General features: G+C 38.0%; 2 protein-coding genes and 1 non-coding gene across 4 annotated transcripts; 1 reads left to right on the top strand and 2 right to left on the bottom strand.

Moving 5' to 3' along the window:
* Positions 1 to 40,154: 40,154 nt before the first annotated feature.
* On the bottom strand, positions 40,155 to 45,568 carry LOC110940157 (polyadenylate-binding protein-interacting protein 7). Its single transcript, XM_022181719.2, has 6 exons — positions 45,247 to 45,568; positions 43,807 to 44,662; positions 42,915 to 43,350; positions 42,764 to 42,834; positions 40,956 to 41,080; positions 40,155 to 40,816 (listed from the first exon to the last, which is right to left on the bottom strand). Exons 2-6 carry the CDS (start codon positions 44,563 to 44,565, stop codon positions 40,510 to 40,512), a joined length of 1,698 nt encoding a protein of 565 aa, XP_022037411.1. The 5' UTR covers positions 44,566 to 44,662; positions 45,247 to 45,568; the 3' UTR covers positions 40,155 to 40,509.
* Positions 45,569 to 61,106: 15,538 nt separating this feature from the next.
* LOC110938631 lies at positions 61,107 to 63,531 on the bottom strand. Of its 2 annotated transcripts, none has more exons than XM_022180828.2 (2): positions 63,288 to 63,531; positions 61,107 to 62,956 (listed from the first exon to the last, which is right to left on the bottom strand). In XM_022180828.2, exon 2 carries the CDS (start codon positions 62,177 to 62,179, stop codon positions 61,355 to 61,357), a length of 825 nt encoding a protein of 274 aa, XP_022036520.1. In that variant the 5' UTR covers positions 62,180 to 62,956; positions 63,288 to 63,531; the 3' UTR covers positions 61,107 to 61,354. Both variants share the same exon structure in this region, with proteins under 2 accessions (XP_022036520.1, XP_022036521.1).
* Positions 63,532 to 69,000: 5,469 nt separating this feature from the next.
* Positions 69,001 to 69,106, top strand: LOC118492893. The gene has a single exon (XR_004894894.1). It is a non-coding gene; the product is annotated as a small nucleolar RNA R71 (small nucleolar RNA).
* The last annotated feature ends 2,983 nt before the right edge of the window (positions 69,107 to 72,089 follow it).

Genomic DNA, 72,089 nt, shown 5'->3' with positions numbered 1-72,089 from the left:
CAAAATGGTCTAGGCAACAAACTGATGAAGCTTATGAAAGACTTGAGAAGAAGAGGATGAAAGCCTCTAACTCTACTAAAAGGTCTGACTACAAAAAGCTTCAAGAGCAAGTCAAACTTTTCGAAACACAGATCAGCACAGCAGAAGATTTTGTCACAAAGCTGAGTAAAGAAAAGAAGGAAATGCTATCTGCTGGAGTAGATAAGAACAAAGAAGCTGAACAGATTGAAGAAGCTATGAAGAAAATAGCTTCAGATAAAGAAAGATTGGCTAAACTACAAGTCCTTGCCAAAAAGGTTAAAGTAGTAAGCCAAAAGTCATCAGCAGGCATCACAAACAGTGAGCTGATTGACAAAGAAGTTGAAGCAGATATAGCTGAAGCCAACAAGATCATTGAACAAGCATTCATACGAGTGTCTGAAGCTCATGATGCTGCTCTTCACTTCTTCAGGCCAATCACTTCAAGTTCATCAGATAATAAAGCTCTCCCAAGAAACCCATTGAGTTCAAAAATACTAAAGTGGATGTCTGATCAAAAGACCCACGTATTGACTTTGCTCAGATTCAATGGTGAAGTGAAGCATATATCAAGGAATCAGGCACTAGGCCTAAGTGCTGAAGATCTACAGGATCTCCTTGAGCTTACAGTGTGCAGGGATGAGGATGATACAAGTTCCAAGGATTTTGAGAAAGAATTTAAAAGAAAAGCAATGGAACCTCTGATGAAAAATAAAGGTCCTGAAAAAGGAAGGGTTTTGGCATTATTTGTTCCAGGGGGAGATTGTTGGGATTGAACCCTAACAGAGGAACAGATAATGTAAAGCCAAAACCGGATCCCATCAGTGGACTCCTAATAAGCAGCAGTTTACTCTAATCTCTCCCCTTGACAGTGGTTATCTAACAGCTGATAATCTAAAGTGCTGCTCAACTACAACAACTGATAAACCAAACTCTGATGATTACCTAACAACTGCTGAAGACAAACTTTGTTGCTCTATCTACTGCTGTTTCCTAAGTGCTGCTGAAGACTCAAGCACTGCCCTCTCAAAGACTGATCACCTTTGAAGAAAGCATTGAAGACTCAACAACTGTGCTAAGGCTACAACAGTGGAACATGAAGCAGTAGTTTTTCCTTATGTTTTGTATGTTAGTAAATATCAGATGTTACATAACAGTAGTTTGTATAGGACAGTATTTGTAGTTTGTTAGGTCGTTAGATGTCACTATCATGGTGACGTCAGCTGAAGTATATCAGTAGTTTGGTTTGCCTATAAGTATGACAGTACTCTGTACTGTTACACTTGATCTTTTGAGTGAGTTCTTCTCCTCAATTCATCCTTTCATCTTGTGCAACCAACTCTGGTGTATCAGGCTGAGGGGGAGTTTAGATTGTAAGCTTTTACTGTAATCATTTGCTTTGTATTTCAATCATTTGACTCAATGAAAAGCAATTGTTTATCAATCTCTACTTTCCTTTGTTTGTGTTTACTTTGTTTGCAACTCATTTCCGCTGCACTTATTAGCTTTATGCAAACAAACACGAATCATGACAGCCTCAGATCCTGACAACGTTGTATCGTAATAGCGATCGAGTTATTACCCTGTTTTGCGGCAGCGTTTCGGGATTTGTGTGTGTTGTGGACTGTTTCTGCTATAACTCAGTGTCTAATTTGAGTTTTAGCGTCGTTCAAGTGCCAAATTTCGATTGCCAATGCCCTCTATTTATACACGAATTTTGACCCCCCTCGCGTGACGCGAGGGGTACCCCTATGGGCGTCGCGTGGCGCGAGGGGTCACCCTACTCCATAGGGTAGCGCTTTGCGTGTATAGCCTTGCTGAGTTGACAGTTTTGCAAAATTCGAATTTGACAACAAGTTATTAAGATAATCGTTAGCTAGGGTTTATCCCCCCTGAGTTTTAGGGGCCCTGATCCTGATTCTGATTGTTCTGAAATATTTAGGGTTTATGCAGAATTACTTGGGTTTCTCAATTAGGGTTTCCTTATGGGATAACTAACATAATAGGTATTGATTTTAGTGAGAGTTGTTACATCCTCCCCACCTTAAGAAAAATCTCGTCCTCCAGATTTACTGGAATAAATGAGGATATTTCCGCTTCATTTCTGATTCCAGCTCCCAAGTGTATTCTGGTCATCTTTTTGAATCCCACTTGACTTTGACTAATACTAGTCGTTTGTGTTTAAGAAACTTGACTTTCTTGTCTTCTATTTGCAATGGTTTCTCCAAAAATTTTAATTTTTCATTTATCTCTATATCTTGAAGAGGTACTACCAGGGATTCGTCTGATAGGCATTTCTTGAGATTGGATACATGAAACACATCATGTACTCCAGCTAGTTCTTCTGGTAGTTGTAATCGATAAGCAAGTGGTCCTATTCGTTGCATCACTGGAAATGGTCCTATGTATCTTGGACTCAGCTTTCCTTTCTTACCAAATCGTACTACTCCTTTCCAAGGAGAGACTTTCAAAAGTACTTTGTCTCCGATTTGAAAGTCTAATGGCTTGCGGCGATTGTCTGCATAGCTTTTCTGGCGATCTCTAGCAGTCTTCAATCTTTCTTTGATTTGAGTTATCTTGTCAGTGGTTTCTTGCACAATTTCAGGTCCTGATAATTGACTTTCTCCTATTTCTGCCCAACAAACTGGAGTTCTGCACTTACGTCCATATAGTGCTTCAAATGGAGCAGCTTCGATACTTGAGTGATAACTATTGTTATAGGAGAATTCAATTAAGGGTAAGTGGTTATCCCAATTACCACCGAAATCAATTACACATGCTCGGAGCATGTCTTCCAAGGTTTGTATTGTCCTTTCACTTTGTCCATCTATTTGAGGATGATATGCAGTACTTAAATTTAGTCGGGTTCCCATTGCTTCCTGGAAGCTAGTCTAGAAATAGGAAGTGAAACGACTATCCCTATCTGATACAATGGAGAGTGGAACTCCATGTAAGGATACTACTTCGTCTACGTACAACTTGGCTAACCTTTCCATGCTAAAGGTTTCCTTCGCTGATTTGGTTAATCGATCCACAATTACCCAAATTACATCATTACCTTTTCTGGTTTTGGGTAACTTAGTAACAAAATCCATTGTTATGAGTTCCCATTTCCATACAGGCATTTCTAACTGTTGTAGTAGTCCTGAGGGTTTCTGATGTTCTGCTTTTACTTGTGAACAAGTAAGACACTTAGATACGTATTCAGCTATGTCCTTTTTCATTCCTATCCACCAAAAATTGTTTCTTAAATCTTGGTACATCTTATTGTTTCCTGGGTGGATGGTATACCTAGATTTATGAGCTTCTTCTAAAATCTTATTTCTTAATTCCCCCTGCTTAGGTACCCAAATTCTTTTCTTGTGGAATCTCCAAATTCCATCGTTTCCTTGTTCTAGTTCCTTTTTATATCCTTTCATTCCTTCATCATCGTCTTTGATTGCTGTTTCTTGAACTTTCTTCAATTGCTCCATTAAATCAATTTGTAGATTTAATCTGAGAGCACGGACTCGCTTTTGCTTTTCATGATACTTACGACTTAAATCATTTGCAACTACATTTGCTTTTCCTTCGTGATATTGAATATCACAGTCGTAGTCACTTAGGATTTCCATCCATCTTCTTTGCCTCATGTTTAACTCTTTTTGCGCAAATATATACCTTAAACTTTTATGATCTGTATAAACAGTAAACTTACTTCCATACAGATAATGTCTCCAAATCTTAAGGGCAAAAATTATAGCTCCTAATTCTAAGTCATGAGTCGTATAATTCTCCTTGTGTTTCTTCAATTGCCTGGAGGCATACGCAATTACTTTCTTGCGTTGCATCAACACACATCCAAATCCTAATTTTGAAGCATCACAATATACTTCAAAATCTTCTGTTCCTTCGGGCAAGGCTAAAATTGGAGCATTTGTCAACCTTTGTTTTAAAATTTTAAAAGCTTCTTCTTGCCTAGGTCCCCATTCAAACTTAACTGCTTTACAAGTCAGCTTAGTCAAGGGTACAGCTATCTTAGAAAAATCCTTAATAAATCGTCTATAGTATCCAGCTAATCCTAGAAAACTTCTAATTTCCATAGCCGTTTGCGGGACCTTCCATTTGGTGATTGCTTCTATTTTAGTAGGATCTACGTGAATTCCTTCGTGATTTACCATGTGACCTAAAAATTGCACTTCTTGCAACCAGAATTCACACTTCGAGAATTTGGCGTAAAGCTTTTCTTTTCTTAACAAAGTTAAGAGTACATGCAGATGTTCACAATGTTCTTTCTGATTCTTTGAATAAATAAGTATATCGTCGATAAAGACAATTACAAATTTATCCAAGTACGGTTTATAGATTCTGTTCATCATGTCCATGAATGCTGCTGGAGCATTTGTTAGGTCGAAGGGCATGATTGTAAACTCGCAATGTCCATACCTAGTTCTGAAAGCAGTTTTAGGTATGTCTTCCTCCTGTACTTTCAATTGATGATATCCGGATCGTAAGTCTATCTTAGAAAAATACCTAGCGCCTTGGAGTTGATCAAAAAGATCGTCAATCCTAGGTAATGGGTATCGATTCTTAATTGTAACCTTATTTAGTTCCCTATAATCGATACACATCCTCATCGACCATCTTTCTTTTTCACAAACAACACTGGTGCTCCCCAAGGGGATGAACTAGGTTGTATAAATCCTTTGCTTAGTAATTCATCTAATTGCTTTTTCAGTTCTAGCATTTCGGTGGGTGCTAATCGATAAGGTTCCTTGGCTATTGGTGTAATTCTAGGAATTAGATGAATTCTAAACTCTACTTCTCTATCGGGTGGTAACCCCGGTAATTCTTCTGGAAAGACATCTGTGTATTCTGAGACTACGGGGATGTCCTGAAGTTCCTTACTTTTAGTATTAATGATTACGGAAATCATATACACTACTTCTTCTTTTCTTGAATAACTAGCCAACTTCATTACTGAAATGAATTTTAGTGGCTTTCGAGGTTTATCTCCTGTAATTAAAATTACCTCTCCTGTGGGGGTACGAATTTCTACGGAATTCTTATCGCACAGGATTCGAGCATGGTTGGCTACCAACCAATCCATTCCTAACACCACATCAAATCCGGCTAATTTCATAGGTAACAGGTCGGCAGAAAACTTATGGCCTAATAATTCTATATTTCCTTCTTGCAAAACCTTATTTATGTTAACAGAATTTCCATCTGCCGTTTCGACTGTAAAAGTCTGCCTAAGGGTGGTTAAAGGTAAATTAAGAGCTTGGCAGAATGAAGTATTGATAAAATTTTGGTTTGCACCAGAGTCAAATAATACTTTTGCAAACACGTCATGAACTAAGAACGTACCAGCTATCACATCTGGAATGAGTTCTGCTTCCTGGGTGGTCAGCTGGAATGCTCTGGCATTCTTCTTAGTAGCTCCGTCAGTCGTCTTAACTTTGGTGTCTGCTGGTTTTACTAATTTGGGACATTCGGGTTTGAAGTGCCCAGCTTCTCCGCAGTTATAGCAGATCTTGGTCTTTCTCCTACAATCTTCCTCACGATGCCCTATAGCTTTGCAAAAATTACAAATTTCATTGCATTTTCCAAAAATGTTTCTTTCTGCAATTCCTGCAGAAAGGCGGAGTGGAAGATTGCCCGATACCCCTTTTCTTGAACTTGTTGTTATTACCCATACGAAATCCTTGGGTAATTTTCTGAGCCAATTCCTTCTTCCTGTTTTCATCTCTTGTGCGTACTAGTTCATCGGTTAGAGTGTTAGCTAATTCTACAGCATCGTCAATAGTACGAGGTCTCGCAGCCTTAACGATGTTACGGATTTCACTAATTAACCCCCAAATATAGCGGGAAATGAGTACCGATTATGGCGAAGCCAGTGTTGGTACCACTCTAGCGTATTCAAAGAATGTCGAAGTATAACTGCGACAATCTACACCCGTCATACGATGATTTAGGAACTTATTTTTCATTTGATCTTTTTCATATTCGGGACAGAATTTTCTTTCTACAAGACTCTTAAATTCTTCCCAGTTCATAGCATAGGCCATCCTTCTTCCTTTTGCTTGTAGTACCGTGTTCCACCATCTAGCGCCCCTTCTTTGAACAAATTGGATGCATACATGACCTGATCGTCCATGTCACATTTGCTTATTGCAATTACTGCTTCGGTTTTCTCTAACCAACGTAGTGCTGCAGTTGCTCCTTCGTTGCCTGCAAATTCCGCTGGTTTACAGGCAAGGAATTCTTTGTAAGTGCAACCAGGCGTTGCAGCTTTCATTTTCTTAGGAAGTGGGGCCTGCCGTGGATTATTCTCGTCATGATTGCCACCTCCATTTATGCTATTACTATCGTTATCTTCTGGAGTACGTTTACTAGGAATGATTTGTTGAGGTTCAGCAGGTTTCTGAGCAGGGGCCATGATTGCCGGAATAGCATTGGCTATCCCTTGAGCAATGATATTTTCGATATCTTGCCTAGTCATATATTGATTTTCTTGATTTTGCTCAGATTGGTTTACTTCATTAACTGGTTCATTAGCGTTTTCCATCTGATAATCAGTATTGGTGGGAATTATTAGTATCCAATAATTGATAATTAGATATAACAAAATAATTACACATAAGCACATAAAATCTTACAACACATATATATAGCCAAAATTGTCGATTTCTCGACTTCTATTTTGTTTTATAGATTATATAGGCATCCATACACACTGTTTATCTTACAATGTTTTATTCTCTATTTTACAGTGTTATATGTTTGTTACTACTTGTTATTATACAACCACAGCTTCGTCACCCACTATTTCTTTCTCAACTGGCATGTCAGTAGCGACGCTCCCTGATGTGCGTGAAGTGTGTTATATTTTTAGGTATGTATTTTAAGCCCTTTTTACACTTTTTAGCCAAGTTTTAAATTTATAAAGCACGATATTTACTAAGACTAAACACACATATGGGCAAGTGCACCCATCGTGGACGTAGTATAGTGTTGGTAAGATACCGAGGTCGTCCAAGGACACAAGAGCTTTTAGTACCGGTTTATCCTCAACGTCTAATCAAATAAAAATGTTAGAAAAAGATTTTTAAACTAAGAAAATAAAACTAACTAAATGCTGAAAAGTAAAATAAAAATAAAAACAGATAGACAAGATGAATCACTTGGATCCGACTCGTGTGTTAGTATAACCTTTGATTATTTTCGCACTTTTGCACTTGTTTAAGATATTATCTTAGTTATTGTAGTAGGCCCCTCTTTTGAAGGCGACGTTACCCTCAACCTAGTAGTTTGAGTCAGCAAGGATACAATCCTAAAGGGTCGGATTATTGAAAGATAATTAATTAAGTTATTAATGCAAATTATGGTAGGCCCCTCTTTTGGAGGTGACGTTACCCTCGACTAAGTAGTCTGAGTCAGCAGGGATACAGTCCTAACTAGCCGGGTTATAGTATTAATAGTAGTTAACTTATGAGGGGATCAAAGAGTTTGGACCCCCGCCATCCAATACCTTTGGGTATTGAAGGAGGTCCTACTAAATTTGACCCAGGTCCCTTGCAGGACCTCTAAACGCTGAACAAGGGCAAGACCCTTACCAAACCGTTCCCTTAACCCCCGACCAGGTAGCCAACATACCTCCATATAGACCGTGGAGATATGAATGGTGAAAATCTTTTATTTTATATAGACAGTAAAATAATGCCAAGACACCACGGACAAACGATAAGGAAGAATCACCTTCAACATAAGCAACTAGTTATTAAAGTCATTAATACAAAACCAATTAAGAAGGGCAAAAGATTAAAAATAAAAAGTATTATACTAAACACTTGTCTTCACCAAGTGATGTAAGAGACTTAGGCAAACATGGCCTTGATTGTCAAGAACTCTTACGATCAATCTTGGATCCCGAGACGACTCACACACTCTATGATGGACAATGGATGATGGTGGTGGATGATGGTGTTGTGATGGTGGTGGGTGGTGGATGAAGTGTGAGAGAGGTGGTGTGCCAAGGGATGAGTTGCAATGAATCCAAGCACTCCTATTTATAGGCTGAACAGAGGCCTGGGCACGGCCCTGTGCCTGTCTGACACTATCTCTCTTCATTAATTGTAATTCGCAATTACAATTAATGCACCTGCAGTACTTTGGGCATGCCCCTGTGTTCACTGGGCACGGCCCCGTGGTGAGCAATAGAAGCTTCTACAGGTTTGCCTTTTCTGCTGCTTCTTTGGCACGGCCCCGTGCTCGCTGAGCACGGGGCGTGTTCAGCCTTCTGTCTTCCTTGTTTTGCTTGGGAGGATGCTGTCGAGGGGTCGGGCAATCCACTCTTGTCCCTTTTCTTGTATTTGTGTTAGATTTAGCTGTCTTTTTGCTTCTTTTGTTAATTTGAGCTCATTTAATCCTGAAAATACAAAAGGAAGACAAAAACACACTTTTCCCAACATTAGTACTTAAAAAAGGTTAGTTTTATGCCTTATTTGATGTAATTTATATGTTGCATTTTACACACATCAAATATCCCCACACTTGAATTTTTGCTTGTTCTCAAGCAAACTATTTAATATGTGGCTTACACTCCCAAATGGAATGGGTAGAAGAGAAGGTTTTGGGATTGTCATAGAGTGTCGGGATTTTCCAAGATTGTTAAGGTTTTATTTTTACTTATTTACAATCCTATTCGTCATGATTTATTAAAAACTTTTCATAAGGTAAATTATTTATTAAGGCATAACATACCTTTCTAAAATTCCATTTATATACAAGTTCACATACCTCACGGGAGAAATCACTCACACTCAGCCGAAGGTGTATTTTTAGTGAATCACTCGAGAGCGGCATGGAACTTATTCCTACCATAAGCTTGCCAAGCAATCAATCCTCCTCCTTTTTAACTTTATACCTTTGTAAATATCAAGAGTACTTTTTGGGTGAAGGGTTAGGCTTGGGCTAAAGGTGGGTGGTTGGGTTAGTGGTTAGTAGAAAAGGGCGAAAGTCGTAAAAAGCGTCGGTTTTCGTAAAACATTTTGTTTTTGTGACTTTTTATTTTCAATGAAGTATTTATTCAAACAAGCTTTTGTTTGAGGAGCTTTGTTTGTTTATTTCTAACTTCATTGTAAAATATATATATTATATTTTTTTTGTCAAACGAAGACCGAGCTTGTTACTAAAATAAAAGGTAAAAAAGGGTTTTTGGTGGATAAAAAGGGTTTTGGGTTAAGAAATGAAAAGGTTTAGGCTCAAAGGGGCTAACTAGGGGGAATTTTTGGGTAGGTGAAAAGAAAAACAAAAATAATGGTGTTGAAAGAAAAAGGGTTAGTCCTAATGCCTCCATCATTTACTTACTTGGGTTTAAGTTGGTAAGGACCGGAAACGAATTGTCGTGGCAAGTTCTAGAGTCGTAAGAACCAAGCGGCTATTCACACAAGAAACGAAAAATGAGCATTTAGCATAAAGATGTATATTTGTATGCTCAATAAAGGCTCAAAACTCACTTTTGTGGGAATGGGTTATGTGATCAAGTATATGTAATCGAATTTTAACTAAGTTTGTCATGCCGTTTCATAATTTTCTTATGTTGGTTCTTTTTATCACGACGCTATCGGTTGTAAACTTATAAAAATATAACCTTGTTAGTCTTAGAATTCCCAACTTAAACTTAAACAAGTAAAAAAATGAAAATTTTTGAAAAAAATTTTGGGGTGATTAGCGGTTCCAATAGAGTTTTGTGTAAGGCTTGTTATTAGGACTTGCAAAATTCAAGGTTTTAGCATCCCCCCCCCCCCTCCACACTTAAATTACACATTGTCCTCAATGTGTCTCAAAAATAAATTTTTAGGTTGATTGAATGTGCAAAATGGTGTTAAAAACAAATTTTTTATGTTACTGGCAGTCTGGACACGGCTCCGTGTTGAGTAGACACGGCCCCGTGTTTAGGTGCCAGTAACAAGAACTTACAGAAGTTGAACACAGGGGCGTGTTCGCTGGGCACGACCCCGTGTTTGACCAAAAATCTGCAGAAATTTGCCAAACAGTAGGTCTGGGCGATGGGCACGGGGGCGTGTCGGCTAGACACGACCCCGTATGGACAGTCTGCAAGGCTGAAAAACAGGTTTCTTCTTCCGGTTTTCCTATCCTGGCTTTATTAGTGCTAATGATTAGCACTCTAAGCCTCAATTGTACCTATTTTACCACTAAATACCATACCAAGCAATACCAAACATCCTAAATTACCATAGTTAATCATCCAAACCATAAAGTAAAAGAAAAATAAAGCAGAAAGTAAAAAAGGAGTTACGGAAAGTAAATTGTCTAACTCGGCACGCAGGCCGGAAATTGTTTTGATAGATAAAAAGGGACCTTAACCTGTGGGCTCGCCATCAACCCGCTCCTGCTCCTCCTCAACCTCCTAGTCCATATCCTCATCGCTGTCATCACCTCCGTCCCCATGACCCGCCATATACTCCCGAATGTTCCCGATGTCGTCTTGTATATCGGTGACGCTTCGCTCAATAGCCCCGACCCGGTGATATGTATTGTTGGCAAGGTTGTAGGTGTTCCTGGTGCACATGAGGTTTTCCTGCAAAAGATCATGTAAACTTTGAAGGTTAGGAAAACCGCCTCCTTGGGAGGAGGATTGCCCCGGATCACCATGGGGTTGGTACTGGTAGTGGGGAGGTGGAGCGTGAAGGACTAGGGCCTCCTGTGGGTTCCATGCATAGCCTTGCATCCTTTGAAAGCTTACTGACCCGTCTTCCGCCTCATAAATTAGGTTCATGGCGCGGCAAATGTGTATATCAACTCGTCCCGACCATGGGCTCCTTTCAAAGGACCTAGGAATGTGCGTGAAGTGCTTGAAGAGGCGGTACACCCATCCCCCAAAGAAGATAGGGGTTGGTGCACGAGCAAGACGGTTCAGATGCATGTTTCGAAGCAGGAGATATGGAACATCGAGGGCCCTCCGGTTGTGGATGCAGTGAAGGACTACCAAATCTTTTAACCCAACAACACCGCTACTGTCGTGTCGCTGACTAAGAGAGTAAGTGAGGAGCCTATGGATGTAGCGATAAAGCGGATCCCTCAGCTTAGTACTCTTTGTGTTGCTCGGGTTGTAGTGCCCTTCACCGATTTGGGCCCATGCGGCTTGACGCTCATTTTCATCCAGATCTGGCAATCCCCGGTGTTTTCCTCATTTCCCGAATCTTCTTCCGTATACAGTCCCACTATTGCCCCAAACTGCGCCATAGAGATCGAGTACCTTGTCCCACCACATCGAAATGCAACCCCCTCATTGTCAAACGGGTCACACCTTGAAGTGAAGGTGAAAGTACTGTAGAATTCCATAGTGCATTGATGTACCGAACGAAGTCGAGTGGTCAAGGTAACCCTTAGTGGTCCGGTAACAAGGTTGTTGAATCGGTCGAGCTGGTTCACCAAGGTTAATAGGTCCGTGCATGCTTGCCTCGGGTATTCCTCGGGCCTTGTTTGAAGTATTTCATATCTAGCCCTAGCATCGAGCTCTCTGGCATTGAATCTTGTGAACTTCGCCATCTGCAGGAATACACAAAAAGTTAGCATGAAACGATAAGATTTTCGGTGAAAAACTGCAAACAGTTAGCTGGACACGGCCCCGTGTTCAGCGGGCACGACCCCGTGTCCAGGCGTCTGTTACTCAAAAACTTCATTTTTCGACCCGGTCCCAAAAATCTGAAAATTTTTGGCCAAGTAGGTGCGGTTTTCCCCGAAAATGAAACCCCAATTGCCATTTTTCCCAAACCAACCCGTTTACCCCTTCAATTTTATCTTTTTCGGTTCAAAAACAAGGGTTTGAGGTTTTTGTGAGAAATCGGGCAAATCTATCAACAATATAAGTGTATTTACTTCCCATTACACTAATCTAAACTAATACTAACAGATTATTTCAAAAATTTGAGGTTCGATCCGGATATACTTCAAGAACCCGAGATTTTTCCCCAAATTTTTGATGTTTGACTACATGCAAGTAACTAATCTAACTACCAATGATGATAGAATCATACCTTGATGTTGTTAGATCTAGAGGTAACGTCGAAAATCTGCAGAAAATCGCCTCGAACCAGAGCTTTTTCGGGGAAACGGGGCGTGTGGAATGATGTAACTGTTATGAAAAGAGGGTTTCATCCCGACAATTGCGCCGACACGGCCCCGTGCCGAGCAAAATTTTTAATTTTTTTATTTTTTTTATGTGTGCTCGTGTGAGTGCCCGTTTTTTTTCCGAAAACATGGTTAGAAGACTTACGGTTTCGATGTATACTCACTTGTTCGTAACATACCAAGTATGATGTGGATGCTTTTTATTCGTTGACCGTTTGAAGCAAGATCTCTTCTTCCTCATCCTCAATGGATCCTCGATAGAGTTTTAGCCGTTGGCCATTGACTTTGAATGGAATCCCATTTCGAGCTTTAATTTCTACTGCACCGTGAAGAAAAATATGGGTGATGGAAAAAGGTCCTGACCACCTAGATTTTAGTTTACCCGGAAATAATCGAAGTCGAGAATTAAACAACAGAACTTGGTCTCCTACTTGAAATTCATTAGGTTTAATATATTTGTTGTGTAAATTTTTCATTCTTTCCTTATAAATTTCAGAGTTAGAGTATGCAAAATTCCTTAGTTCGTCTAATTCATTTATTTGACAAAATCGAATTTTACCTGCAGTTTTTAAGTCTAGGTTTACATTTTTTATTGCCCAGTAGGCTTTGTGAGCTATTTCTACTGGCAAATGACAACTTTTTCCATAGACGAGCTTATATGGGGTTGTGCCTATAGTGGTTTTATAAGCAGTCCGAAAGGCCCATAAAGCATCATCTAGTTTATCAGCCCATTCCTTTTTATTTAAACCTACGGTTTTTTCAAGTATTCGTTTTAAACCTCTGTTAGTCATTTCGGCTTGTCCATTTGTTTGAGGGTGATATGCTGTTGAGACCCGGTGATAGACCCCATATCTTGTTAAGATTTTTTCGAGTTGACGATTGCAAAAATGGGTACCCCTATCACTTATCAAAGCTTTAGGTGTTCTAAAACGAGAGAATAATTTTTTCAGAAATTTTACCACTACTCTTCCATCGTTTGTTAGGAGAGCTTCGGCCTCGACCCATTTAGACAAGTAATCAACCGCCACAAGTATATATTTGTTTCCTTTTGACGGTGGGAATGGTCCCACGAAATCGAGTCCCCACACATCAAAAATTTCACAAACGAGAATGCCGTTTTGAGGCATTTCGTTTTTGGAAGAAATATTACCTGATCTTTGGCAGGCATCACATGTCTTTACAAGATCTTGGGCATCTTTGTAAATGGTTGGCCAATAAAATCCTGAATCAAATACCTTTCGTGCGGTACTAGCGGCACCATGATGTCCACCATATGGACCTTCATGACAATGGCGGAGAATTCTTCGTGCTTCGCCACCATGGACACACCTTCGGATGAGTTGGTCAGCACACATTTTGAAAAGATAAGGGTCTTCCCAAAAGTAATGCTTTACATCAGTAAAGAACTTCTTTCTTTGATGATGTGGCCATCCTTTGGTGACTATACCGCTAGCTAAGTAATTAGCGTAGTCGACATACCATGGTTCTTGTCTGCTTTCCACCATTTCCAAGGATTCTGTTGGAAATTTTTCGTTGATTTGTTCGTCCCTGGTTGCCTCCAAAGGGGGTCTTCTAAGCGTGAAAGATGATCTGCAGCAGTGTTTTCTGCTCCTCTTTTGTCTTTGATTTCAATTTCAAATTCTTGGAGGAGTAAAATCCATCTGATCAAACGTGGTTTTGCGTCTTGTTTCTTGAAGAAGTATCGGATAGCTGCATGATCTGTATAGAATACAGTTTTAGAAAGAACAAGGTAAGAACGGAATTTATCAAAAGCAAATACCACGGCTAGTAACTCTTTTTCAGGAGTTGTGTAATTTTCTTGTGCATCATTAAGTGTTTTACTAGCATAATAAATTGGGTGGAAATGCTTTTCTTTTCTTTGTCCCAAGATTGCTCTTAACAGCAAAGTCACTTGCATCACATATGATTTCGAAAGGAAATTTCCAATCAGGGGCTATCATGATAGGTGCATTGACTAGCATTTCCTTGAGGGTTAGAAATGCTTGATTGCAATCCTTGTCAAAGATGAAAGGTGCATCTTTTTCAAGTAATTTTGTTAGAGGTCTTGAAATTTTCGAAAAGTCCTTGATAAACCTTCTATAAAATCCGGCATGCCCTAGGAAACTTCTGATTGCTCTAACGGAGGAGGGTGGAGGTAATCGAGAAATAGTGTCTACTTTTGCTCGATCAACTTCCATTCCTTCGCTTGAGATTTTGTGACCGAGTACTATTCTCTGTTACCATAAAATGGCATTTTTCCCAGTTAAGGGCGAGGTTAGTTTCCTCACATCGGGATAGCATTCGTTCGAGGTTATCGAGGCATTGGTCATATGAATCTCCAAAGATAGAAAAGTCGTCCATGAAGACTTCCATTGTCTTTTCTATCATGTCATGGAAAATGGCCACCATATAACGTTGAAATGTTGCAGGTGCATTACATAGACCGAACGGCATGCATCAATAAGCAAAAGTTTCGTAGGGGCATGTGAAAGTCGTCTTTTCTTGGTCTTCAGGTGCTATTGGAATTTGAAAATAACCTGAAAAACCATCCAAGAAACTGTAAAATTTATGACCGGATAGTCGTTCTAACATTTGATCAATGAAGGGCAAAGGAAAGTGATCTTTCCTCGTTGCTTCATTTAATCGTCTATAGTCTATACAAACTCTCCATCCTGTGACGGTTCTTGTTGGTATTAATTCATTCTTTTCATTAGTTATAACCGTCATACCTCCTTTCTTCGGGACTACTTGGACGGGACTTACCCATGGACTATCGGAGATAGGATAGATTAGTCCGGCGTCAAGTAGCTTGATGACCTCATTTTTAACCACTTCTTGCACATTGGGATTTACTCTACGTTGTGGTTGTATTACCGTTTTGTAGTCATCATTCATTAAAATTTTGTGCGTGCACATGGAAGGACTTATTCCTTTGATATCTACAAGCTTCCAAGCGATCGCATTTTTGTGTTTTCTAAGAAGACTGATTAATTTTTCTTTTTCTACGCTACTTAATCTAGATGAAATAATTACAGGTAAATTACCATCTTTGTCTAGAAAAGCATATTCCAAACCTTTCGGGAGTTCTTTGAGCTCAATGGGTGGGTCTTTAGAAGACACCTTATTTTGTGGCTCATCTAGGTCAAGAACTTTAAAGGTTTGTTCTATGGCGACCTCTTCTTCAACAAAGTGGTCAACTTCTTCACTTGTATCGGGTGGCTCATCTTCATCTTCAATTAGGGGGTCATTGTTGCCAAAAGGATATTTCATTGAACGCTCAAGATCTATGCTCCTTTTGAATGCCCCTAACTGAAGAGGTAGATTATTAAATTTCCTGTTTTTCAAAGCTTCATGAGTTTTTACAAAAGGTTTTCCCAAGACTAGAGGAGCGTCATCGAGGATGACGAAGTCGGTTGGAATAACCAATTGATTTGTTTGAACCAAGACATCCTCAACCACACCGATTGATTTTATTACTTTTCGATTAGATAGAAAAATGGGTATTTGAAGTGGAGAAAAATCACTAATACTTAATTTTTCAAAAATGTAGTTAGGCATTATGTTAACACAAAGATCTTTATCAATGGTGACATTACTAATAAATTAATTTTGAAAGAAACATGGAACCGGTGTAATGTTAATTTCAAAAGGATCTTCTTTTACTAGTGAAGTTTTATCATTAGTTAACTTAACACTTACCATTTCTTCAATTTTAGTGTTAGTGTTTAACTCTTTTAAAAACTTAGCATGAGTGGTTACTAAACAATGATTTTCAAAAGAAGGTGACAAGAGATTAATTTCTTCAAAATTAGACTCTTCTTGAAATTTAACGTTATCGGCCTCACCTTTCTCGTTGTTTAGCTCATGTGTTGGTTTTTCACTTATTTGTTCTTCCATTTTTAATTCCTCAATTATCGTTTCTTCCTTTTTTTAATTCTTCTCTTGCGCGGGACTCGTCTTCCCTTGCGCGAGATTCTTTTATGCATCTTTCGATAAATTTGAGTTTTTCTATTATCCTATCGGCTATGTCGGTGATAGAGTAAGGATCGGGATCCTCATGGCTTGAATCCGGTTGTTCGATCCTTGGTTCTTCATAGTAATCATATGAAGTAGATGGTTCATACCATTGTTCTTCGTTGTAAGCATATGATGGATAAGGGTCGTAATTTTGTTCTTCATAGTACTCATATGAGGTGGGTTGTTCACGCCATGATTCCTCATAATAAGTGTATGAAGGTGGTGGCTCATATCTTGACTCTTCAAAGTATGAGTATGAAGGCTCATACCTTGGTTCATCAAAATATGAGTATGAGGGAGGAGGTTCATACCTTGGATCTACATAGGATGTGTATGAAGTCGATGGCTCAGACCTGGGTTCCTCATAATGGTTGTATGAAGCAGATGGTTGAAATAAGTTACAATATTGTACCGAGTGCGGGTTTCCAAAATTAGTGCAATAGTCTCTCATATAATCATCCTCCTCATAGGTGTAGTTGTAGCCTCCTGAGTATTGATCCATAAGAATCACTCAACAGACCACAACTGAGTCTCGGGACCAGAAAACAAAAATAAAGACGGAAACAGAGGCTGGACACGGCCCCGTGTTCAGTGGACACAGCCCCGTGTTCAGGATCTGTATCTGGGCGTTTTTAATTAAAGTTACTGGTCTCGTTGGACACGGGGGCGTGTTCAGTGAGCACGGCCCCGTGTTCAGACTCTGTATCTGGGTATCTAACTAAAAATATGCAGCACGGGGGCGTGTTCAGTGAGCACGGCCCCGTGTTCAGGCTACTGTAAATGCAAACTAAACTAAAATGCAGAAAAATGTGCACGCGTTTTAAAAAGGTTTTGAAAACTGATTAGGCCGTCGATTTTAAGCTTTCTTAAAATCCTTGTGTCCCCGGCAACAGCGCCAAAAACTTGATGTGCGTGAAGTGTGTTATATTTTTAGGTATGTATTTTAAGCCCTTTTTACACTTTTTAGCCAAGTTTTAAATTTATAAAACACGATATTTACTAACACTAAACACACATATGGGCAAGTGCACCCATCGTGGACGTAGTATAGTGTTGGTAAGATACCGAGGTCGTCCAAGGACACAAGAGCTTTTAGTTCCGTTTATCCTCAACGTCTAATCAAATCAAAATGTTAGAAAAAGATTTTTAAACTAAGAAAATAAAACTAACTAAATGTTGAAAAGTAAAATAAAAATAAAAACAGATAGACAAGATGAATCACTTGGATCCGACTCGTGTGTTAGTATAACCTTTGATTATTTTCGCACTTTTGCACTTGTTTAAGAGATTATCTTAGTTATTGTAGTAGGCCCCTCTTTTGAAGGCGACGTTACCCTCAACCTAGTAGTTTGAGTCAGCAAGGATACAATCCTAAAGGGTCGGATTATTGAAAGATAATTAATTAAGTTATTAATGCAAATTATGGTAGGCCCCTCTTTTGGAGGTGACGTTACCCTCGACTAAGTAGTCTGAGTCAGCAGGGATACAGTCCTAAATAGCCGGGTTATAGTATTAATAGTAGTTAACTTATGAGGGGATCAAAGAGTTTGGACCCCCGCCATCCAATACCTTTGGGTATTGAAGGAGGTCCTACTAAATTTGACCCAGGTCCCTTGCAGGACCTTTAAACGCTGAACAAGGGCAAGACCCTTACCAAACCGTTCCCTTAACCCCCGACCAGGTAGCCAACATACCTCCATATAGACCGTGGAGATATGAATGGTGAAAATCTTTTATTTTATATAGACAGTAAAATAATGCCAAGACACCACGGACAAACGATAAGGAAGAATCACCTTCAACATAAGCAACTAGTTATTAAAGTCATCAATACAAAACCAATTAAGAAGTGCAAAAGATTAAAAATAAAAAGTATTATACTAAACACTTGTCTTCACCAAGTGATGTAAGAGACTTAGGCAAACATGGCCTTGATTGTCAAGAACTCTTACGATCAATCTTGGATCCCGAGACGACTCACACACTCTATGATGGACAATGGATGATGGTGGTGGATGATGGTGTTGTGATGGTGGTGGGTGGTGGATGAAGTGTGAGAGAGGTGGTGTGCCAAGGGATGAGTTGCAATGAATCCAAGCACTCCTATTTATAGGCTGAACAGAGGCCTGGGCACGGCCCCGTGCCTGTCTGACACTATCTCTCTTCATTAATTGTAATTCGCAATTACAATTAATGTGCCTGCAGTACTTTCGGCACGCCCCCGTGTTCATTGGGCACGGCCCCGTGGTGAGCAATAGAAGCTTCTACAGGTTTGTCTTTTCTGCTGCTTCTTGGGCACGGCCTCATGCTCGCTGAGCACGGGGCGTGTTCAGCCTTCTGTCTTCCTTGTTTTGCTTGGGAGGATGCTGTCGAGGGGTCGGGCAATCCACTCTTGTCCCTTTTCTTGTATTTGTGTTAGATTTAGCTATCTTTTTGCTTCTTTTGTTAATTTGAGCTCATTTAATCCTGAAAATACAAAAGGAAGACAAAAACACACTTTTTTCAACATTAGTACTTAAAAAGGGTTAATTTTATGCCTTATTTGATGTAATTTATATGTTGCATTTTACACACATCACTCCCTTTCGTCGTATTTCCAGGAAATTTGTTCCCATATTTCCCGGATCCTATTTCCTGTACCTATCCGTTCTTCACCAAACTGACGAAGTTCGGCTAAGTTTTGTTGCTCATTGGCGGGTTGGGGATAGGTTCTGGATCAAATTGAGGGAGAAAGGTATAAGGACTATTGATTATGTTTTGAAATTGCCAGTCGTTCGTCCACCATTCTTCCATTTCGCCTAAAGGTCGAGTGTGGATTAGAGGGTCTGGAATAGCTGGTTCCAGATTTACTGGAAGTTGGATTTCGGCCGGATAAGGGTAAAGGTTGTTGTTGATAGGGTTAATGACATCACAGTTTGCTAGTAGACGGTCTATTTCTTCTTGAAAGGTTATTTCTTCAGTTTGTTTAGAGCTTTCTCCAATTTCTATTCCTTTTGGCCTAGAATTTTCCCTGATTTCTATTTCTGCTGGCTTAGAACTCTCTCCAGTCTCGATCCCTTTTCCTTTGTTCATGGGATTTTCTATCTTAGGGAGTCTCCTAGTTGCTGGTTTCCTTCTGCTCACTTTCCTCCATCCTACATATCTTTTTCTTTTTGGTTTTGCTTTCTCCGGAGGTGGAGCTTTAAATTCCATAGGTTCCTCCAAGTCAGCAATGTAACCAGTAAAGTCGTTGGAGACTTCGATTGGTACTGGATAGAGATTGAAATTCTGAAATGCTTCAGATAACTCACTCATGCTGTTTAGCATATATGCAAAATGCACAAAAATGCTAAGTTAAAATCTTATAGGGAAATAAATATTCCGTTTATTGCATATCAAAAGACTAATTTTACAAAGGATAACGGGAAATTTTAAAACACACTAGGATTTATTTATTTATTTACGAAGTAGTGTTTTCTGGATATAGATGCTAATACTGGATCAGGCTTATTGGTAGTTTAGAGGTTTGCGTTCTCTGCTACAGTAGCTAACTTATAAAGATCTGCCCATTTTTCATCTAATTTGTCTTCCCAAGGTGGATTATTGCCTATTTTCTGGACTTCTGGATTAAACCTCACTTTCTTGAATTGGGGTTTCTGACTTTTCCTAATAATCGAGTTTCTTTTCTCTGGGGTAAGAGGATTCTCATATTGTGCTTTACGGACAAAAATTCCTTCTTCCAGATCTACTGGGTATTTGGAAGAAGAGGTTCATTTTTCTTTGGGTGCAGTATCTAATTTGTGGTAGATGGCAGAAAGTTTTTTGTTTACCCGTACTGTAACTTAACAATTAATCAGTTAATAAAACACATATTCACAGAATGGCAATTGGAAATTCCTAAGTATTTCTCAATTACTTTAACAGGCTAAAATTAGTAATAAGCTTAAAACGGTGGCTCTCATACCACCTTTTACTGTCACGTCCCTTGGCCTCGGTTTGACCCGGTCTAGAGCCGCGAGGCAGGAAATCCCGTGGTATTTAATTTAGGCGACAGCGGAAGTATTTAATACAGGATCTTTTAATATTAAAAATGCCCGTTTACATAATTTAGGGATAAAACCCCGTAATTTACATTAACATAATTTCACTGGGAAATCTTTATTTCTCAAAACATGTTTCTCTTATTTATTTATATTGAGCCACTCCTTTAAGCTTGTAGTGCTTCACGGCACTTTTCCTGGTTTACAACAGATCACCTGAAACGTGTTTGAAAAAAAAAGTTTTGTCAGCGGGAAATACTGAGTGAATCATTCATTTTACTGAAAACGACACATTTGCTATAATTCACAGTATTAAGGGTGATTACAATGTTTCTGATATCAACCAACTACCCACAGTATTTGTCACTCGACTACCCATTGGCTATCTCGTTGTCCAAATGGTGTATGTGACTGTGGTCAGATCACCCCTTGGCTAACACGTTGTCCAATGGTGACGGGAAATAAGAATGTATACAAAACCCCACATACTAGCTGTAATTTGGTGATTACATAGACTTAATCCCTGTAATTATAACTTTGAAAATAACTTGGAGTTTTGTAAAACAGTTGATAAAAGAGAATAACTCACATTGCAGATTTAACGAGCAGTGTATAAGCCTACTGATTAGCCTTGTTTAACCTAATTTAATCAATAATGCACACAAACTGGGTTAGTAACTAATACAGCAGTTATGACAATTCACGTGATTAAAACCCTCACAACTAATGACAAAGTGCGATACTTAAATATCCAGTGGATTCACAACGAATGACAAAGTATAGCCCGAATTTGGACAGCACTCAAACATTCAAGTCGAAATCACGACGAATAACAAAGTATAACCCTAATGTGGGCAGCACTTAAACATCTGTTGGATAGTTTCAATCGATCGGACGTTGTATCGTAATAGCGATCGAGTTATTACCCTATTTTGCGGCAGCGTTTCGGGATTTGTGTGTGTTGTGGATTGTTTCTGCTATAACTCAGTGTCTAATTTGAGTTTTAACGTCGTTCAAGTGCCAAATTTCGGTTGCCAATGCCCTCTATTTATACACGAATTTTGACCCCCCTCGCGTGACGCGAGGGGTACCCCTATGGGCGTCGCGTAGCGTGAGGGGTCACCCTACTCCATAGGGTAGCCCTTTGCGTGTATAGCCTTGCTGAGTTGACAGTTTTGCAAAATTCGAATTTGACAACAAGTTATTAAGATAATCGTTAGCTAGGGTTTATCCCCCCTGAGTTTTAGGGGCCCTGATCCTGATTCTGATTGTTCTGAAAATTTTAGAGTTTATGCAGAATTACTTGGGTTTCTCAATTAGGGTTTCCTTATGGGATAATTAACATAATAGGTATTGATTTTAGTGAGAGTTGTTACAGGTACCCATTATCAGCTTTCAAGATGGAACTACTCAAGTATTATGGCATCCACTTTTCTCAGGTTCATCCTCTTGCTTTTCTGAGAATTAATCTTTTTGAGTTGACTTATGCTTTATTTGCCGGGGTTCCGACAGCGCTGCTGTTCTGCTCTTTTATCGCTTAAGGTCTGATGGCGACTGGTTTACCTTTGAGAAGAGAAAAGACAGTGTTTCCCTTCCTTGCTACTCTTTTATGCCCACGTCCATGTATCCCATGGAATGGAAAAATTGATTCATCTTTGTTTCTTTTGATTGTTATCTGAACCCCTCCCAGACAGGGATCCTGCCTCCATTATTGAAGACGAAGTTCCCTCCTTGTCAGACGTTGAGGCTTCTTTATGGAAGTTGATATGCGAGAATCCTACTTTTCTGAGGATATATAGGCGATGGGGGGTCTGAGTCCCCTATATTCTCGCTTTCCAAAAGCCTTTCTCTCTTTGTTTTTTGTACCTGGCTTCTTCATCTTTGCATTGTAATATTTCTCCATTTGTTTTTTGTACCCTAATTCTTGAACAACAACTATCTCGCATCTTTCCTACAGCATGTTGAGATTTGTCCTGAGATCTTGTTCGTTATCGGCTTCCCTTAGTCTTAATCTTGCTATATGGGGGAACCAATCTCCATAGGGATGACCGATTCCGTCCCGTAAGTGAGACTAAAAGGTGTTTCCCGTTGGATGTTTTGGGAGTTGTTCTGTACACCCATATGACATATGGCAGTTCCTCAAGCCACCCCTTCTGCTTTCATCCTAATCTTCCTTTCATCCCGATTATGAGACTTTGATTGGCTCTTTCAACCAGTCTGTTACTTTGTGCATGAGTAACTAAAGTAAAAACTTGCTTAATATGCATCTGTTCGCACCAAGGTCTGAATGGCCTTCCAGCAAATTGTACCCCATTGTTGCTGACCAATTCTCGTGGTATCCCGAAATGGCAAACGATGTTATCAAACCTCTTCATTTGTTCTCCTATGATTTTTGCCAAAGGTTTAGCCTCAACCCATTTTGTAAAGTAGTCTATGGCCACCTCCATATATTTTACTCCTCCAGGGCCTTCCGGGAAGGGGCCTACAATATCAATGGCCCACTTCTAGAATGGCCATTACGTGGAGACGGGGATCATTGGATGTTTGTGTCGATGGGTTATTGGAGCATATATTTGACAATTATCACACTTCCTGATGTCTTCGACAGCGTTGTCATACATGTAGTTCAAGAAAAATCCAGCATACATCGCCTTTGCCAGTGCATGACGCATATCCCCTCATGAATCTCTTGGATCACATACTTCGCCTCCTCTTCATTTATACATTTCAACGATGGTCCAAGGTATGATTATTGGTAGAGTTGTTCGTCAATGATTTCATATTGAAGTGCTTCTATTCTTATTTTCCTAGCAAGTGTTTAATCCCAGGGAGTACTCCTTCACTCATGTACCTCACAATGGGAGTCATCCAGGATTCTTCTCTCCCTCGACTGTGGATATTTCTTTATAAGGAATAGACGGGGAGGTTAGGACTTCCACTTTGACCTCTTTGGCTAAGTGATCAAAAGCCACGGAGGCCAACTTAATTAAAGCATATGCTTTCCTGTTTTGGCCTCGGGGAACATAGCCTAATTTGAAAGATGAAAATCATTTGGCTAGCTCTTTTACCTTTGACATGTACTGAGCCATGGTGTCATCTTTAGCATCGTATTCTCCATTGAATTGTTTGACTACCAGCTGAGAGTCTGAGTGAGCTTCAATGTTTCGTGTTATCATCTTTTTAGCTAGTCTGAGGCCTGCAAGGAGGGCCTCATACTCGGCTGTGTTGTTCGTGTTTTCGAAATCTAACCTGATGGCATATGTTAGTTCAATGCCTTCCGGGCTGGTTAGATTGATGCCTACCTATTGCCCTCCTCGCTTGAGGCACCATCGGCGTGTAACTTCCATACCGCCGTGTCCTTTTTCTTTTTCTCCTCCTCTAGCTCTTCCCACTTAAGGAGTTCCATTTCTTCCTCTTCCGGGACTTCTGCCAAGAAGTCTGCAAGGACCTTGCCCTTAATTGATGTCCTTGTCTTGTATTCGATCGCATACTCTCCCAGCTCCACTGCCCATTTGGCCTGTCTCCCTGAGAGCCTGATCGTCTAAGCACTTTCTGGAGTGGCGGATTTGAGAGGAGTATGACCTTGTGCCTACTGATGAAGTAGATCGTTACTTGTGTATCTTGTCTTTTAACTAACATTACAGTGATGATCGTTGTCTTAGACGCTGACAGGTACAATATAAGATCCTCCCCTGGTACGGCGTGGCTAAGGTTGGTAAGTTACACATCAACTTTTTCATATTTTGAAAAGCCATTTCAGCCTCTTTGTCCCAATGGAACTTACTGGTTTGTAAGAATTCCTTCAATACCTTCATAAACAGGGGGGTCTTGTCTGATACCTTTGACATAAAATGATTGAGTGCAATCAATCTCCTGTTCAACTGTTGGATGTCTTTGAGAGTCCTTGGGGATCTCATCCCAACCACTGCGTTTCTCTTCTAGGTTAGCCTTGATCCCTCCCTTGGTCATCACCACGTCCAGGAACTTATCTTCTTCTACCCCAAAGTAACATTTCCTTGGGTTCAATTTCATGTTTACCCCCTGCATGGTTTAGATCGTTTCTGCTATATCTTCAAGCATCATTGTCTTTGTAAGGCTCTTGATTACAATGTCATCCACGTACACTTCCAGGTTTCGTTCCATTTGATCTTTGAACAGCGTGTTCATGAACCTTTGGTAGGTGGTTCCGGCATTTTTAAGTCCGAACAACATTTTTGTGTAGCAGAAGACTCCTTCATCTGTTAAGAATGTTGTCTTTTCCTCATCCTCTGGGGACATTTGGATCTGATGGTATCCTTTATATGCATCCAGGAAGCATTCCGGCGGATACTGGGCTAAGGAGTCTATTTGCACATCGATCTCTGGTAGGGGGTAGCAGTCCTTGGGACAGGCCTTTTTAAGGTCTTATAGTCTACACACATTCTCCATCCCCCGTCCTTTTTTCCTACCATCACTGGGTCTGAAATCCACGTAGGGTATTGTACTTCTTTCACTATTCCTACCCTCAAAAGCTTTCTTGTTTCTTCATATACGGTTCTTCTTTTCTCATGACCGATGCTTCGCTTTTTTTTGTTTTACCGGTTTCATCCAACTGTGGGTGTTAAGCAGGTGTTCTGTTAAGATTCGAAGTATACCGCACATATCGTTGTGTTGGAATGTGAAGACGTCTAGGTTGAAGAGTAGCATTTCCTTGAGAGTACTCTTGCATTTATCGCTTAGTTGTCGCCTACTCATATTTGTTCAGGGAATCTCTCGTTCAAGACCCACTCTTTTATACCTTCCTCTTTTGGTTCCTTCCTTGCTTCCTCTTCCGGGACCGATGATATTACTTCGTAAGAAGACTTTACCCAAGCCAGCCCTCTGGGAGTTTGGAAGACTAGCGCTCCATGGGGAGTTGACGCTTGTGCCTAGAGTTCTCCTGTTCCCAGTCTTTCTAAGTATTGCATTATACTTCGAAGGGGCCCTTACTACCGAGTATACCAATTCTATGGTTCTAACTCTGTCCCCTACTACTACCGTGAATGGGAGCTTAATCTTCCCCAAGGGATGGGATACAGTGTTGTTGAACCCCACAAGAGGCACGGAGTCCTCTTCCAGCCTGTCTCTTATGTCTCTATCGAATCGAAGGAAGTAGTGTTCATATATTATCTCTACACCGCTTCTAAATTCCGCATGTATTTTTGCCACTTTATGCCCCGCTATCTTGGCTGAGATATTAAGTGGGAGTCTTTGGACCTCATGTTTTTCCAGGTGCGGCATGAGAATGGGTGCTTTCATACAATCTGTGGGTCCTAACACTCTGACTTTCACCATTCGGGTGGGGGATGCACTCATCCCTCCGCCTGATCATATCTATGAAGCCCCTCTCAGGCTCCTCTTATTTTACGTCTTTTCCCTTTTTATCCCCCCTTCCTTTATATCTTTAACCAGATGGGACAATTTCCCTATCTTTACCGCCAGATCAGTTTCCCTTTTTAGGTATACGCACTTATCCGTTTTGTGACCACATCCTTCGTAGAATTCACAGTATTCGTTGGGGTAAGCCTTGGGTCCCAGTTTGATGGGAGGGAGTCTAGGGAAAGAGTTCTTGACTCTCTCGGTTGCCAATATTTCACTCGGTGTTTTGGTGAGAGGTGTGGAAGTGTGGTAATAGGGAGCCGATCCCCTCCCCCTGGGCTTATAGGGGGAAAACGTTGGACGGGGTCTGTCATGTGGCAATTTATCATAATGAGATTTCTTAGGATAAGAACCTTTATCTTGGAGCCTGAATGTGAAGTTAGGCCATCGAGAGCTAGTGTCCAGTTCCTTGGCTTTGCTGCTAGTGTCTTTCCCTCTGACGAAGGCCCTAACTTTATCCATTAGGCCATCAAAAGTTTCAGGAAACTCCTCCCCCAGCTTTTCGCACAGTTGCGTGTGCTTCAACCTGTTGATGAAGTTGCTTATCTTTATCACTTTTGGGATCCCCCTAATGTTCATGCTCTCTTTGATGAACCGTTCCATGTATTGGTCCACTTTCTCGTTATCCCCCTGCCTTATTGCATGATTTCATTTGGATTTTTAATCACCTTCTTTTGCTAGTTAAAGTTCCTAAGGAACTTATCACAAAGATCCTCATAACTATCAATGCTACCTGCCGGGAGGTTATCAAACCATAAGTGAGCTTCTTCGGTCAAACTCTGTACAAACATGTGGCACCAAGTGGGCATGGACCATCTGCCCACTTGACCGACCCCTCTAAAGGCATGCAAGCGATCCTCGAGGTCTTTAGTCCCGTCCTACCTGTCCACATTACTTGGGGGTTTCAGCCTGGGAGGTAGTGGTGCCTCGGCTATTCGCTTAGTGAATTTTGATATTTCTGCCAAATCCTTGGATAGAGAAGGCCTGTCAAGGGTGATAAATAGGGTTCCGACGCCACGGATCGGTCGGAGTTAATGATGTGGAATCCTGGTTAACGTATTCAATGATTTTTCAGATTATGTTGTGATGAGAATAAATGCCAGTGATGTATATTAGGGTTTTTGGTTTCATACCTTTTCTTGATCTCCTCCTTGACTTATATGGAGATGTCTGCTTATCAGGTGGGTCCCACAATTATAGAGATCCGATAATCAATCCTTTGGACAAAGGTAATGTTCGGTTACAGACTGGCCCCTTGTCTCCTGCCTGGGATCTAAAGAGATCCCTTTCTCCACGTAACCTCGCCGCCTTGGCTTGCTCTTTCTCTTCGCATAATAAATACCACTGAAGGGTCCGGCCATCGTTCATTCTTATCGGAACAGTAACTTAACCACCATGAGAGCCATGTTTTCTTTCGGGTCTTGTGTTCAATCCATCATGCTGGTTACTTCATCATTTAAGTCCCAACTCATATATAACGATAATAGGCATGCTGGTCTTGGAGATGGAAGCCCCGGTGAGGAGCCAAATCGGGGGCCCTCGTCGTCAAATATAATTATTTAAGATTTCAAATAGTTAGACATACATAGACAAGGTTTCTTAACATGCTTCTATATTTCAATTGAAATATATAAAAGTATAGAAGCATGTTAAGCAAACCTTGTCCATGAAAATAAATATACAGAATAGAAACCAAATCAAAACTTATATATTAGACATTAACTAGTAAGATTACCCGCACTAAGTTGCGGGGTTTTGATCGATTTCTATTTTAGTTTAGTATTGTAGCTGAAAGAAACATGCTCAAAAGAATATCTACACATGTTTTACATCCACCGAAAACAGAAATATCAACGTTATCTTTAATATAACTTTAACAAAATTTTACGTCTAAATATAAACCAACTTGAATTTAATGAAAACGTATTATATTTGACTCGAGTCGTTTCCGAACAAAATTTACGTCAAAACGAAGACAAATTGAAAACGTACATAACAATAAGCACGAAAACGTTATATTTGACCCGATTCATTTCTGAAAAAAAATATATATAATTTATATCAAAACGTAGAACAACTGAAAACGTACACAATAATAAGCATAAGAACATTTTATATGTGATCTAACTCATTTTTGGGAAAAAATACGTCAGAACGTAAATCAAATTTATACCGACACGTACATAAATATAAACACGTTAAACTTGATTACAAAGTCTATAATAATTTAAGTGGTTATAATTGTTAATGCTGAAATTTGAAGGGTTAAAGTATAAAATACATAAAAAGACAGAGATAACAAGACAAAAAAAATCATTTAAAAACACTATTCACAAGAAGTTTCTAATTGTATTATAGTTAATGACAAAATCAGAAGGTTAAAGGGCTGCCCAAAACCACACCCAACTAGAAATTTACTTTTGTTGAAGACAAATGAATGAAGCAAGTTCATGGCTTTCATTAGCCTTCTATTCACATAAGTTATCATTACCATGAGTTAAATTGTTGCATCAATGAATGAACATTTAAGAAGCATTTAGTAGCTCGAGGGAAAATGGTTTCAACTTTGAGTTGTTACTTTGCTATAACATCATATTAGACAACTAAACATATAGTGGGTTGGAATTAGCATGAAGGGCTTAGGGCATCTATAATCGAATTGTCTTACGTAGACACGTGGACCACCTCAAGAACGTCCCCCCTCTTTCTTCTCTCATGATTTCTCCACGATCCCTCCCTCCTCGTCCATGGTCACATATAAAATGCTATCGAATATGGTGCCTTTCATGAGCCCTCACCACCATGAGGAAGCTATGATCGAATAAAGGAAAATTTGTTGGGTCATTAGAAAAACAAAGTTCTTCAAGGGTTAACCTTGCGGCTTGTTAGTGTCTTTGGAAAGCGAGAAAGATATTAAATCATCTGGTTATTTGTAGAACTGTAGAAGGTTCCCCGTATAAGTCTTTGACATGGAAATATTGGTGTAAGTTAATTTTGTAATCTCTTGTTTTAGCTCTAACGTCATACTAGGTGTTATTTTAATGAAATTTGTCGTTCCTAAAAATAAAAACTCCAGACAAGTTAAATTTTAAAAGATTCGTATTATAAAAAATACATCACGTGACACACGAGCCTTCTTAAAAATTAATATTTGTTTAAGTAAATTACACTTTGTGTTCTTTATGTATTACACAAATTATAAAACGTGACCCTTAAAAAAATTATTACAGATTATGTCCAAAAACATCATGTTATGTAACATTTTATGTCCTTTTAACCTAATTGAATTAATTATCTTAGTTAGGTTAAATCAAGGTAAGGACAATATTGTCCTTTCACTTACCATAATGGACACAAAGTGTAATATACTCAGTTAGTTATCATTAACGACACAAAGTGTAATTTACTCTTAAAAGCATTTTCGATCTTTTAGTTAATATTAAAAGTAAAAAAATAAAAGTTTAATTATATATATATATATGTTTTATATAAACACTTATTAAAAAATTAAGCCGTATTCGATTTATTTTAGTTAATTATTTGAAATAAATTGCTAAATTTTAAATAATTAATTGAATTAATTATTTTTACTATTAAACCTAATCAAATAATTATTTGATTATTCATAGGAATTTGAATCATATATTATAAATATTTTTATAAACCAAATACGACTTAGATTTTATAAGTGTTTATATATGAAATAATAATTAAACTTTTAGTTTTTTATTTTTAATATTAACTAATTTATAGGAATTTGAGTCATATTTTATAAATATGTTTATAAACCAAATACGAGTAAGTTTTTATAAGCGTTTATATAAAGCAATATATATGTATGTGTGCGCGCGCGCGTGTGTGTATATATATATATGTATGTATGAATTAATAAAAAATAATTAAACTTTATCTATGTATGTGATTTATAGGAATTTGAGCCCTATAAATGATATGTGTGTGTATATATATATATATATATATATAAAGTTTAATTGTTTTATATTAATTTATATATGTATATATCTATATATATATATATATATATATATATATATATATATATATATATAGGTAGATGATCCTATAAAAAAGACCAAAAGTGTAAGAAGGGTAAGAAAGAATATTAGCTATTAGATCTTTCCCTATCCATTTTATTAGATCAAGATATAATGGTAATTGTACTAATAATTCTAATTAAAGATTAAATTAATGTAACTGAATTTAGGTAGTTATTTTAGGATTAAATAAATGTAACCGAATTTAGGTAGTTATTTTAGGAATTCGAATTTTGAATTTCAATCTGATTAGTTTTCTGATGAATATGGTTTTTGCCCCTTTGATGTTACAGTATATGGTGTTTTTTGCATGGGTGATTTTCGTTTAGTGTACGAGTTTATTCAATGACACCATGTGTAAACCTTCCATGGTGTTTTTATATGTACATGGTGTTTTGATGTATGCTATTGAAGTTGAAGGGTGTTTTTATAGCAGTTGTTTCTTTTCTACAGTTTAATTAGTTGCGTATGGTGTTATGTTGTAGATATTATGTTGCAGTGTCTTTTTTTTGCACATCGTTAGTTTTGAATGGTGTTTTCTGCATTACTTGTATATTTCCATATGTTGTTTTATTGTAAAACACAACGCCTTGAATCACAATACAATGAAAACACCATTGTATGAACATAGAAAAAACACCATGGACTAAAACATCCAACCGAAACATAATTTTTTTTTCTCTACATAAGTATAACAATATGGTATTCATATTAAAGATAAAAAACATTCGTTATTATGGTGTAATTTAAAAAAAGAGTTACGTATAAAAAGTTATTGACGTTTAAAAAAGAAGGGGGGGGGGACTTGCATGTGGATTGCATGTGATTTTCTAAATTTAAAAATGTTAATTTTACCTTTATACCCTTAATCTAGAAAATTAATTATTTTAATTGTTACACTATTTACAAGATTGTCATCAAGATCTCAACCATTAGATTAAAGATCTAATGGTTTAGATTCTTTCTTACACTTTTCACAAAAAAACACATTTTTTACAATAACCTCACCCTATATATATATATATATATATATATATATATATATATATATATATATATTGTTTTATATAAACACTTATAAAAAGTAAGTCGTATTCGGCTTATAAAAATATTTATATAATATGACTCAAATTCCTATAAATTAGTTAATGTTATAAATAAAAAACTAGAAGTTTAATTATTTATTATTATTACACATATAAACACTCATATTCGCTTTATAAAAATATTATAAAATAGAGTAAACTGCAATTTTACCCCCTTAGGTTAGGGGTCATTGGCATGTCTACCCCCCCCCCCCCCTAAGGAAATAATTGCAATTTTACCCCCCACTGTTCACTGTTATGTCGCAACCTTACCCCCTGTTAACAGTCAACGGTAGTTTGACCTTATAGGTGAGGGTATTTTGGTAATCTTACCCAATATTTATTATTATTATTATTATACCTTTCTCTCTCTCTCTCTCTCTCTCTCACGAATACTCACCTGGGTCTCTCTCACCACATCCAACCTCCCACCATCATCTCACCTGCTGCAAGAATCTGCAAGAATGAACCGCCACCATCAGCCATCACCACCCTCACCAGCCACCCCCACCACAATCCACAACAATCGAAACCATTTCTTGACAATTTCCCCAACTCTCCACCAAAATCCCCAATTTAACCAATCAGTCAGTTTCAAACCCTAAATTGAAACCTTAGGCACAAATTTCAACTCAATCACACAAAGAATGAAACCCCTCTGCGATTGAACCAGTCCATCCCCCGTCTCCGCCATTTCTCCTCACCACCACCGTCTCCGCCGCCACTTCTCCTCACCACCACCGTCTCCGCCACTTCATCAGTTGAATCTGGGTTGAATCTTCACATGAACTTGGCATGTCTGGGTTTATGTATATGGGTTTGTTTTGTATGAAGATGTTTTTGAATCTGTTATGTTCATGTGCATATGGGTTATTCTGAAGATGTTTTTTGAATCTGGGTTTGTTTTGTTTTTATGAAACATCATCATCAGTTGAATCTGGGTTATTATGAAGATGTTTTTTGAATCTGGGTTTATTTTGTATGAATCTGTTATGTCCATGTGCAGATGTTTGGGTTATTAAGTCGGTTTGGGTTTATGAATATGGGTTTTTTGAAGATTGATTATGAACAAGTCAAAGGGGATTTGTTTTGTATGAAGATTGATTATGAATCTGTGTTCATGTTCATGTGCAGATGTTTGGGTTATTAGATCTAGGTTTGTTTTGTATGAAGATGTTTGGGTTATTAGATCTGGGTTTGTTTTGTATGGGGATGTTTTGAATATGAAGAATGAACAGTGGTGGGATGATGGTGGCGGTGGTCAGAAGAGGAGAAGGAGGTGGTGGTGGTGGTGGTGGTGATGAACTGATGATGATGATGAACCTGATGATGATGATGATGATGATGAACTTGTTTCGTTGATTTTGTGATTTGTGTTGTGGATCTGGATTTGTTGTTGTTGTTAGGGCACTTAGGGTTTGATGATTTGTGTAAATTTGATGTTGAATGAATTATGAGAGTAATTGTTTGTAGGTGATTTGTGGATCTAGAACACCGAGAATGAATGAACTGATGATGATGATGATGATGAAGATGAAGAAGAATGAACTGATGATGATGATGATGAAGATGAAGAAGAATGAACTGATGATGATGAACTTGATTCTTGATTTTTTATATAATTTTAATAAGACAGGGGCAAAAACGACTTTTCACACATTATAACAGTCAAAACAAACGTTGACTTAACAGAATCTGTTAACAGGGGGTAAGGTTGCGACATAACAGTGAACAGTGGGGGGTAAAATTGCAATTATTTCCTTAGGGGGGGTAGACATACCAATGATCCCTAACCTCAGGGGGTAAAATTGCAGTTTACTCTATAAAATATGACAAATTCCTATAAATAATCATTTGATTAGGTTTAATAGTAAAAATAATTAATTCAATTAATTGTTTAAAATCTAGGAATTTATTTAGAACAATTAACTAAACTAAATCGAATACGATTTAGTTGTTATAAGTGTTTATATAAAAAAAACACACACACACACACATATATATATATATATATTAATAAATAAATAATTAAACTTTTAGTTTTTTACTTTTAATATTAACTAAAAGACAAAGATGTTTTTAAGAGTAAATTACATTTTGTGTCCTTAATGATAACTAATTAAGTATATTACATTTTGTGTCTTTTATGGTATGTGAAAAGACAATATTTTCCTTACCTTGGTTTAACCTAACTAAGATAATTAACTCAGTTAGGCTAAAAGACATAAAATGTTACATAATATAGTGATTTTGGACATAATGTGTAATTTTTCTTTTTAAATATCACGTTTCATAATTTGTGTAATACGTAAAGGACGTCACAAAGTGTAATTTACTCTATTTGTTTTAAAATTTTGTTGTCACAGACAATTATATTTAAAAAAAAAAAAAAGTAAACCTAACCCACAAAACAAGAGCTCTCATTTTAAAATTTATGTAAAATATCGAAAAATGTTTTAAAAACATGAGTATTATAATATAACTTTTACAAACATACTAAATTGTAAATAATAGTTTAATAATATAAAAACAATAGATAAATATTACATTTTTGTTAGTTAAATGGATCGTCTGTGGTCTATATATATTTTTTTCATTAGTCCCTTGTCAAAAATAAGTGAAGTTTTTTAAGTACTTCATGTCAATGGATTTGATCATTAGACCCTTGTTAAAAATAAACTAATCTCATGTTAATGGATTTGATATACATTAACACCGTAGTATATATGAAAAATCCACATCATTGATCTACACCAAAACAAACCGAATTTGGGGCTATCTGATTCGAATCTCCTAACTCTTATCACTGTTAGCGGGTAGGTTTCTCATTAGTGAAATACCGTTCAAGGAGATAGTTGTAACAACATACAACCAGGTAGGGATGAGAACGGTACTATACGGTATCGGTACTGAAAATACCAATATCGAAATTAAAGAGAAGTGGGTACTAACTACTGAATACGCAGTACCGAATGTGTCGGGTCGGTACCAGTATTTTGATACTTAACCACTTTGGCACCGGCTTTGATGTTTTTTATTACCTATTGATACGTCCAAAGTTTGAAGATATAGAACCAGGATATATAATGTGCATTGCTTATCGTAATGAATTAGTTATATATATATTCACAAACACAAGCAATTCGTTTGTGTAAGCAACTTTTTTCACCTTCATGGCTAACTTGATCATCTGTTTCATGCTCTTACAAATATAAATAACATAAAAAAATCTTCTTCATTTGCATTCATCGCTGATATTCAGATGATAGGAAAAACATTTGTAATAATCTGAATCACATGGAGTAAAATGTCATATTTTTAAACATGAGTATTTACCTAATTTGTTCTTAGCTTTGTAGAAAGGAAACTATACCACGCAATCATTGTAACAACAATGTGGTGTGTTTGGAAAAGTAGGAACCGGAAAGTATTCAAGAATGAGAGTTTGGACTCTACAAAAATATTTGAGGGAATGAAAACTTACTATATATTTTTATTTTGGGTTAAAATGAGGGATAGTATAGGATTTAGATTGGGTTCTTGGTGTAGTTTCGTATTCTAATTTCATATTTATTCTACTTCCATTTACTCTAGTGTCTTGCTAGATATAAGAATAATAAGACAACATATTTATTATTACGCATATATATAGTTAATCATGATATACGCACAACATATCGACTAAAAAAGGTCGATTTTCGTTTAAAGTATAAGATTACTATACTCACTCAGGTTAAAAAAAAATACAATGCTCGAAATTAAATAGAATACAATACGAAGTACTTTTGTAAATAATATTATACTATTAATAATTATAAAAGAAAATTAAATTTTAAATTGTTTATGCAATCTGTCGTTCAAAAATAAAATCAAATTGTTAAAGTAGACACAAATCACATATAGTTTGTTAAAATGTAAAAGCATTATTACAAATAACGATTTTATTTTTTTTCCGAAATTGACATGATTTTGGAAATGTTGAACTAATGCAATTTATTGATCAAAGGTAAAACAAAAAATAAAAAAGGAAGTAAATATCAACCGATACTAATAAATAAAAATCTTTTTTTGGATATGTGTATGCTTTCTCACCTTATTTTCCAATTTATCTCCTATATTAAATATAATAATAATAATAATGATAATTTTAAACCAAAAAATAGATAAGAATAAATATTTTTTTCTATAAATAATTTTAAAATAAAATTAGATAAGGATAAACGTTTGCTTTTTATATAATTATAATAAAGTTATATCCTGAGTATTATGAGTAGATATATATATTTTGGAGTTCGATGATTGATATTATGGTAAATTAGGAATCAAAGGTTCTCGTTTGATATATACTTTTTTTAAACGACGGCTTTCTTGTAATAGACTACCGCACTCCTCAAATTGGGGAGCCCACAATGTCTTTAGAGTTTGGCTTGAGGGTTCCCCCTGGAAACCATATCACCGGCTGCCACTTGACAGACGTTGTGTCACCACAAGAGCTGAACTCTCTGACGCAACACACGTGGGATGAAAACCCGGGTGGGCTCAGGATAAAACTTGGCAACTCTATAAGAAGGTTAGGCTCTATCCATTATTGTCTAATCCACCAAAGTGACATTGTGGGGGATTGAACTTCGGTCTCAATTAGAGAACCCAAGCCTCCCTACCATTAGGCCACAAGTGGTGGATATTGATATATACTTAATATTGTATAATTGTTTTTTTTTTTTCACTAGAATTAAATAGTTATTATAGGTTCGAGGTATATGTTTCTATCAAATTATAAGTCTTTTTAAAAGCATCGCTATAAAAATGAGATCCAACCCCATGTAATACATGTGTTTTTAACTTAATAATAAACAAGAAACAAAGTAAAATGTTATAATAATTAAATAGCACATCAAAGTAAATAACATTATATTTTATTCAACACGTGTAATACACGAGTTTTTTTTTATAATATTTTTATTATTCATTATATAAATTTACATTTACCCGTGTAATACACGGGGTTTTAACCTAGTCTTCGTATATACTAATAAATGAAAATCTTTTTGTACATGTATCACTCTCCGGTGCCTCCTCACTTTTAATAATAATATTACATATTTATTTTTTATACACAAAATGTAATATAATATAGTGTAATATTAATTAATATAGTTAGAGATAAACGTATAAATTCAAATTTAATTAATATTTATCTATAACTAATATAAATGTATCAAATAATATAATATAATATAATATAATATAATATAATATAATATAATATAATATAATATAATATAATATAATATAATATAATATAATATAATATAATATAATATAATATAATATAATATAATATAATCTATACTATATAATAAAAGAAACCAATAAAAGGACACATGTCATTCATTAAAGCCATCAATTAACAGATAATTATAAAATTAAATTTAGTATAAATTTAAACAATTCGTATAGGAGATAATCTAATATTTTAAAATATTTATCAGATTTAATAATACTAATAATAATAATAATAATAATTCATTGAAGCCATCAATTAAAAGATAATTATAAAATTAAATTTAATATAAATTTAAACAATTCGTATAGGAGATAATCTAATATTTTAAAATATTTATCAGATTTAATAATAATAATAATAATAATAATAATAATAATATCTCTAAACGAGTGGGTAATATTATAAAATAATTTAGCAAAATTAAAGTTGTTATTTTGGAGATTAAAACGGTGCTATAGACAGAAAAAAAAAATGGGTAAGTTGTTAGGGAAATATCATTAAGAATATAGAGATTAGAAATAAGTTAAGTAAAATTAATTAATGTTAACGAGTTAAAAAATCCTAGGAGGCAAATCATGTGAAAAATTATTACGTACACCAAGAAAAGTAGTCACCAGATATATTTTTTTATTAAATTCATTTAAACTGTGTAATAAACGTGGTTTTTTTAAAGATCTAACATATTTATTTTTTTTACCATACAAATTACATATATGCAACTCGTGTAATATACGGGATTTTTAAAAATATAACTTTGTTTATTATGTAGTATATATAAAATTAGATTTATTCAATCCATATAATACATAGAGTTTATAAAGATATAACTTTTTATTGTTCGATATATAAAATTACATGTGCTCAACCCGTATAACATATGAGATTCTTAAAAATGTAACTTTTTTCATTATTTAATATATAAAATTAAATTTACTCAACCCGTAAAATACACGGGGTTTCTAAAAATACAACATTTTTTTATTATTTAATATATAAAATTACATTTATTCAACCCATATAATAAACGAGATGTTTAATTATATATTGTTTTATTATTTGATAAATAAAATTATATTTATTCAACCCGTATATTAAACAAGATTTTTAAAGATATATATATATATATATATATATATTATTTGTTATATAAAAATACATTTATTCAACCCGTGTAATACACGGGGTTCTAATCTAGTATAATATAATATAATATAATATAATATAATATAATATAATATAATATCGAACTATTTATAAAACATTTCGGGCATTCTCTTCATAAGTTGAGTAATAACACTGTTAATATTATTGATTAATAATAATAATGATATATAATATATTAGTTTAATCTAATATATTATATATTATGCTTTTATATAAATTAATAATATATTGGCTGGCTTAATCGGATTTAAACGAATGTGGGGAAATCAAGATAATGTAGGTAAGTAAATTTAGATTAGAAAATTTATTTGTGTGATTTATTATTATTATTATTACTACTATTAATTTATATATGTTTAATTTTTTATATTTAAAAGTTCCAAGATCATTTTTTTATTATTTTTCCTTTTTAGAACACCTTTTACAAAATTCTGAGTACCGTGTTGCAACATATTTATTTTAGTCTATGTTCAATAAAAGTTTTATTAAAAATTTTACTGTTAATTACACGGGTTATAAACTTGTGTATTACATGGGTTTAAGGATTAAAATTATATAATTTAATAATGTATGCACAAATTTACATAACTAAATTTTTTTCAACCCTGTAACTTGAGGGGAAATGGAGGTAGCAAATCATGGAACTTTATTTTTAGTCATGACTTCATCTAAATCTTAATAAACTGTCAATGCAATTTCATAATTAACCACTTTGATGTTATGGTTTTTATATCTGAGAAAAAATAAAATATACTTATAAAAAGTTACAATAATATGTAAAAGTTATATATAACGAAAATGTAACTAGACAGAATCAAATCATAACAATGCCAAGCTATGTAAACAAAATAAGTAGTAGCCTAAAGCAAACGTATATCTACATTGGCTTAGCAACTCTATAATAGATTGGAAAGTAAGATAAGAACATAATTGTTATATCATGGACGACTTATTAAAAATGATTAGATATGTTATAAGAATGTTTCGTGAGTTAAAAAACTAGAAACGTGCAAAATAGTTTAGAAATGCCAATAAAATCACATGATTAAGGAAATGAAATGGTTACCATAGTAAATATGGCATGGTTAATTATGGTATCGTTACCATACATTTGCGATGTTTGATTAACAAAAAGTAAATATAACACCTATCTCGGTCATGTATTATTAAGTTATATAACTTTTATCCTTAAACTCGTGTAATACATGGGTCTATAATCTAGTTTAAGATAAAATGAAATAGAAAAAAAATATATTATTTTGGCCAACACGTATAAGTTAGGGTAGGGCTGTTCAAAAAGCTCGCGGCTCGGAGCTCGCTCGAAGCTCGCTCGGATTTAGCTCGGAAAAAGCTCGCTCGATTTGGCTCGGTTTAAAAGTGAGCCGAGCCGGCTCGGCTCGGTTAGAAAGTGAGCCTAGCTCGGCTCGGCTCGAGCTGGCTCGGTTCGGCTCGCTTTGTAGCTCGGCTCGGTTTAGCTCGAATTATTTTACTTATAATAAGTTTTAATTTAATATACATTATAATATATTACAAAAAAACTGATTATTATTTACATGTATATAGGTTTGTAATTTGATATTTATGGCATATTTGAAGATTGATTACCATACTAATGAACTAATATTGTATTTTATTGAAATTAAAACTTATTTTGCGTTGTTAAACTTGATTTTGGTTTGAATTGTATTAGGTTGAACTCCTTTTGAATATATTCTTTTAAATTATTGAATAATATTTTAGGCTATTAAATTTTAAGAGGTATATATTAGTTTTTTTTTATAAAATCGAGCCAAACCAAGCCGAGCCGAGCTAGCTCGGTTTAAAACCAAGCCAAGCCCGAGCTTAGATTTTCAGCTCGGTTTCAAATCCGAGCCGAGCCGAGCCAGCTCGGTTTATAATCGAGCCAAGCCCGAGCTTGGTCTGGCTCGGCTCGGCTCGGCTCAGGGTTAATGTGGAGTTCATAAAAAAATGAGAAAACCGTGTGACAATTTTTTTCATATATTTTCAGAAATGCTTTTATGTTTAAAAAAATGAGAAAACCGTGTGACACTTGTTTCTCATATATTTCAGAAATGCTAATATATTTAATTTCGCCACTTTTGAAAAAAGAAATTCAAGAAGTGCCAATGGAATCTTTGTGTTGTATATATATAACAAAACTCGTTTTTGTATCATACATCAGCATGTTAAATGTTTTCTTACATATATATAGCAAAAGATATCTTCTGGCCCTTTTTTGATATTTTTTTCAAAGTGAAAGAAATTAAATATAAAAGCTACTCTAAAAAAAGTGTTGCATATGATTTTCTCATCGAAAGTGGGTTTTCAAAATAAAATTAGCCATATTAATTATCATTTATGTAATATGTATCTTTTTTGCACAAATAATAACACACTTTAATTTCTGCTCATATCACAAATTCACAATCAATTTACGTCCACTTTTGCTAATACAAAATCACAAAGGACGCAAATTAGTTTGCACACAAGTGAGACTATATGTAGGCATCAGTTTTGGAAGAAAAAATAAGTCCGCTAATAACTTTATTTGCGCTTGGTGGTGGATTCAATAACTTTTCCACTTATTTTCAAACTAAGTGAGTTTATGTGAACCCTTAAAACAGGGCTAGATCCGCCCTGATGCTTGTCTTTTCTCATCAAAGACAAAAAAAAAAGTGGGCTAGATCCGCCCTGATGCTTGTCTTTTCTCATCAAAGACAAAAAAAAAAAAAGTAATCGTTTTTGTAATTTTCTCACTAAAGTGTGCCAATTCATGTTACATTTGAGTCTTTCAACTCATGCCTACAGAATTCACATAACCGGTTGAGTGTTAATGTGTTATATACTTTTGTAAAACAGATGCAAGTCCCAACATCAAATACTTTTTCAAACAATTATTAGTACAAACTTGTCCGGTTTGCTTTAATTGTAACCGTCGGTTAACACCTTAACTACTATCCGGTAAGGTTCAAAATTCAATTACTCAACTTTGCAACTATCATTCAAAACAATCCTACATTACACCTGCAAACTGTGTAAAAAATAAACTTAAGATACATTTAACAAAAAAAAAAAAAAAACAAATCATCCCTACCAAAGTAATTCTGTTGTTGGATGGTTACACCTTAATGATACACAGATACATTTTTTCATTTTCTCCAGACTACCGACTGACTAATCTCCCGTCATCCGACTCATCCCATTTACAAACGCATAAATTTTAATATTTGATTTTCAAGTGGTTAACCTTTTTCTTCTTTTTGTATTTTATTCTGTCAAAAAGAGCTCCTATACCTGCTTCTTTGATTTGATTTGATTTGATTTTTTTTTCAATATAACCGAACTCGAAGGAGCCCAGGCTGGGGCTCAGAGTAGTCCAGGCCTTCTTCCTCCAGCAGGTATCTCTGAACAGCAACAGGGAGTCTAGCTGGAGTGCGGGTCCCTCTCGTGTGGTGGCCTGTTCCAACACATATGTACACCTGTAGATGCTGATCTGCTGACCTGGCAACGCTCCTCAGCATTGCGAGATCCCGTTTCAGGACATGAATTGCTTCAGTCACATGTAGCCCGTGGAGGTCTATCAACTTTTCCTGTCCTGCTCTTCCATTGCCCTGCATACTTGGGCTAACTGGGTTCCTGCATGATTGTGTAACAAGGCGGGTCCCAGAAACAAAATGATTGCAAGGAAAATATAGGTGTCAAAGGCATAGAGTTTATAGTCCTAGAAGTGGTAATTCCGGCCCGTTTGATCTCAAACGGGTTAAATATAACTAACCTCTGACGATATATAGATTCTTGAGCTTTTCCATGAGCAGCTTTCATTTGCATGTTGTGCAGTTGCCCCTTTACACTTAGTTCCTTTGCTAAAGCCTTGCTTCCAACAAGGTATGCCTGTCGTGCCTATTATTATGACAAGGAAAGTATTAACAAACACGGAAATATTTGTGAAGTAATATAGCACTTGAAAGTAGTACTAGACGTGGTATTTTCGTCCCATTAACTTGTAAATCGGTTGGTACGTGTTGTGTTTGATTCAACTGGGTCAAATAAATATCTAATTAAAATGGGAACGCGTCAAACGGATTTCGTAATGTACATAATCTCCAAAATCGTTTTATTTAGATATTTAGTTTAGAGTTAAATGCCATTTTAGTCCCTGTGGTTTGTGCCACTTTGCCAGTTTAGTCCAGAGGTTTCATTTTTCACCTGTGGGTTCAAAAAGGTTTCACCGTTGCCATTTTAGTCAACTGGGTTAACTTCATCCATTATTTTCGCGAGAAGGGCAATTCGGTCATTTTATATGGCTGAATTGGCCTTCTAGTTAACAGATTTACATATAAAATGACCGAATTGCCCTTCTCGTTAACAGAAAAAATGGATGAAGTTAACCCAGTGGACTAAAATGGCAACGGTGAAACATTTTTGGACCCAAAGGTGAAAAATGAAACCTTTGGACTAAACTGGCAAAATGGCCCAAACCACAGGGACTAAAATAGCATTTAACTCTATGTTGTCAAAGACGCAAGGCGCAGGCGAGGCGCATCGGCCTCGCCCGGAGCCTGGGCGCAAGGCGCAAAAAAAGCGTGGGCTTTTTTAAGAAAAGTGCACATAGAGAAAAAAAATATAAAAAATATGTTATGCTTTGAAAATATTTAAGATTCCACATATAAAAATTAAAAATGAGTTTCTGAGCTGGAATTTGGTTGAACTCGTGCGTGCCCGCACATCCTGCGGACACGAATGCAGCTCCAAAAACCCGGGCCCGCGTGAGGCAGTTTTTGCACGCACTCGGTTTCGTTTTTAATGGTCATTTGTGTTGTTTTACCTTTTTTCCTGCACCTCAACAACGTTTTTTGCGCCTAGGCGCGCGCTTTTTGCGCCTCAGCACTGTTTTTTTCAAAAAAAATCCCATTTTTGCGCCTAGGCTACCACCAGGCGCTATAGGTGCGCCTCGCTGCGCCCAGGCGCGCGCTTTTTGCGCTTTTGACAACATAGATTTAACTCTTTAGTTTATTAATAATAGAGTTATGTAAATAATAAATTAACCCGTAAGTTATACATGAAAATTTACTTGGCTTCATGTTGATTAGGCCAGAACTTAATACTTGGATTTTAGAGTATCAATCATCTTGGTTTTAAAAAGCGAGTGGCGATCCGATGCGTTTTGATAACGAAAGCGTATGCAAGGCATGTGTTTAAAAAATTATACTAAAAAGTTATTTATAGATAATACTTTAACTTTTAAACACTAAAATATAAGATACTCTCATTGTCTCTAGTCAGATTTTTTCAAGCAATGGTCTAATTTGTTCAAATACTCAAGCCCATTGCTCAATCAATGGTCAGATTTGTTCAATTAGGTTTAAAAAAACTCAGACCCATTGCAATCACGGTTCAATTTGTTCAAATATTGGCCAATTGCATAAGGCGCAGCATCATGTGATGCGCGCATCATTGAATCGCATTGGATGATTCGATCTCATCACCTCATCATGTGATGCGTGCATCATGCACAATTTTAAAACCAAGTCAGTTGCATGGAGATTAAGAGAAACATGTGCATCAAAAAGGAAGCGAATATACCTGTTCAAAGTATGCATTGCGCAGACGTGCATGATCACGAGCTTCACCACGCATCTCAGAGTACATATTTGCTGTAATACAAACAAAGTTTAAAGACTTACCACAAAGAAAATGCTACTTGAGCTATATTATAATTCTTCAAGAACATTACCGACAGCATCTCCTGTTTCAAGCCAGACAGGTGCTGAACGGTTTGAACTCCGGTTAGTTAACCGATCTCCATAACTCATCCTTCCATGACCACTGTTATAAGAGCTGGCCAAAACGTGAGAACTTCTACTTGATCCAACGGTGGTATCTTGATTATGGTCTCTATTATATTTCCATATGCTCGAGTCCTGTGACGCCATTTTTCTAACAGCAGAAGCAAAATCAGTAGCACCACCAGATGGTGGTGCGGTGGAGGAAGACTTAAACATGAGCAAGATCTCCTTTTCCAATGGACGGTACGGATCGATACGCTGTTGATGATCATCACCGTTTTGACCATCTGCAGGAGAGAGTGCAGGGAAATCAAGAGCACTAAGATTTGGAGCCGATAAAACTTTGGGGTTCAGATTCTGATTAAAACCACCGTCTACTTGAAGCTGAAATCAAACATTAAAATATTTTGTGAAAGCCGTTTTTAACCGGAACGTATATCATTTGGCCCGATGAGCATAATTGTTAATGGCGAATGGCGACAAATAGCGATAAGGTACCTATATGCTACATTGCGAATAGCGATAAATAGCAGGCGCTATTTTATAAATAGTGATACACTAGAAAAAAGATACAATTTTTTTATATGTATATTATATCAAAATACTCTGGTATATACGCTATTTTACATGTATATTTAACAAAAACCTAAAATCCAGCTATTTTATTGCTATATTTAATCGCTATTATATTTAAAAAAAAAACTGAAATCCTGCTATTTATGGCTACATACTCTGTAGCAATTTTCGACCTATACGCTACACTATTCACTTTAGCAACCACAGTGACCGATATTGACAACTATGCCGATGAGTTAAGAGATATAAAGAGGTAGTGCATACCTCAAGCTGAGTCAGCATCTCAATTGTCAAATTCAAGTCTCCTCCATTTGCAAAATAAACATCTGCAAGACTTTCAGCTGCAAAACCCGGAAACTGTGAAGCCAGAAATTCAAGCGGATTTACTTCTGCACCGTCCATCTGTTGCTCATCAAACATGCCATCAATGTAACCATGCCCATGATCACCACCATTGTATGAAGGCCCCTCTTGTATACCGTTTAGCAGCTGATCACCCTGAATATCCCAGGGTTTAGCAGGCCCTTGTTGTTGAAAACTAGAGAGCGGATTTTCGTCATATAACGAAACGGGAAATCCCATCTTCTTAGAAAAGCTGCTTCCGTTTGTTTGACGAGGAGATAACTCCTTTTGAAACCTGTCGGTGAACCGTGACGATTCATTAACATCTGCTAAAGATAACGCTGAAAAAGGAAGTGCATTGATTCCTTGAGAATCTTCATCTCCTGTTACATTAAAGTCGGGCGTGATGTCATCAGGAAGCTGGTTCTGCCAGTATCGATGCACCTCATCCTCTGAAACATTTGACACAGACGACTCTGATCTGTCTACTACTGTTTTCCCTAGTGTTGTGGTACCGAAATTACCGAAACTTGAGGATGCATCTGAAGCACCGACAGCTGCGGAAGGTGATCTTAAAGCGAATGGAACAAACTCCGCTGCATCTGGATTTAAACGTATTGTTTTTCCTGTCGAGCTAAGCTTTTTGTCAATGGCGGAAGACACGTTATTGGATAAGCTCATTCTTCTTCAAGCTCAAAAAACTAACATGAATCTAAAAAAGTATATAATAACACTTCAAAAGGTGAACCTGCAAGTTGCTGATTCTTTTACCCAAACCCTGCAAAACACATATCTTATATCATACTTTACTCATACCATACCAACATGGTTTCTGACAAATAAAGAACTCATCGATTGAATATAATTAAGCAAGAAATCACATTTTCATAAAGAAAACTTTTGAAACATCCATGATAGATTCACAAATGACTGTTAAAATAAACAAATAATCACACACTTGCATTTCACAACATTCATTATCCAATTAACACAACAAGCTAATGCACTCAGCAAACTACTCGAAACGAATACACAATAGGATTCACCAAAAATGAAATAACCTCAACTTAAGATGAGTAAACTATCAAAAAGCCTAAATATTCACAAACTACTGCATTAAAAGTAAACCAGATCCAACAAATTCACCTTAATACAACTCCTGATTACATAGTAATAACAATTAACCACAATTCAATGATAAAAAATAGAATAAAACATGTAATTAACAGTGCTAAATATAAAGACAACAATCCTGAACAAACAAAAAGGTCAAACCTACAACCTAATCCAGGTAGATCTAGAAAAACTAGAGTAAATTCATAAGATCTAGTTATAAGATAAGATATATCTGCTGAATTATACCTTTTCGTTGCTCGATGATTGAAGAAACCATATAAAACGGATCCATTGGTGATTTCAATAAGATTAAGATGAAGATATGTGTGAAAAAGAGATAGATAAGAAGTAGATAGAAGAAGATTGAGGTGAAGTATGGTGTATGAATGAGGTTATTATGGAAGCTGTATCGTCTTCTACGTTGAAAAAGTTTTTAGGTTTTTTGTTTTTTGGTATGAAGAAACCCTGACCACCACAGGATGAAGAAGGGAAAAGAGGAGCTGGGCTTGTTATTTTATGTTATGGTTATCTATCCAAAGCAAACCACTTGGATCACCCATCATTACTTCACATCTCGTGCATATAGCATGATTTATGATATTTTTTAGAATAATGTTATAAGATAGTAATATATTTTTTTTTATTTTTTTATTGTATCAACTATTGCATCAATCACTTTTTGTTTGAACGGCCAACAAAACTAATATTATTGAAACAATACATCAACTAGCGAGAAGCTAACAAATACAAGCCCGAAACAATACAACGAAAAGAAGCAACAAGGCCACATTTAGCCCATACTATCCAAATTAAAGTGTTTCCAATTCTCTGAGGACAACCCCGATCTTCTCGTTTTGCGCTTGATTCATAAGTAGGACATCCTTTTAGCCTCTTCGACAATGGTCGACACCGGCGGGGTTTTTGCGTTGAAGATAGCATTGTTTCTCGCCCTTCAAATACTCCAAATAATATTGTAAATAATGGCTTGCGCAACTTTTCTCCTCATCCTTGATCCACCTAAAATATCATGAATATGTACTAGATCCTTCACATGACACACTAAAAACACTTGAGACTTCCACCATTGAGATGTCGCTAGCCAAATAGTTTGAACAAAGTGACATCCAATAAAGATATGGTCCACTGTTTCAATGCATTCCTCGTAAAATCGACACAAAGACCTTTGACTCGCAGAACGCCCAACCCCAAGAGTTTTTCTTCGACCCAAAGAAACTGACCCAAGAAGGCTCGTTAATGACTACAGCTGTCACACCCCAAAAACGTCGCAGCGGAAATACAAACGTGGCGGTAACGAAGGTTGGTACCCATAAATATCTTAGTAGACGATGCATTGTTTATTTTGGATATACACTTAATTAAAGTATGACTTTAGAGTTTAAAGTTCGAATACAGTCCATATTTACAACATAGTTGTCTTGACCCTTATGGATCCAAATACACATGGTCCCAAGTTAGTTTTAAAAGTTGTACAAAACATTTTTAAACATGACAAGCATCACTACCACAAGATATGCCAAAATCCCGAAGCCGAACTCATGTACCTGAAGAACACGTAAAAATCAAGTGTCAACACAATGGAGGGTGAGTTCACATATCAAATTCATAACAACTTGTGTAAGGAAAATCTTTCTTATTGAAACATTTTACTGAGTTCCATATATATTTAAGAAAGTTCATTTTATTTCCTCTGTAAAATGTCATGGCAGAAATCATCCGAAATGGCCCTGTAAGCACATCTCTGATGAAAACTTATACCCATAGTTTTAAGGAATAATGGATTTTAATAATCCAAACTTTCACCCATTGGCCGGCAACGGACCCAACTTCAAAAATAACCGGTGGTGGTCCCAACTTTTCGTATATTGTAAACCAATGGACTTTTACTAATAAAAACCTTAATTTCTTTTTGTCTCCTTATCCTTTTCGACAACTTTTTCGTATAATGTAAACCAATGGACCTTTACTAAACCGAAAAGGATAAGGAGACAAAAAGAAATTAAGGTTTTTTTTAGTAAAAGTCCATTGGTTTACAATATACGAAAAGTTGGGACCACCACCGGTTATTTTTGAAGTTGGGTCCGTTGCCGGCCAATGGGTGAAAGTTTGGATTATTAAAATCCATTATTCCTAGTTTTTTAATATTAAGTTTTTGTGATTTCTTCATTTCCGTAAGTTAGCAAGACATTACGAGCTATACATTACGATTGAGGCGCTAATCTAAACTAGACAATTAAAGAATTCAATCGCCGCTATGTAGACCGAAGCAACCAGTCACGACGGGATAGTCAACCCAACAGATCTTCAAATCCGCTAGTTTGAGAGAGAGCTTCGACGATTTGAGGGTGGGGGTAGTGTTTGTGATGAATGGAGATATCGTTTGGAATCAGTGGGAGGTGTTATGGATGTCGAATTTTGCTAATTGATTTTCAATAATAATGTATACATAAATGGTGATTTGATTAGAATAAGAATTAGGAAATTTAATAGTGTATTTGGACGGGTTATTGGTGGGTATTAGTGTATAGACTTATTAAGGGTAAATTTTGATACCAAACACAGCGTATAACAACTGGACTAGTCTAATTAAGTTTGGAAATTCACATTTTCTTAAAGAAGAAGGCAGCGGGCTGATATCGATGGATTAGTTGTTGATGTCCTAACGGGTAAAGGCATCGAACACATGATATTGTTTGGGAGGATGCATGAGGTATCTTTTGGACTGGGCTAGGCCCATGTCGTTTGGTTGGATATTATCGTTTGCAGCTTGTGTCGTTTGTAATATGTTATTAGTTATAGGTACAACTAATAACTATAATGGTTGAATTAACATTGTAGCTAATTAATGTGGTGTGTTTACTAATAAAAAAAGTTGTTAGTATATCTAATAATGGGATGAAAATTATTTTCAGTGATAAAGCGAATTGTATGTCAATAATGTCAAAGATTGAATAAGTGGTTAGGATCGATACAAATAAAAAATAAACAATGATATTCACTGATAAATTCAATAAACAATAACCGATAAAAATAATTCGCGTCTTTATTAAATACGATTCGAATCCTGGTTTCAAATAGGTCAGGTTTTTAGGATCCATTTTGGCGGATGTTACAGTCCCTTACAGCCACAAACCCTATAATAGGGTTTCCCTCTCCAACTTTTATTACTTGGCACCTTTAGTCCCTCCAGAATTCTCGTTTCGCGATTAGAACACCAAAACTTGCCATATCTTGTCTTTATTTATGTGCTTCGTAATTAAGGTACAACGACATGATAACCCGAGAGTTCAAGGTGTTACATAGACTATTTGATGATTGCAACATTGTCATAATTAACTGCCTTCAAAAGTAAATAATGTAATATGAGAAAATGATTGAAGAGAAGAATACAAGTAGATTGGGTGTAGCGGACGTGAAAGCCCACCCAAATTAGCCATTAACGCCTTTTAAACCAATCCTCTTGGCCGTGAAGGAGGGGTTAGCACCCTTCTCCATTATGCTGGTAACACCACTCATTCTCCAACATCTTTTCTAGCCAATCACAACAAGCTAATCACCCACCTATTATATTTTTTCTTTATATAATTTGGGTTCGTTAAATAACTACATACTTTTAAGGGTTTAGTTAGTTAAAATCTCATTATCATATGACAGACATGACACAAATTATTTTTAGTTAAACCAACATACTTGTTCTAACAAATAAATTCAGACACATTAATAACATTAGTTAAATTAGTTTCGTCTTTAACCATGTGCTGATTTGCTCTCGAGTCCACTATCCAACCAGTTTTATCTCAACAAGTTGACTAACTTTAGAGACAATAGCTATGTTTTGACTCTTCTTATTACCACTGCTATAATTTTTATGTGATTCTTATCTAGAAACAATAGCAAATGCTTCTTTAACTGTAGGTAAAGTTTCTTTTATTAAAAGATTAGTCCTAACCCCTTGATACACATTATCCAAACCCATTATAAACTGCATTAATTTTATCATATGATTAAAATTATTGATATCTTTGGCAGCATCACAAGTATAGGCAGGCAACTAGAAAACTTGATCTAACTGTCTCCACATAATATTCAACTTATGGTTATACTCAGACACACTAGATCCATTTTGAGTATATGAATTAATTTTTTTGATATAGATCAAACACAACAGAACCATCTACTTTATTATAAGTCTCTTTTAAATTTTTCCAAACATCACAAGCAAGTTTTGAAAACACATGCCCCATATACAAATCTTCACTAATTGAATTCAAGATCCAAGTTAACACTATAGAATTACACCTATCCCATTGCCTTGCAAGAACATCATTGTTTTCTGACTTAATACAACTTTTGTCTATGAAACCCCATTTATTTTTAACTTTTAAAGCAAGTTGCATAGCATTAGACCAGACTGTGTAATTTTCAGACCCTTTTAGTTAATGGACACAATAGTCAGGTTACTTGAATCTGGCGGATGCAAGTACAATGGGTCACTTACATCCAGTTTACTCACAAGTGTCTTAGGTGGTGGATCACTAGGACCTGGACCACCACCTGTGACAATAAGACCATCAATCATTTTACACTATACTACAAGCAATACAACAAGTAATATCTAATAGTAACTACAATAAACTAGATCAAGAAACACCACAAGGCTAAATCAAGACAGAGGGTCAGATCAGTGGTTCATCACTCATAGGTGCCACCGCAAATCGTGTCAAGAAGCCACAAACAAACAACTACACACTACAAGATAAACAATAACAAGTACACAACACAGATAAACACACACAATAACTCAATCAAGACCGGTTTGACTAACCCGGTAACAACAATGCCTAGACTCACAAATGCAAAATGCAATGAAAGAATAAAAACAAAGCAAGGAAATAAGTCACCAGAAGCGTATAACTCCAAGCACGTCAGGATATAGCCTTCACTTAGGGATACACGCACTGACAAGAAGAAACAACAACAAAGTACTGGTTGGTTTGCCTTGTAACCTTCAAGGGTTACAAAGACTAGCACAGGTTCAATCACTGAGAGCTGCTTTGAGAATTCCCAAACCCTAGATCAGGGTTTCATCAACTTTATACACCAAGAACATATATTAAGAAACCCTAGATCGGAAGTCGGTAAATCAAGAATCTTCCAGATCTTCGCAGAGTAGATCTGATCTGTACAGATCTGCTACCAGAGAGAACAATAGAACAATAGAAACCCCAAGAGCTTACCAGAGGAGCTCTAATACCATGTAAAAATGGTATAACAGATGCAACCAACATACAGGAGATCTCAGAAACGATGATTATCACAACTACAAGATCTTGATGATTACAACAGAACAAAGAACGGGCAATACAAACTACAATTAGCTCTCAACTCTCACATGATGAGATTATCAACACGATAATCTCTACACTAACACTGAATCTCAAACCCTAAACTACTGATTCAAGACGAATCATAGAAGATCTATGAAAACCCTAAGTGTTTGATAGAGAGAGAAACAAGAGAGAAGTAGGTGAAAAAAATATATGAATTCACTGCTTTCATCAGTAACAAGTCTCTTTATATAACCTTCAATACTCTGAACCCTAAGCCCATAAAAATAACTTCATAACTCTAGCCCAATAGTACGCACTTCATGTCTTTAAGCCTTCATAACTTTCCAGTGAAAGTCCATATTGTGACAACTCGAGTTTCCAAGATTCCACCATTGCATTAATTTCACGTTAATTGTCTAAGTTGTTTGTTTTCACGACTTGTTTGCTTTGTAACCGTACATGTTGGTAATATGTAAATCATTATGTGACTTTTGTGTTGATATGCTTGGTGGAGTGATATGTAACATGTATGAATAAGTTAAAACCATAAGCTAATTCACCTTGTATAAGCTCGACGAAACCAGGTGTTTCGCCATAACCAACATCGACGAAACAGGATTCGTTTCGTCACAAACATCTCGACGAAACAAGTTGTTTCGTCGGCCCAATGTTTCGCCGAAGCCCATTAAGGGCCAGTACAATTACGCGTATATTTATAGGGTATCATTGTTTCATTCGTCACACTTTTAGCAAATAAGAAACCCTAGAGCTCTCTCCCTACTGACGGCGACTGTGTGTCCTCGAAGCCACCTAAAATCGATCGAGTCATTGTTCCGTTCAACCGGTTAGTGTGTAATATCTCGGATTGATCAAACTGTTAAGTTATTGTGTAGATGGTTGTTATTATGTTTGAATCCCATTGACTGTTGATGATGTTTATTTGTGAATCTGTTAACAATTAGGGTTTCTTGGTATCATAGATTTGAATAGACTTTGGATCAATGAGGAAGGATGTCTGTAATGATGAATATGTGAATATTGTATTGTGCAATGGCTATCACATATGCTAGATTGTTTAAGGTTGGCACATGGTTAATGTATGTTTGTATGCTATTGATGATTTCATTGATACTGCTACTGTTGAACTAGGGTTCATGCTAGATGTTATGTGCCATGATGATTGGTATGATAATTGGTATCAATGATTTCTGTATGATTGTATGATTTCTGCGTGATGATGATGATCGACGGTTAGGGTTTCTGGGCAATCATCAGTTACACGACGTAACTGATCTAAGGGACGAAACGCTGATACCGACGAAACAGGTGTGTTTCGCTAGAGGGTAAATACGACGAAACGAATGTGTTTCGTCGAAGGGATACACGACGAAACATATGTGTTTCGTCGCTAAGGAATCACGACGAAACAAGGGGTTTCGTCAAGGGTGAAATTGCACAGTAAACTCAGTTAAGTCTGTTAAGGGTTAACTGGGTTAGTTAGCTTAAATGATAAGTATGACTTGCATGAACTTGTATAACTGATAAATGCTATGCGTTGCTTGTTACTTGCATGAACGTGATGATGTTACCTGTTAGTCAAACATGTGAATGTCAACTGATTTGTGTGTATGTGCAAACTATAGGCTTTGATTGAATTAATTGTACGAGTAATCTTAGCATACCGAGCAAACCGAGGTGAGTTCACACTTTCCACAAGGCATGGGATTCCCAAGGGTTGGGAATGGGTTAATAAACTAAACAGAACTCTACATATCCTCCTGGGGTAGGATACGTACGGCCATCCTCCTTGGGTAGGATGCCACTATAACTCCTACGTATTCTCCTTGGGTAGAACTACATACGCTCGTCCTCCTTGGGTAGGACAGCAACCTAAACTTACTAGACAAAACTCTATCATGAAGTCCCTCCTCTTTATATCGACTTAATCGCCAAGGCCGATGGCGAGCGGGTCATTAGTTAATAGGGCTATTAGGTTTAACAAACCTCACACCGTGTCGTTCGAACGGGCGTGTACTAATGGACTATGGCAAACTGTTAGTGATGATAGACACTGATGTAGGGCACAACTTATATTTCGTTAGTAGTCGATATGGTATGGTCTAGTGGTTCACAGGGGAAGCCCCCCACTGGTTATGGTATGTTTGGGAAACAGGGTAAACTGGTAATTCACATGGGAAGCCCCCACCAACTATAAATATGTTTGGGAAACAAAAGAACTGGTTAACTCATGGTTTACGAAACATCTTACGATTTCAAAACACACTGGTAAAACTGAACAACCAACTGTGAACTCGCTCAACTTTGTTGTTGACTTGTTGTTACATGCCTTGTAGGTCGTTAGGTGTTTATGGAGCTTGCACAGGGAGGAGCGGTCATTGTGGGATTATGGACTGTTATGTTCCATACTTAAACATTTGAACTTTAAATTATGTGTTGGTTATTTGAACATTACTATGCTTCTGCTGATTTCTTAGACATGTTTGGTTTATTTAGAAACACCAATTATATTGCGTTTGGTTTTACTTATTTAATTGTATTGTTCAATATGATTGGTGGCTTGATCCTGGTCAGTCACGCCTCCAAGCGGTGATACTCCGCATGTGGATTTTGGGGGGTGTGACAGATTGGTATCAGAGCCATTGGTTATAGTGAACTCGGTTTTAATAAGGGGAAAAAGTTTTTGTTAAAACCAGACTATAACCTGTACAGTGCTCAACGATCCACAACGACGCCTCGCTCCACGTGCAAGACTCAGCACTCTAGGTGGTATGGTTTATGTTTGTATTGCCTACTTACTAGTTACATAGAATTTTGCTCATGGTATGCTTAAATAAATGTAATAACTACTGTTTGAAACACATGTGTGCTTACTCTCTTCTGTCATCGCACTTTCACGAACATCTCTCACTCATGTTTTCTTTGGTGTGAAGATCATGAGTGGACGCGTTAACCTAACTCAAGCCCAGCTAACGGCTCTGATCAATGAACAAGTTACTGCAGCACTCGCAGCTGCTCAGGCAGGAGGTATAACCTGCCATTGCAACTTACTCTAGGATCTTTAGATCCTACTCTCGTGAACCAACACTTATGCTTAACTTTGTTTATTCTTACACACACAACAGGTCAACCTGCACAGCCTCCTGTGTGCACTTTCAAAACCTTTATGGACTGCCGACCTACTACTTTCAACGGCACTGAAGGAGCTGTAGGCCTCCTCCACTGGTTCGAGAAACTCGAATCCGTTTTTGAGATGTGTGAATGCCCCGAGGCACGTAAGGTGAAATATGCTACTGGTACTCTTGAGGGTTTAGCTCTCACGTGGTGGAAAGCTCAGGTTCAAATGCTGGGGATTGTTGCTGCTGATGCCACCCCATGGAATGATTTTAAGGAACTGATCAAGGAAGAGTATTGTAGTCGTGACGACATCCACAAGCTAGAGGTGGAGTTTTTCAACTTAAAGATGTCGGGGTCAAAAATCGAAGCGTATACGAAAAGGTCTAATGAGGTGGCAATTTTGTGTCCTACTATGGTGGATCCTCCCATCAAGCGAATCGAGTTGTACCTCAAAGGTTTGGTGCCAGAGATCCAGAGTCACGTGACAGCAGCAAACCTCACCACCATCCAGCAAGCCACTCGACTGGCTCATCGTCTCACTGATCAGGCAGTGGAACAGAACAAACTGACCAAGCGTATTGGTGCTACTACTACAGCCACTACTACCTCTGATGCCCCCAGCGACAATAAGCGTAAATGGGATGGGATCTCAAGCAAGGGTTCAACATCGGCTCAGTCTCAGTCTCAGCAGCGAAAGACTGACGACTACCAGAGTCCTGGTCAGCAATCTTCTGGTAGTCAAGGGCATGGTGGATACAGGGGAAACCACTCCAAGTGCAACCGATGTAACAAGCATCACAGTGGGCAGTGAAACAAGGGTCGTTGTTTAAGGTGTAACAAGTTTGGTCATGAAGCCAAGGATTGCATGAGCACGCGACCTGCGAATCAGAATCGTCAACAGCAACAGCAAGCTCCACAGAATCAACCACAGCAGCCACAGCAGGGAAACTGGGGATGTTTTCAGTGTGGTGCAGAGGGTCACTTCAAGAGAAATTGCCCTAAGTTGAACCAGAACCAGAACAACAACGATAATCAGGGAAACAACGGGAACAACAATGGGAATAACAACGGGGGAAACAATGGGAACAATGGCGCCCGGGGCCGTGTATTCGTGATTGGTCAGGGTGATGCAAGGAATGATCCTAACGTGGTGATGGGTAAGTTTCTTCTCGACGACCTCTTTGTTATTGTTTTATTTGATTCGGGTTTCGATACCAGCTATGTGTCGTTATAAGTTAGTCAAATGTTAAAGCGTGTCCCAACACTTTTGAACACCAAGCACATAGTAGAGCTAGCAAATGGTAAAAGTTTAGAGGCCACACATGTAGTTAAGGGTTGTAATCTTGTTTTAGCTGGTCAGACTTTCTCTATCGACCTCATTCCTATTGTCTTCGGTAGTATCGACATTGTTATTGGTATGGATTGGTTATCGCAACATCAAGCAGAGATCATTTGCAAGGAGAAGATCGTCCGCATTCCTCGTTCTGGTGAAGAACCTCTTGTGATTCAGGGCGACAAGAGTGGTGCAATAGTGGGCATCATCTCTTTCCTAAGGCCCAGAAGTGTTTGCGAAAGGGCCACACTGCTATTTTAGCCCTCGTTACTGACACCTCAAAGAAAGGGAAGAAGATAGAAGATTTTCCGATTGTACGTGACTTTCCTGAGGTATTTCCTGATGAATTACCTGGTCTTCCGCCTCATCGGCAAGTTGAGTTTCAAATCGAGCTAGCTCCTGGAGCAGCGCCAATAGCTCGAGCACTGTATCGTTTAGCTCCATCAGAACTAGAAGAATTGTCCACGCAGCTACAAGAACTCTTGGATAAGGGTTTTATTCGTCCTAGCTCTTAGCCTTGGGGAGCTCCAGTATTATTTGTGAAGAAGAAAGATGGTACCTTCAGGATGTGTATCGACTACCGCGAACTCAACAAGGTGATTGTGAAGAATCGCTATCCACTTCCACGCATTGATGACTTGTTCGATCAGCTACAAGGGTCGAGCTACTACTCGAATATTGACTTAAGGTCAGGCTACCATCAACTGAGAGTCCGAGACGAGGATATCTCTAAGATAGCATTCAGGACTCGATATGGGCATTATGAGTTCCTGGTTATGCCTTTTGGATTGACAAACGCGCCTGCAGTCTTCATGGATCTTATGAACAGAGTGTGTAAGCCTTACCTGGACAAGTTTGTTATTGTTTTCATCGACGACATCCGGATCTATTCTAAGAGTCAGGAGGAACACGAGCACCATCTACGGCTTATTTTGGAACTCCTTCGATCAGAACAGTTGTATGCCAAGTTTTCGAAATGCGACTTTTGGCTTCGTGAAGTCCACTTTCTAGGCCACATGGTAACAAGGATGGGATTCATGTTGATCCATCCAAGGTAGATTCGATCAAGAACTGTCCTGCACCCCGTACACCAACAGAAATCCGCCAACTTGAAACACCCTTATTTGCGTCTAGAAGAAATGACATCCAAAAGACGCTAAAAACATAAACTTTTAAAATGTACAAATCTTTCACAACTTAAAAGGTAAAAACGCTAGTATCATTAACACGTGATTTTAACGAAATTTGGGCATGACCCATCCGTAAGACGAGTGTATCCCTGTATTAACCATCAACAAACAAACAAATTTACGACCCGTTCGACTAGACACGATTAAGACCATACACCAAGTATTAACAAGTGTAACTACTAACAATGTCATACCAAAAAAAAAACGGACTTTTGACCCAAAACATTAATATATAATAGCGGAAGCGCTTGATGTTCATAAAGTGTGCATATGCTCGCTCCAATTTGCCAAGTCGCCTACATTGAGGATTTACCTACATTTGACATAACAAATAGGTTAGTATTTCGCCACTAACAATTTTCGGTAATAAACCTATTTATTTCTTTTTCGAATAAGCATCATTCAATTACTTTACTAACCGTTAAACGGTTCCTTACATGCTTGTCTCAAATAGAGGCTGAGCATACTTTACTTAACATACCCGTTAGGAACGGATACTAGCATCATTACATCACCTTCATTCGATTTGTTCATAATGAACAATCATAGTCATTTCATTCTTACATCATACCCCGATCTGAGAAAGACGGATCGGGTAGGCTTTCGTCCATTGCATACATAACTTCCCATACCCGGTTCAACTAAAAGAACCGGATATGATGCATTATCCTTCATAACTTCTTCATTCCTTACAATCCGTTATGACGGACCTTACTTTTACTTTCGAAAAATCATAGAATTCAATTCCCACAATTGAAGCATAACAACACAATTTGATTGAGATTATAATGCATATAATATCATAATAGAAATAGGGTGTACACTAACGTACCTCGATCTTGTGAACCTTCCGATTTCCTAGTATTGGAACCTTCCTCCTTCACGCCTATAATCACACATTCATTCGTTTATTTAGTACATCAACATTTCATTCATTCATCTTTCAAATCATACACATTATTCTTTTAAGCATTTCATCGAACACTTGGTGTTCATCATAATTACAAGCATTATTTACAAACATACAAGGCATAAATTTCCACTAGTTCATCATATAGTTCATTCCACAATCGATCCTCATTCATATCTTTATTTACCCTAGATAAATTTTCTATAATTCAAGCATTACAACATCACCATACTTCAAGATTTCACATATCTATAATCACATTGTTCATCCTTTTCATATCATAATTTCATAAAATGGGTTTTTACTAAAATCCTTCAAATAACCTAGAATCAAACATGATTCTTGTTCTAGAAGGTAACCCTAACTCAGATTTCTCACATTTAGACACCAAAATTCGAGATTGGGTCTCGAGCCCCTCATTCTACAAATCATCAAATTCAGAAAATTAAACTTACCACTTACAAATTAGGGTTAGATTTTCGCAAGGAGGGCTCATGCACCGGATTATCTTATGAATTTGGCTTTGATCCTTGATTTCTTGAAGCTAGGGTTTCACCCCTCCTTTCCCTGCTCTCTTTCTCGAATGACCAGAACCCAGATATGGGTGTTTGGTTTTAATTTTTGTTTATTAACTAAAACATTTAGTTTATTACTTACACATTGAACCCTCCCACTTAGAAAAAAATGTTCAACTTAGGCTTTCCCAATACTAACTTATCATTTTTGTCATAATTCATTACTATGTTGAATTATTTGTTTATTTTCACCTATTATTAAACTAAACAAGTTTTGGGGTGTTACACAATTCTTGGGTTTGGTGGGCTATTACAGAAGGTTCATCAAGGATTTCTCCAAGATTGCGCAACCTCTCACTTCTTTAACTCAGAAAGGCGTCACCTACCGTTGGGGCGATGCCTAGGAGTCAGCGTTTCAGTATTTAAAGGAAAGACTATGCAGCGCACCAATTCTCTCATTGCCAGAGGGCACAGACGACTTTGTGGTTTATTGTGACGCATCAATTCAGGGTCTTGGTTGTGTATTGATGCAACGGGATAAAGTCATTGCTTATGCCTCACGCCAACTTAAGACTCACGAACGGAACTACACTACGCACGATCTGGAGCTGGGAGCTGTTGTTTTTGCGCTCAAGATATGGAGACATTACCTGTACGGTACCAAGTGCACCATTTACACCGATCACAGGAGTCTTGAGCATCTCTTCCAACAGAAGGAATTAAACATGTATCAACGTCGATGGGTCGAGTTATTGAATGACTACGAATGCGCGATCAAGTACCATCCGGGCAAAGCCAATGTGGTGGCTGATGCCCTCAGTCGAAAGGAGACTACACCTAAACGCGTGCGTGCGTTACAACTCACCATTCAATCTAGCCTTCCTTCTCAGATACGAGAAGCTCAGGTTGAAGCATTGAAACCAGAAAACGTCAGGGCTGAGGCCCTACGCGGATCAAGGAAATGGTTAGAACAAAGGGAAGACGACGCTTACTATGTAACGGGGCGTATTTGGGTCCCACTTTATGGCAACTTACGCGAGCTTGTGATTGATGAAGCACTTAAGTCTCGTTACTCGGTACATCCTGGTTCTGATAAGATGTACCACGACTTGAAGACAACGTACTGGTGGCCTAGCATGAAGGCCCACATAGCAACCTATGTCAGCAAATGTTTGGCTTGTGCGAGAGTCAAGACTGAATATCAGAAACCAGCAGGTCTACTCAACAACCGGAGATACCACAATGGAAATGGGAGCAAATTTCCATGGATTTTGTTACAGGCCTGCCTAGATCTCAACGTGGAAATGACACTATTTGGGTGATAGTGGACCGATTGACTAAGTCTGCACACTTCTTGGCTATCAAAGAAACGGATAAGTTCTCCACTCTAGCAGACGTTTACTTAAAGGAAGTGGTTTCGAGGCACGGGTGACGTGATGTCGTGGTCACAATCAAATTTAATCCCAAGAACAACTATATAGATAGTGGTAAGAGGGTATCGAACTCAGGGAGTATGTGGAAAATATGTCGATTATATAGCTTTGCAATTAAACTACAATTAACCTAATTTGCAGAAAATAAAGATCAATGATTTAGATTGTTGTTTTAGAGAACTAAATTAATTAACTAAGTGCAAATTGAAATTGGTTGTTTAACAGATTAGGAAAAACAATGACCATCTTAGGATTCAGTTTCTTTAAACAATTGTGTGTAATTCCAACTAGAAAGAGTTACATAGACATAACTCATGTATAGATAATTGAAGTGATAAAAGGGAACAAAGTACTCGGATTGTATAAACGCGAGGTTGTTTCCCGATGACCAATTAATCAATAACCAACCCTAACCCTTCCCATGATATCTCGATTGCCAACGGCACCAAGAACGTACGATTGAGACTAGAAATTGCACTATCAATTAACACGCTACAAGCAATTATGCATACACCATGATAAACAAGCAAACACAAGTTATCATTCTAGAAATTCAGAATTAAACACACAAAAGTTCAAGAGAAACCTGCACCTAAGATGATCACTGAAAGTTCTAGCCACACATAGCTTGGTGAATCATCATAACAAGCAATTCAATGTTCATACAAATCGAAAACACAAACCGAATGTTAGAAATTGTCTACAACCCAGCCAAGATAGCCAAAATCACCCCCAAAGTGTTCTACAAACGTCCGATGATGAGAATAGGTGAAAAGACACCCATAAACTGACTTAATGATGGCAGTTACACAATTGTTCGCAGACTCCACCGTAACTTACGGCTCCACCGTAAGTTACGGTGGACATGATGTTGTTACGGTGGTTTAAAACTGTTTTACGGTGGGAACAAAACAAATTCCAGGTCCACCGTAAATTACGATGGGACCGTAATTTACGGTGACAACCTGAATTTTGTGCCTTCTTTCATCCTTTGCTCCGCACTCGACCCGTTCAACTCCAATACCCTCCAAAGCTGCATTTTATCCACTTTAAGCTCCTGAACTGCACCTGAAACATAAGCAACCATAGTCATCTAATTCAAGATAATTACACGATTAAGTGAAGGATTAATTCGTCTTTTAACATGAGTAAGGGTTGTCCAATGGACCACCCGTCACATCCCCACACTTAACCGTTGCTTGTCCCAAGCAACTCATCAAATCAGTTTCTACACAAGTGATCAATGTAAACCAAACAAAACATGCAATCTTTTTACTAACCCCCTTTTTAACACCCAAAACAATGCACCCCTCTCTAAATCTCTTCTCTCGGCTACAATTGAATACTAGCAAAGATAAGCTAGACACACAATAGGCAAACGGGTGGTTGCACAATCATAGGCTTGTACCTAATCGATCCTTCTCCTATAAGTGCCAAACATGAATGCAAATCAAAGGGACTTTCAAGGTTGTAACGTGGCTAGGTGTATGGGTAGGAAATGGAATATATATGAGGTAGCGAAAACTTGACCCGGTCTTTTTATTACACAAATAAACTAACAAACAACTACCAAACTAAACTACTATATACAAGATAACTAACATCATTTCCCCTTTTTTTTTTCTTTTCTCTTTTTTTTTGAATATAATACTTTCAACATAATCATCAATAACATCACATACTACTAAACAATCACTAATCACTATAAAACCAGGTCAAGTTGGGTAAATTTTTAGGTAAGTAGCTAGGGGTAGCAAATGATAGGCTTTTAGGCACAAAATTGGCAACTAAATGTCCAAACCCCCGCCCCTCTCACTACCATGCTCATATATATAACTTATGAGGTCCAACCCCCAAATCCCACACTCGCTCACACCAACGACGAGGCTACCTAAATGCCCTTATCCTTTCTACATTCATGTCTAACTAAGGACTCAAATCGCATTCAAGCACAAGTTCTAATGCACCCCCACCCGTAGCCACTCTCATCAAAGATAAGCATTATTTATATACAAGTGTGGCTACAATTCTCACCAAGAATGAAAAAGGTATCAAGGGTTGCTGGTGCACCAATTTGAGTTTAATCTAGGGTGTTCAAATTTTCACATCGTTTTGCTTGGCTCAAAATTTTTCAAAATCTTCAAAAATTCCCCCCATCCCCACACTTGGGATACATTGACCCCAATGTATGGCTTTAGGAGGCTTTGATCACTAAAATCATTCAACATCAACAAAAAGCTTCTTCACTCAAACCCCAAATTTCTTTTTGGATTTTTCATTTTATAATTTTTTTTTATGTTTTTCTTCTTTTTTTTAAAACATGACACCACCAACAAGCACCAACCCAACAAAAGAACAAAATCATACACCACCCAACCGCCCAACCGTAAACAAAACAAAACAAACTAACACATATGCACAAAATATACAAAGGAGAAACACAACCTTACTAATAGTAGCGCGGTCCCGGAGGTCCAAAGATGGAAGACATCATGTCGTTCCATTCTCCAAATGCAAATGAGCCGCTACTACTACTTCCTCCTTGTTGTTATTGTGCTCCTTCTTGTTGCCTTGGGTCAATCCATTATGAGTGGTGGATCGGCGGGGTTGGATACGAAACACTACCATCATACGGTGGTAGAGACGCATAATCCAAATGTTGTGGATCCACAACCACCGGCCGCCCGGCATGATAATCAGCGTGCATTCTCCTCTCTTGGTCGTCATAATACCGATTATTCGTTTCCACCTCGTGTTTTGATCATACAACGTCCTCTCCGCCCCCGACCACGTATCAAACACGGATGCCGGAGGCCGTTGATTCTCAATCACTTCTTGCATTGTGCCTTCATAAGCCCATCCCGGCACATAAGATTGCTGCGTATAATCATAGAACATGCCGCCATAACCTCTACCATAACCCCCTTGACCAACATTTTCACCACCATGCGGCTCGTCCGCATAGTCTTCGTCTCCACTTGGAACTACTTCTTCATCACTTTCTGGCTCGTCCGGCTCACCCGGTAACAAATCTCGGGCACCCAACTTTAGTGCCCTCCACCTTTGCCCTTCCGACTTTAACTTGTGATAACGCTCCGATTGTGTATATGACCACCCAATCCCCAACTTATCCAATGTAAAAGGCTGATGCCTTTTTGTTGCTCCTCGATCTTCAGATGTTATCGCCTTTTGTTGTTTCATTAACCCCGTAATTATTCGACAATACGGGACGATGTCTCTTCCATACTTATTCCGGCAGATCCATAAGTGGTTCATGATCAGATAGCGTATCGGAAAACGCGGAGACCCATGCATTAGCGTGTAAAGAACGGGTACTTCGGGAAACCTCACCTGCTCCTTGTCTCCCCTTCGTGGAATAACGTTGAGAACACATATGGCTAACAACAATTTAGTTTCTATTTTTAAATTCTTCCAGTATAGAATACCACTATATTTACCAGGTAAAAAACTAAAAATATTGCTGCCAACATATCATTCCATCGAACATGTTTCTCCGGTTTAATCAAGAGGTCATCAAGAGTCGGTATCATATAATCACTAGCCGGTAGACTGTCGTATTTTCCCAATTTCTTCAATGTGGTAAAAGACATCTCCACTGGAATTCCATTCACAATACCCGTTAGCTTCATTTGCGATGGCCTGTCATATTGGTTAACCTTAAGAGTTGCCACCCACTCTTGAATTTCGGTCATAAACAGGTTGCTTTTATCTTTATCATAACAACTAAGCGCCCCCTCCCAACCTAGAGCGCGAAATTTATCAAACACCCCGAACTGGCCAAATTGAACCTCATTAACTTCTCTTTCACAAATGAATGCAGCAGCCTTGTTCTTCAACTTATTCATGCTGTCATGGTAGAGTGTCGGTTGCCACTCCTCGGCTTGATCATCTAATGGACCCGAATTCCATATCGGCTTTTCAGTCGGGTCCAACTCTATCTCTTCCTCACTTTCACTTTCATCCACTCGGCCCAAATATTGTCTCTTTCGCGGTTGTTGTTCTACTTGTTTGCCTTTCCCTTTCGATGATGGCGAACTAGATCCCGCTTTTTCTTTCGTCTTAACCATTTTCCTACACACATGAGAATAAACAACACAAGCAAACAAAACAAAATTAGGCTCCTTTCTCCAAAACATCCCCACACTTGCTTGTTACTATGGTTGTAGATGCTAGTGAACTATAAGTGTATAAGTTTTTCAAAAATTTGGGCATGGTGTCTCTACAATGTAGAAATCCCCAAAAGTTCACTACTTTACTAACCATCCTACATCTACAACCATACTCATGTTCAAGAACAAGTAACAAGTAACACTATGAACAAGCAAGTGGGTATGAACAAACATCAACAATAACCTCAATCTTCACAATGCATCATCAAAATACAACAATTAAACTTCCATACCTTGTTTTGAAGATGCTAAAGTGCTTGTGAAACAAAAACTCCAAAAACCCCCAAAAATTTTCGGACTAGGGTTTGGAATTCGGACCCAAAAACTGCGTTTTCTTGTAAATCTCTTGGCAAAATCAGAAACTACGTGAAAAATTAGTCAAGATAGACTCCGATTTCACTTAGTTTGGACAAGAATTAATGAAGTTATGGAGGTTTGAAGGTTGGAGAAGAAGAAGAAGTTGTGGGTCTTTGAAAGAGATGGATATGGATGGTGATAGATGAAGTGAAGAATTGTGTGGTTGGGGAATAACTCACGTGACCAGATGTATGATTTTTATTATTATTATTTTTTTTTGTTATATGCGGAACCCCAACCGACCCATCAACGTTTTCTGCGTACCGTAACTTACGGTCAGACCGTAAGTTACGGTGGGACCTGAACATCAATTCTTCACCGTAAACCAGTAGCCAAATGCCGTAAAGCCCCAATTTTTTTTCATTTCCACCGTAAATTACGGTAATACTGTAATTTACGGTAGCTTCTGGGCGTTTGAAGTTTCACAAAAATTGAATTTTTGAAGTGACTTTTTTATATTTTTTCAGTTTTTTCGATTTTTTTATGTTTTTTAATTTTTTCAAAAACGTGTAAAAATCACCCTACCCCCTCAAAAGTCCCGTGTTGTCCTCAACACAATGTTAGAGTAATTCGTGACCCGAACGTCCCCACACTTGTTTCAAACACGGATTTCGAGGAAATACGGTAATTGTACAAACTATACAAAACAAACAAAACAAAACACTACTATTTACACTACCAAACCTGGGCCTCTCATGGTTGTTCCTCATCGACTGGGCGCAAGATGTAGCCCGCTTTGTCAAGCTCCAAGTTGTTGATGTCGTTCCCCTCCAAGTATGGCTTCAACCGGTGACCGTTCACCGTTTGTTGTTTCAATGTTTGCTCGTCTTGGATGTCTACATCACCAAACCTTCCAACTCTCCGAATGACGTACGGACCCATCCATTTGCTTTTAAGCTTACCCGCGAACATCTTGAGTCTTGAGTTATACAACCAAACTTTTTGACCCACTTCAAACGTTTTCTTCCGCAGTTTTGCATCATGCACCTTCTTGAGTTTATCTTTATAAGCCGATGCACATTCATACGCCTCATCCCGAATCTCTTCTATCTCGCTCAATTGTAGCTTTCTTAACTTCCCCGCCTCATCATAATCCGCGTTTACCATCTTAATTGCCCAATGTGCTCGATGCGCTAACTCCATTGGCAAGTGACAACCCTTACCATACACCATCCGGTAAGGCGTTGTGCCAATAGGAGTCTTGTAGGCCGTTCGGTATGCCCATAATGCATCGTCTAACTTACTCGACCAATCCTTTCTATCCGTTCTTACCGTCTTCATAAGAATCTCTTTGATTTGACGGTTGGACACTTCGACTTGCCCACTTGTTTGCGGATGGTAAGGTGTGGCAATTCGGTGATTCACGCTATACCTCTTCAATAGTTTTCCAAAGTTGAAGTTCTTGAAATGCGAACCACCATCACTTATAATGACCCGCAGAATGCCAAAACGGGAGAAAATGTTGGATTGAACAAATTTACAAACAACCGAATGGTCGTTTGTTCGTGTTGCAATAGCTTCAATCCACTTCGAGACATAATCCACCGCTACCAAAATGTATAGGAAGCCATTCGAGTTCGGGAAGGGACCCATAAAATCGATACCCCATACATCAAATATCTCAACAACCAAGATTGGTTGTAATGGCATCTCATCCCTCTTCGATATACTTCCCATTTTTTGACAATTTATACAATTTCTAGCGAATTCACATGCATCCTTGAAAATGGTGGGCCAATAAAACCCACATGAAAGAACCCGGTAACCTGTTTTGTGCCCACTAAAATGACCCCCACATGCGAACGAATGGGCATGGGTCAAAATTTCCAACACTTCTGTTTCGGGCACACACCTTCGTATAACTTGATCCGGTCCAATCTTGAAAAGATCCGGTTCATCCCAAATGTATTGCTTCACTTGGACCATGAATTGTTGTCGACGCTTTTTGGTCCAATGACTTGGAATGGCACCCGTGGCTAAATAGTTGACATAATGAGCATACCACGGTGCAACGAAAGTGGAAACGGCTAAAAGTTGCTCGTCGGGAAAACTTTCATTGATTTCACTCACATCATCGATCCCTTCCACCGGAATCCGAGACAAGTGATCCGCTACTACATTCTCACTTCCCTTTTTGTCTCGGATTTCTAAATCAAACTCTTGTAGCAATAATACCCACCGAATCAAACGAGGCTTCGCGTCTTTTTTCTCCATCAAGTATCGGACCGCGCTATGATCCGAATAAACCACCACCTTGCTTCCCCAAATATACGAGCGAAACTTATCCAAAGCATACACCACCGCTAGTAATTCTTTCTCGGTTGTGGTGTAATTAAGTTGCGCTTCGGATAGAGTTTTGCTTGCATAGTAAATCACCACCGGCTTTCTATCAACCCGTTAACCCAAAACTACACCAATAGTGGTGTTGCTTGCATCACACATTATCTCGAACGGCTTTGACCAATCCGGTGGTTGCAAGATAGGAGCTTTGACCAAGTGTTCCTTCAAAACAGTGAAAGCTTGCATACACTCGTTAGTAAAATCAAATGGGACATCTTTTAACAACAAGTTGCATAGAGGCTTAGTGATAACACTGAAACCCTTTATGAAACGTCTATAAAATCCCGCGTGTCCCAAGAACGACCTTACACCCTTAACATTTTTCGGAGGTGGCAAAGATGATATTACCCGTATTTTTGCCTTATCCACCTCCATCCCCCTTTCAGAAATTACATGACCCAACACAATGCCCTCTTGCATCATGAAATGACTTTTCTCCCAACTTAGCACTAAGTTTTTCTCAACACATCTTTTCAACACTTTTTGTAATTCGTTGAGACAAGCATCAAAACTAGTGCCAAAAATGGAGAAGTCATCCATGAAAACTTCGAGCGACTCTCCAACCATGTCCGAGAAAATACTCATCATACATCGTTGGAAAGTTGCCGGAGCATTGCACAAGCCAAATGGCATTCGCCTAAAGGCAAAGGTGCCATATGGACAAGTGAAGGTGGTCTTGTGTTTGTCATCCGGGTGTATTGCTATATGATTGTAACCCGAGTACCCATCCAAAAATCAATAGTATTTTTGACCCGATAGTTTTTCAATAATTTGATCAATGAATGGTAGCGGGAAATGATCCTTAGAAGTGGCGGCATTCAATTTCCGGTAGTCAATACATACACGCCACCCGGTAACCGGTCGGGTGGCAATTTGGTCACCACTTTCATCTTTGACTACTTGAATGCCGGCCTTCTTAGGCACAACTTGGGTGGGACTCACCCAAGCACTATCCGAAATCGGATAGATAATTCCTGCATCCAACCATTTAATTACCTCTTTTTTAACTACCTCTCGTAGGTTCGGATTCAATCGCCTTTGAGCTTCTCGTGTCGGCTTTGCATCTTCGGTGGTAATGATTTTATGCATGACAATGGATGGACTAATTCCTTTGAGATCGGCAATCGTCCATCCAATAGCTCCCTTGTTTTCACTTAAGACCTCCAACAATGCTTGCTCTTGGGCCAACTCTAAATTAGAGGCAATAATGACAGGTAAAGTGTCATTATCCCCTAAAAACACATACTTCAAGTGGCTTGGCAAGTCTTTGAGCTCCAACTTTGGCGGTTCCTCTAATGATGGTTTAGTACCCGAATCTATCTCCGCCGGTAGACCTTCGAACTGGTGGGTCCATGGCGGTCGACCTTCTTTCACCGCCATTGCATCTTGCTTTTCCTCTTCAACCCGGAGTGCATAAGCATGTACCTGTTCAGAAAAATCACACAGGCAAATATCCAAACCATCCTCCTCATACTCATGCGGGTTGCATCCGTCAACTAATCTGCCATGAAACACTCATCAACACCATTAGCATTAGAATTGTTAGTAAAAACATTCAAACGCATTTTTCTATTCCCAAAAGTCATGTCGACCGTACCAAATCTACAATCGATCACGGCATGAGCGGTGCTCAAAAATGGCCGACCCAAAATTACATTTTGTTGTTGTTTTGGGTCCGCGGATGAGTAGTCCAAGACTAGAAAGTCAACCGGGTAATAAAATTCATCAATTTTAACAATTACATTTTGCACCATCCCCCGGGGTCACTTATGAGACAAATCGGCCAAAACAACCGTTGTCTCCACCCTTGCTAATGGACCAAAATCATATTGGTCATATAAGCCCCCCGGTAAAATGCTCACCCCGGCTCCAAGATCTAGTAACGCCTTAGCCATTTGAAAATTACCAACTTGTATGTTAATCAATGGCGTGCCCGGATCTTGGAGCTTAGGAGGAAGCTCCCCATTTAAAACTGCACTTACTTGCCCGGTTAAATCGACCCGTTTAGGCACTTTTTTCTTGTTTTGCCTTTTTTGCGTACATAGCTCTTTTAAAAATTTGGCATAGGCGGGTACTTGTTTTATTGCATCGAGAAGTGGTAAGTTAATTTTAACTTGTTTAAACATGTCCCACATTTCCTCTTTTTGGGGACCTCTCGATACAATAAAGTTTTTCTTTCCCGGGTCAAGTAAAGCCGAAGGAAAAGGGACTTGACTCGGTTCACCCTCAACTTTTTCATTCTTTTCATGTTCTTTATTTTCATCTACACCTGGTTTGTTAACATTTAATTCTTTTGGTTTTACCGGTGAAACATCATCATTACTATCATTACCCGTGATGTCCTCAACTACCCCCTCAACCAATTCGGGTGACAAATTGGCTTTAAACTCTTTCCCACTTCTTAAAACACTAACATGATGAACATTAACATTACCTCGTGACGTACCATGCGAAGGGTTTACCTTAGTGTCGCTAGGAAGTTGACCCTTGTTTTTCTTCAATTCAGCCACGTCGGTTGCTAATTGACCCATTTGGGTTGTTAGTGATTGGATGCTCTTGTCGCGAACCTCATCCTTTTGCATTCGAACTTCATCGAGTTGGTTCCGTTTTTGCATCTCCATTTGCATGCTCTTTAGCATCTCCATCATCTCGTTTCCACCCGAAGACCCCCCTTGTTCTTGACCCGTTTGATATTGTCTTTGATAGCCTTGGTTGTTCCCGCCTCGGTATCCACCTTGGTTATTGTAAGGTTGGCGTGAACCAAAGTTACCTTGGCTACCATGAAAGTTCGGGTTGGCTTGATTCAAAGGGTTCCCATACCGAAAGTTTGGGTGGTTTCTCAACCCGGGGTGGTAAGTATTTGAGTTCATGTTGTTGTAATTTCTACCACCGCCTCCTTGACCTTGACCTTGAACCGCATGGACTTCTTCATATTGCCCTTCCAACATCCCTTGGCAATTTTCAGCCGCATGACCTATTTCATTACACAAAGCACAAACATCATAAATCTGGTTAGTAGTTTGAACATTACCATCATCTATGGCGTGCACTTGAGGTCGGGCAATGGCCGGTCACGCTCTCCTTGATGCTTGAGCTTTCCTCTTTGATGTAGTTGCCATGCTCTCCAAGAACTCCCAATCATCGTTCTCATAATTTGTTCCAAAAGTCCCACCGGTAATAGACATCAAATCACGTGCATCTTCGGCACTCAACCCCTCGTGAAAGGCATTCATCAACTCCCACAATTCAATTCCATGGTGAGGGCAATTCTTTATCATCATATTGAAGCGTTCGAATGCCTCGTGAAACATCTCACCATGTTGTTGTTGGAAGCTTCTCAACCCCTTTCTTGCATCGTTGGTCTTTTGGGCGGTGTAAAACTCATCCAAGAAAGTTTGTTGCATCTCCCCCCATGTATATATGGATGCCGAAGGTAACGTGTAAAACCATTTCTTCGCCTTATCTTCCAAAGAAAATTGGAATAATACCAATTTGATGTCATCAGCCGAGAACCCTTGACTCCCAAGAGTGTTACAAATCGAATCATAAGCCTCCAAATGAAAGTAAGGCTCCTCCGTTGCTAATCCTTTATACTTTGGTAAACTTTGCAAAGAGTTGGTCCTCACTTCAAATGTCCTCCCTTGATCATTGTGAGGAATAACTACCGGTGAAGGGTTTTGAGTGATTACCGGCCTAAAATGTGCTTCGATGCCCCTCACATTTTCTCTAAGGTGTCTCCTTGGTACACCAAACCTACCTCTTGGAGGGATAGGACCCATTGGCCTTGGTACTTGCCCTTGTGGTGCGATTGGTTGTTGAAACTGTTGTTGTCGCATCGGTGGGCGTTGAGGTGGTCTTTGAAATTGTTGAACATTTGGTTGTACATTTTGTGGCCGAATTTGTTGCAATGGGATAGGATGTTGCATTAGTGGCCCTTGTGGTCTTGGCCGAATGTGTTGTGGTACGAGTTGTTGTTGTTGTTGCATTCCACCGACACTTGCCATCCCTTGAGATTGACTTTGCACATATCCAAATTCTCCTTGATCACCATAACCCCCGTAAGCATACCCATCCTCATCATAACCCTCAAACTACTCAAATCCTTCATCATACCCATCTCCTTGAATTCCTGACGATTGCCCAAATGGAAGGTTTGAATATTGAAAACCCGCTTGGTTCGATGGTCTAAATGTTGAAGTAGCATGGACAATGGTCGAAATTGGTGCTATGGTATAGCTTGAATATGACGGACCCGCACCCGGAAAGAAATGGGACAATGGTGGTATAGTAGTGGATGGGTTAAAGGTAATGGTTGGTTCTTCTTGGGTAGTAATGGGTTGTGTTGTGTTGGTTGGTGTAGTGTCATGAGGTGGAGTAGGAATTGTAGTGGAATTTGGTATGGTTGTGTTTGGTGATGGTTGTATGGAAGTAGGTATAAATGATGAGGTCGTTTGACCCGTTGTAGGTGGAATTTGTGAATCGGCCATGATGTTTCTTGGTGTAATTGGTGAAGTGGGTGAACCAATAATTCTGTTTTCTCGCAATAAAACCCTGTTTTGCCTTAGCGTTCTTTCGATTTCCGGATCAAATGACAATGGTGACGCTTTGTGAGAGCCTCTAGTATGCATGCACCCGTAGAACCTGCACACTAAACACACTAGTGTAAACCCGAAAATAACAAAACAAAACTAACAAACTGACACACGTTGCGCAGTACTCCCCGGCAACGGCGCCAAAATTTGATGTGATGTCGTGGTCACAATCAAATTTAATCCCAAGAACAACTATATAGATAGTGGTAAGAGGGTATCGAACTCAGGGAGTATGTGGAAAATATGTCGACTATATAGCTTTGCAATTAAACTACAATTAACCTAATTTGCAGAAAATAAAGATCAATGATTTAGATTGTTGTTTTAGAGAACTAAATTAATTAACTAAGTGCAAATTGAAATTGGTTGTTTAACAGATTAGGAAAAACAATGACCATCTTAGGATTCAGTTTCTTTAAACAATTATGTGTAATTCCAACTAGAAAGAGTTACATAGACATAACTCATGTATAGATAATTGAAGTGATAAAAGGGAACAAAGTACTCGGATTGTATAAACGCGAGGTTGTTTCCCGATGACCAATTAATCAATAACCAACCCTAACCCTTCCCGTGATATCTCGATTGCCAACGGCACCAAGAACGTACGATTGAGACTAGAAATTGCACTATCAATTAACACGCTACAAGCAATTATGCATACACCATGATAAACAAGCAAACACAAGTTATCATTCTAGAAATTCAGAATTAAACACACAAAAGTTCAAGAGAAACCTGCACCTAAGATGATCACCGAAAGTTCTAGCCACACATAGCTTGGTGAATCATCATAATAAGCAATTCAATGTTCATACAAATCGAAAACACAAACCGAATGTTAGAAATTGTCTAGAACCCAGCCAAGATAGCCAAAATCGCCCCCAAAGTGTTCTACAAACGTCCAATGATGAGCATAGGTGAAAAGACACCCATAAACTGACTTAATGATGGCAGTTACACAATTGTTCGCAGACTCCACCGTAACTTACGGCTCCACCGTAAGTTACGGTGGACATGATGTTGTTACGGTGGTTTGAAACTGTTTTACGGTGGGAACAAAACAAATTCCAGGTCCACCGTGAATTACGGTGGGACCGTAATTTACGGTGACAACCTGAATTTTGTGCCTTCTTTCATCCTTTGCTCCGCACTCGACCCGTTCAACTCCAATACCCTCCAAAGCTGCATTTTACCCACTTTAAGCTCCTGAACTGCACCTGAAACATAAGCAACCGTAGTCATCTAATTCAAGATAATTACGCGATTAAGTGAAGGATTAATTCATCTTTTAACATGATTAAGGGTTCTCCAATGGACCACCCGTTAACGGGGTGCCAACCTCCATCATATCTGATCATGATGCGCGTTTTACTTCTGAACTGTGGCAGGCAATGCACAAATCTTTTGGCTCACGTTTAGACATAAGCACCGCATTTCATCCTCAGACGGATGGACAGTCTGAGCGCACTATTCAAACCCTTGAAGACATGCTTAGGGCATGTGTGATTGATTTTGGCAACGACTGGGAAAAACATCTCCCGTTGGTGGAGTTTTCGTATAATAACAGTTACCACACCAGCATTCAAGCCGCTCCGTTGAGGCATTGTACGGGCGTAAATGCCGATCACCTCTTTGCTGGGCAGAAGTTGGTGACAGCCAGATCACGGGTCCAGAACTTGTGGTAGACACAACGGGAAAGATTGCGCAGATACGACAACGAACGACGGCAGCTCGTGACCGTCA

Source organism: Helianthus annuus, chromosome 5 (assembly GCF_002127325.2).
Source record: "Helianthus annuus cultivar XRQ/B chromosome 5, HanXRQr2.0-SUNRISE, whole genome shotgun sequence".
Classification (NCBI taxonomy): Eukaryota; Viridiplantae; Streptophyta; class Magnoliopsida; order Asterales; family Asteraceae; genus Helianthus; species Helianthus annuus.
This window is presented reverse-complemented; position numbering and strand designations above follow the sequence as displayed.

Coding starts and splice junctions, on each gene's coding strand:
- LOC110938631 (XM_022180828.2), bottom strand. CDS start 62,179: ATGCATGGGTCTCCGCGTTTTCCGATACGCTATCTGATCATGAACCAC.
- LOC110940157 (XM_022181719.2), bottom strand. CDS start 44,565: ATGAGCTTATCCAATAACGTGTCTTCCGCCATTGACAAAAAGCTTAGC. Junction 42,835..42,914: donor TGAAACAGGAGATGCTGTCG/GTAATGTTCTTG, acceptor TTTGTATTACAG/CAAATATGTACTCTGAGATG. Junction 40,817..40,955: donor GAATCTATATATCGTCAGAG/GTTAGTTATATT, acceptor ACAATCATGCAG/GAACCCAGTTAGCCCAAGTA.